The 62,876-nt window shown below is 37.8% G+C and overlaps 1 protein-coding gene across 1 annotated transcript; it reads left to right on the plus strand.

The window, feature by feature from the left end:
• Positions 1–21,116: 21,116 nt before the first annotated feature.
• Positions 21,117–56,690, plus strand: LOC134538438 (uncharacterized). Its single transcript, XM_063379765.1, has 3 exons — positions 21,117–21,259; positions 28,624–30,335; positions 56,396–56,690. Exons 2-3 carry the CDS (start codon positions 28,674–28,676, stop codon positions 56,555–56,557), a joined length of 1,824 nt encoding a protein of 607 aa, XP_063235835.1. The 5' UTR covers positions 21,117–21,259; positions 28,624–28,673; the 3' UTR covers positions 56,558–56,690.
• Positions 56,691–62,876: the final 6,186 nt, after the last annotated feature.

A 62,876-nucleotide genomic window follows, 5' to 3' on the forward strand; every position in this document is an offset into this window, starting at 1 on the left:
ATAATATAACCTGCAACAGAAACATAACATTTTTGCTTTAGCTGTGACATCACCAATATAAAACTGAATAATGTTAAGTAATACTCTTGTTAGTGCCATGCGCAAGAGGGGTTAACTCCCCCCCTTTTTACAAGCTTTTATTTAGCTTCACCTGTCCCGTTGTCTGTAATCAAATCTTGCAAGTTAAATTTGATCCACTTCCTGGTTTCTCATTGAGTTGAAATTTTGCATACATATGTAAATCGTGTGACAATGCAATATTATAATGAAGATAAAGCATAAGACTTTAAGCTAATTTTTTTTTAATATAGCACCCATATTGTAAAGTTGTTTTGTATATCTTCATAAAAACACACAAACAGTACACAATAGTAACACAAGATGCCACAAACATTGTACGAAAATAGTGCTTAGAACATTACTTACAACATTGCCAGGTGGACTCTTTGCTGGCATTTACTTCTTATTTTTTGTAACGTAAGACATTCCACGTATACGTGCAACATGTTGCTTTGCTTTCCACGCCCCTGGTTCTTGTTCTACTGCAGCAAACACACTAACATTTACATTGTTTTCGTCTTCCGCCTCCATTTTAACATACACATCAACAAACTCTCACTGCACAAATGGCTGCATCACCTTGTGTAATGGTACAAATGGTACAAAATGGTACAAAGGCACTTAGCACATTTAGCTGTACCACTGGGCTTGACATACCACCCATGCCATCTATGGCTGTCAACTGCAACTACTAGGAGTATTATAGGTACTTAGTTCATTTAGCTGGGCACTGGCCTTGGCAGTTAGTTTACATAGCCATGAAAGAACAACTTTTTTAGTTTTGGGCACTTAGCTCTATTAGCATTTCCACTCTACAATTATATAGAATAATAGACTAGTAATAACATATTATGTAAGAGCTTGCACTGTCGATGGTAAAGTTATTATTAAATAAATGTTAGATATTAAAAGAGTGTGTTAGTTAAAATATGCATGTGCTCACAAGCATGAAGTTATGGTATAAACATTTTATTTATTTGGTTTTAAAGCTACAGAAAAGTAAACTTTTTTTATATTACTTTTGGCTTTCTTTTGTTTTACCGTACTTAACATGCACAGCTAATCCCTGGAAAGCTATTCAAACAAGAGTTTGCAAATAACTAAATATTGTAGGTATTGGGGCAACACGAAGCATAAATGGTAACACTATTTTGTAGTGATACAGTTATTTTCATGTAAATGAAAAAATTAACAAATAGTTAAGGTTACATGAATATTTCTGTTCCATTTACAAAGGAAATTTACGGTGCGCACCGGCAAACAGAATAAATCAACGATGAAACTTAACAGATAAAAATGAAAAAAAAAAAAAAAAACAACGGCTATACAGAGATGCACAGGTGAACCCAGCAATGTGAAGAAACAGTAATGACAGCACAGACAAACACCGTAAGCAATAGTTGAGCGAAAATACAGATATTTTGAAAACTACAACGATGATAGCGCAGACTAAAACAATAGGTATATGATTCCTAAGAGAACAGTTGCAACGTTTCGGGAAAGAGATCTTAAGGCACAAACAGACTGATGTTTGTCATGACATACAGTTTAGTTAGTAATGGCGTTTGTACGAAACTACATCTTAAATTAATTTACCTATTATTTAAAATGTTGTTTGTCAGTGGAAATTTTGTTTAATGAACTATACTGAATTTGTTGATGAATATTATTCACATAGATACTAGATACTGACTTTCTTTAAACAGATTTGTATTTTGTTTTTTTATGTGTATATCTGTTTACACTTCTGTAAACAAGGCACAGGTATTAGTGCAGAGAAGCTTATTCAAAAGATGAACCTATTTCTGTAACTATAAGTGTCAAGAACGTAGTAAAAAAAAAGGGGAAAGTAGGGTTGGCAGATTTATTTAGACAAAGAATTTTATTTAACAAAAATTACAATGGCAGGAATTTCAAAAAGTAGGGATCGTCAACTTACCTAAAAATGTACTTTCAAGCATTATCTTTGTAAAAGAGTTACGGAGGAGGGACTGGCTTCTGCCCTCCCCTTCCACAAATACTGTCTACACCCATGGTAAATGTGTAAACAAAATCCCATGTAGTTACGCGCACTAGTACAAGATGTACTCAAAAGACGTGAATTAAAATTTAGGAGACCATAATATTTGATAGTTGTACCTACTTATAATATTTGATGTCAATAATTTTTCAAGACATGTGATGATAGCCTACATGGAGTACTATAGTCTGAAACTATGTATTTGTTATGTTATGCAATAATCGTACACTCACGCCTGTAGCATAAGGAATCACTACAAGGCAATCTGACTATGAGAAAAGATACTCTATCGAAGTTTATGGACCGAGTCGTAAGACACGATATTCATATTACAGAGAACATAGGTTCAAATCCCGACTGGTAATTGTCATATCATTTTGACGTGAAACGTCTAAAAAATCACAGCGAAACATATGGGTACTAGAAAAAGTCTGACGGAAAGGTGTGTATCATCTTGCGTTAACATTTTTCTAACTATTTAGGCTTCGGCCTGAGACGCACTTAAGTCTTCCTTACCTAGATCTCCCAATACACTTAGTTTTTATTTAGGTTCGGAAAAAATTTCTGTTCAGTGTAGCTCACGACTCAGATGTGATAGAGCGGTGATTCGTGTGATTGTGTATAGAGAACTGACAACACTGGGCAATACAGATTGTACGTTCACCAAAAAACATTAATTTTGATATTATGACTTCGGTATCTCATTTATCATATCACAGGACAATGTTAAACAGAATTTTTGTCGTAATCTACCATTTAGTGTCTGTTTTGAATTAAAATTTTTAGTACATAGTCAATGTCTCGTTTTTATTGTTTTTATTTGAAACCATTACACTAAAAGCGACACGCTAACATAGTTGTTTGACTTGAAACCAACAGCCGTGAGTCTCGATACAGCCCCACCCATTTTTTTTATAGAAAATTGGTAGGATGGTTCCTTACCGTAGGTTATGGCTAATTCAATTGACATAGTCGCTCTACTGTGGCGTTGTGTTTTGCCGTCTATTAATATGTTTACGGGCAGGCAATAATTTCAGAATAAGAAGAAAACTTATATCGGAAATAGACTATTCCCCTGGTAAACACACATAAAAATGATTTCAAGGCTTTCATAAATTAATATTCTGAAATGTTTTCACTTAACCAGCTCATTACAGTATTTCTAAATTACTTCCTAGTCATTGAGGCAATTATAATATAGGTCTAACTTCACAACTACTTAAGCAGTTAAACTTAAACAGCAAACGTAAATCGTTCTCAAGTAACGCATAACAAATATTCCGTATTCGCAAATCACAGGAAATGCTGTGATTATTTTTATCTATTCTTAATTGCAATTGTTTATTTTTTCTGTACATTTATATGTTAAAATAATCTTCTAATAGTTTTCACAGCACATGCTAAAAACATAATGCTGGAATCACAATACCCTGTAACATTCCCAACATGACAAAAACACCACCACAGCCATTAAGAAGTAAGGTAGTAGTGAAGTCAGCCTACGAAAAGTGAACCCCAACAGGCCATCAGAAACATAATGTGGATATTAGGGGAGAGTGTTGTACCTTGACCATGGTGTACCTTGGGCCAGTTTGATTATTGTGCTAGTGCTGCGACCTAGCGATGTCTGGATGAAGTTTGTCGTTCTTAGTGACGATTTCACCCGCCAGGTTGAGTAGAGATGCGCTAGCATAAGAATCGTGAGTACTGCAGTTAAAAGTTGTTTTAAGTTGTTTGAAGTTATTTTTTCGTATCCCGATGGATGCGTTTTGTATTTAAACTATCTGTATAAACATTGTGTTGTGTACCACTACTGGATAGCTCGTTATTTGGTGAGTAAAAAATGATAATCATTTATCTTTCTGTCGTGTTTTAGACTGAAAGTAGCCATTTGTGTTAAAAAATACTTCATCATGTACCTTGGGCCACAAATGTATCTTGTACCTTGGACCAGTGGTCCATGGTACACGAAATTACCATCAATGGCGAAGAAATGCTCGTGTGTGGGGTTGCAGCATCCCAACAATGGTAACATTTCCCCCACACACATCTCACAAGCTCGAGCCATTGGACATATCTGCATATGGCCCACTGAAGACCCATTACAATCAGGCTGTCAGTGAATGGATGTATAACAACAAGGGAAACACATTTGACATTTATATAGTAGCAGAGGCCTTGGGGGTGGCTTATCCAAGAGCATTTACACCAAATAAAATTTTGTCTGGGTTTAGAAAATCAGGAATATTCTCCGATTACGACTTTTTGAGTGCATACGTTACAGATCGGACCATAGAAAACCCATCAGGAAAGCATACAACTGTATCAGAGAACCAAATTACGGAATCAGGGGCGCAGGAAGCATCAACCTCTACAGCTTTCAATTAACCAACACCCAGCAGATCAAGTCAATCTCATAATAATGCTATCCACTGTGTTACACCTTACACGAAAAGAGAAGAAAAGAAAATGGTCACCCCTGAAGACATCAGTCATATCTGAAGGCTGCAACAAGGAAAATCTCAAACAGAGTAATAAGATCTATAAAGACGATGATAACTACGGACACTCCAGAAAACAAGTTATAAAGCAACATAAAGGTAAGCAGCAAGGGAAAAAACAAACTTCAAAGGAAAAACACAGAAGTTCTTTTAAAGTTGCCAAGGATTTAAGTGAAGTGCTTAAATCAAAGCCAGCCATTAAAAGCGAACATTCTGAGAAGATATCGGTACCTGCCAAAATGGCTAAGAAGCCGAAACTACTGGATCCATTGTCATCTGAAAGTGAAGATGTAGACACTGTTTTTCACGTAGGCCACTCTACCGATAAATCAACTGTGAACAGTGCTGATGAAGAATGTCTTTACTGGAGGAATTCAAAGTGGCGAAAAGTGGTGCAGATGCATTAAATGTGGTTGCTGGACTCATTTCCTGTGCGCTGGGGTAGAAGGCAACGACTGGAAATATACAGTTGTGATTATTGTGTTTCATGTTATAACCTAATTACCTATTCATAGGCTATTTCTTGTAGGGCTATCATAATTTGATTAACAGTGGGCCTAGTCATATAAATAAGAGCTTTTCAAACAAATTTTTAAAGCCATTTTTTTTTTTACAATTTTTTAAGTTTACCTAAAGGATACTTGTCCGAATTTTTCATTGTATATTTTGTGACATTATTTACATTACTTCTATGGATGTGTGCCTTTGAATTAACTAACAGTGAAAGCAATATTTCGTTTTCAATGCATTTTGTTTTACTTTTAAGGTACGCTTTGTTTGTAAAATGTTTTTTTGTGTTTTTGTATTGTTTTTTGCTACAGTAAATGAAATAATGAGTATTAATTATTATAGTTCTAATATACTGCATTTCATAGGCTCGGCTATTTATTACTTTATTAATGTGGCCCAAGGTACAGGATGGTTGTCCCAAGGTAAATGAGCATCGTGTACCTTGATCCACTATGCAACATAATATTGTTTTGTTTCTGGAAATATTTTGTGTATAGATAGTGGGTTTATACCGATGCAGATACAACGAAAACACATTGAAGAATTAATTGCGTCCAAGAAAACAGCAAATGTCGTATTTATAACTCGAGAATTTCGATTCTTATGATTAATGGTCCAAGGTACAACACCCTCCCCTATTAATGATGTAGTAACGTAAAAAAATAATAATATTTATTTTTTTGGAAATCATTAATGCTTAAGTTTATTTTATTGTTCTTTTGATAGAAAATACATAAAATAAACTCAATTTAATCACCACCTCAGTAGTATAGATACTATACACCTGATGGTGATAGCTGTCGTGGCATTTTAAACATATGATATAAACTAGCTAAACCCGTCCACGCTTCGCTGTGGATCAGTATTAAATTTAATGGATAGGAAATTAAAGTGGTAAGTATTGTAATAAATTTAATTAAAAAAAAAATAGTTAAAAAATTAAATTATCATTATAAAAGAAAATTCATTAAATGTATTGATTTTCAATAACTTAACAAATCAAATTTAAAAAAAAATTAATTAAGCCTACTTAAATCAGGTCTACTTGATTTAATTAAATCATTCGGATCAGTTTTTTGAAAATATTTATCCTGACAGCTGTCTGGTTATATTTTTATTTTGACACAATAAAAAAAAGTATCAAAATTAATGTCAATTGTTTTTAAGATAGTGTTACGAACGTGAGCAAGGCCACGTCACGCGCAATTGCAGAGCTAGCTGGGCTGCATCACATGCCACCGTAACATGAGATGTGCCCTGCGCACCTGGGTCGCCGTTTCTCCTCCCTCCAGCCCTCCGCTCCCCCCGCGCGGCACTGTTAGTTTGACATCCGAAACCTGACAGCTGCGGAGTTACGCGAGCCGCCGACACGTGTTTCGAGAGATTTCTGCCGTCGTGTCGGCTCGGAATGACGCGACTGGCCCCAAACGAGCTCGTGAGTTCCAGAAATGCGGCTGATGTATAAAAAGAGGACGTCGGCCTCAGCAGGGGAGTTCAGAGAGAGAGAGTTCAGTCGGGAGTTCTCCCGCGGCGCAGTTTCCGGGGCGATACCGGAGTGGTTTAGAATCCATTTTACATGAATGTATAATGCATGCCTGTTTCAAAACATTAAAACAGGCATAGAAAATTACCACTTTGGGTAAACAAGGGGGGGGGGGGGGGGAGAAGCTAGCAAACAATTAAAACACTCACCTATTCCGAATCACAAAGACTGCTTTTCCCACTGTATGTATCGTTTGCAGTGTCCCTGTCACTTGATCATCCTAATCTTATCAATTTTAATGTCAATTCCCCTGTCACTTTTCACACAATACCCTTCAATATTTTTCACGTGCTCAAAACACTCTTTCCATTTGTCCACAGAATAGCTGCTGAACAACTCCTCGCAAAGTTTTCTTTTATCATCTAGCGATGAAGATATTCCTTACCGGATATTTTTCTTTATTTCTGCCCGTTCCAGCTCAATCAGGTTCAAATCAGCTGGTATGGATGAAATATTGTTGTCTGTCAGCCAGTTTTTGATGTCTTGTTTTAGGATTGCTGATATAGGTTTTTTGTTCAGCTGTACATTATAGTAACTAGAGTTGTCCAACACATTTTTTCAGGTAAATTTGGCATTAATTTACTTTTCACACAAATTAAAAAGTTTTCAAAATTTATATCGTCGTGGTTGTCTCCAGATATCGGTTTTGACTTAAAAATAATAAAGCATTCTGAACAAAGCTTTCTTCTCCACCTGCATGCGCAATAATTAAACGTGGACCTTTCCCAGTGGATTCTGTGACTCCTATTTCCGTTTCTGACTGCCAACAAGAACTTAACGATGTGTGTAGCATTAACATAAGTCTCGTCAACATAAACCACGGTTCTGTCAGCCTTACGAAATTCCCGTATTTGTTCAAGATAGCGCCCTCTCCAAGCAACTATGTCTGGCTTTTCAATCTAAATCTTTTTCTTTGATGTCACTTTTTTCAGCGGAATCCGAGCTTCTTCTTCAAGTTTCTCAAGTATTCCCTGCTACACTTCAAAACTCCGTCTTATTGCAAAGCCTTATTCAAGTTATTTAATGTGGAAACCGATTTTATTACAGTATAAAACTAGTGAAATTTTCCCCGCACAGCGACACATGTGAAATCGGCAACTTCGATTATTTTCCTGTGCTCCGTTTTCTTATCCGTCGGTGTCGAAAAAGTCAGAATGGTTTCACTCTTTGCCTTACCCTCTGTTAAATTCGTTTAACTGTTGATATTTAGACACTTGTTGTTTGTGGGACCTTGTACTTCCATTTAAGGCCATATTACCTGCCACAAAGTCTAGTATATGCCCGGCTACAATGTTCTAGGCGCGAGTGTCTTGTCCCTAATGCCTTCCCTCTTCCCCCTCCAATCCTTCTTAAACCAACACATGCCCTTCCCGAGCCTACCTGATGTGATTACGGAACTGAGCTGAAAGCTGCAAAGGGAAGAAAAAGAAAAAAGGACACTTTATCACATATTTGATAAAGATTCGTTATCCTTGCATTGACGATTCCACTGAAAGTTTCAACTGAATGACCACATCGCTCAGGGAAGCCACCTTATATATCGGCCATAAAATTAACACTGTACGAAATTTAAATGATGAAATTAAAAAATATGGGTTATTTCCTAATTCTGAATGAATTTTTTAAATAGGTAATATAGCACTTATTTATGCCGAAGCGAATCGCGGTCAAAATAAAGAGAAATACAGCAAAAATGAGATGTACTTACAGTTATCCAGTCCAAAGCGTATGCTTTATTATTGTTCACTCTCGAACTCACGGAAAATTTTCATAAAAACTTGTTAAGATATAAAATAAATATTGTGCAGTGTAACTCAATCATGGACCTAAAGAGAAAAAAATGCAATCAAATGTCACCATGGATACCGTGTTGCAGCAAATATGAACAAGCATAAAAAAATTGACATTTATAAAATACTAAAAATTTTTGTTTGCCGTAAACTGTCTTATTTGTCCTACTTTTCAGAAAAAAAATCATTATACTGGAAATGTTTATAAAAACTGTTTTTGGAGAAGCATTAGGGGAGAAAAAACCCTCTGTAATAAAGTCTTGAACGCGAGAAAAAAGAGATGCGACGAAGGAAAGAGCTCTCATTTTTAATGTAGTCCATATATAACTTTAAAGTACCGCATTTTCATTGCCAGCTCAGAAAGCTGACGAAATGTGACGGTGATTTAGAAAAAAAACAATAGAAACATAAGCTTGCTTGTAAAAGTGTATATTTAAGCATTTAACAATGAAATTTCCAAATAGATATTTTTACAAAAAAAAAAAAGGATCCCTTGATTTTCTTTAAATGGTTAAACATATCTTCACATTACTGCAAGCCAAAAATAACAAAAATACACATTTCAGTACATATAAGATTCTTACGTTTTAATTTCAGGATGCGCAAGATTTTCAATTTGCGAGAACACACAAACTCAGTAATGGATACACAGTACATCATATATTTTTTGGGAACTAGATGCTAAAACATTTTTTTTGTAGACAAGCATACTTTTGTGCATTCAAACTTTTTTCGAGATTTACATTTCGCAAAACCGCATAACAGTTCTTTTCTAGTATCCTTTTTATTTCGAATCATTGCAACATGAATTATATGCATTCTATTGAAGTGTGTTCAAATGTAAAATGTTTAGCTTGTAGCATTACAAAAAAAATAATTTCCTTAGCAAACTAGATTTCAAACATGTTTTTGAAAAGCACATAATCGTTATCAGTGTATGCGCATTAAAATTTATACACTTTGAAATACTTTCCAGCTTAAATTGTATGTCATCGTAAGCAAACAGTAAAGATTACTTATAAATTTCGCAAGTAATTTATAAGACAGTTTATTGATATGTGGCTATGCAACTGATTCCAATCTTACATAAAACGTTTTCTGCAAATTCAGCAAAAAAATTGGTTGTCTGTAATGTCGGTTTACGGACAATAGTTTAACGTGACAACGTCATAACAAAACATTGATGAAATGATTGATCCAGAAGAAAAGAAAATATCATATTCGGCCTGAGACTGAGCCGTAATAGGTTTTTGCAACCAAACCATTTAGGCATTAAAAATATTATATACTTTGAGGAAGAATTTTTTTTTTAATTTTTCTATCTTTTGTATAATAAAATCTACCTCTGCATACTTTTATGAATAAAATTGAATCAATTTTAATGAATTATCACTATTTTGTATGGATACATAGGAGTGAAATAAAATGTACAATTCTATTAATAAATTTACCTTTTTTGCATTCATTAATTTAAATATATTTATTACTTTTGAAATTATGCGTGCGCCGTATTTATTTTTACAAGTACAAAAAAAAATTTCGCAGCTGCGGGGTTTCGAACCGTCATCCTTCGATTTGTAAGTTTGCGATCCTGACCGCACGGTTACGCAGCCATACGAGAATCTTAACAGTTTTAGATCTTATATTCGTATTTATAAAGATTTTGTTCACGGTAGGGGAATAATATTTCATTTTTATAACACGATTTTATAACAAATACGCATCCCAAATACACCAAACTTATTTATAATGTGTTACCATATTTTTTAAAACATTGTGCAAAAGATCCCGGGTGTAATTTGAATTATTATGTGTAACTGTAAAACACCATTGTTGGTTCAAAAGGTATTTGAATATTCAACATTACTTTTAAATAATCGTACCGATTACGTAACCAAGGGACTATTTCTTGGGCACGAATAATGTGCGCGGCGGACGGCAGCCAATGAAAATGTTTGTTTACAAGAGGCTTTGTTTATTCCAAAACCCGGGTAAGAGTGAACGGAGAATACTATTATGCAAAAAAAAAAATGTAAAGTAATCCATAAAAACAAGACCTTTTCATGGAAAGTACGTTTATTTAAAAAGTAGACTTTGCGAAAGCAAGCTAAATAATTTAAATTAATTAGTGATGCAATAAAACCAATTTATTCAACGTAAAAAAAATAAAAGAAACCCGTAACAAGAACGTGATTTGTAACTATACGCATAACGATCGTGAGGGTTAACTTGGTTACTGACAGAGCGCGCGCGTGCATGCAGTCTGCGAGCTATCGACATCAATTTTCGACTACGTGCGCGCGCTCTATACAGAAATACAGGAATCAACACAACCAAATTGGTGCTGTTTACGTTTTTATAAGCGGTATAAAGCGACTCCCGAGACGTTTAAGATGAAGATTTTAACTTTTAAAAAAGTCTTTCAAACACGATTTACATATCAGATTACTTTGTAATAGGATTAATTAAGTTAGTAAGCAGTTTTATCAGAACTAACGGCGTAAACTGCGTAAAGCAATAGGCGCGTTGTAAACAACGGGAATTCATTGCTTTATATCCAATGAGGTTAAAACGAGACAGAAATAAAATGGTTCAAATAACGTGAAAACGTAAATAACGGTAACGTAAATAAGGGGTTTCGATGTATAATTTTTTGTAAGTGGAAGATGTAATCGTCCATTTACATTTCTTTTAAAATTAGGGTAGGGGGATGTCAAGTCGAATTATTGTAAACTGAATTCGATTCGAATTTACGAATCGAATATCAAAAAATTCGAACTCGAATTCGGTAATTTCGAATATTCGCAGAACCCTACATTTGCATTTGTTTATGATGCACGAAGACACAAGAGTAGTAAATGGAATGTAGTTTCGCTGTGATGAGTGTCATGCGTGGATTACTCGTATTGACAATTTGAGAAGACACGCGAAAAACTGCAAAGGTTAAGTTCGTGTGCCTACTGTGAAACTATCTTCGGAAATTTCAACTCTTAGGTTTGTGTTAAAGACTCTTATGCTTACAAGCACACAATCAGATGTGCAGCAATGCAGCATTCCGTGGAGTGTGTAAAGACCTTTATTACCTGAACAGTTCTCTTGCACCAAGAGAGGTTTGTACCTTTCTAACTAATGCCAAGAAGGATATTGTTAATCAACTTGAAGTATTGGAACACAATCGGTAAGTGAAGTATAATTTGGGGCTGGAATGTACTTTCGGTAAACCTGACCCATTTCAAAACGAGACGTGCAAAAGAACATTCAAAACGACGAATACTGATCTTTACCTATCAGACGACATAGAAGAGTCTATAAATTATGATATTGAAAACATCGGTCGCGAAAAGGAAGAATACCAGGGAAAAGGTAGCAGATGGACACTTAGTCATGTGGACTGATTGCAACTGAGAACAAACAGACTCTGCTCACTGATAGAATAACATTTATTATTTGCTAATTTCTGCATACTTATAGTAGAGTAAAAATTATTTAATCAATTTTAATTTGTAATTTTGTTGTTTTATTTTTTGAACCTGTCCCTTTTTTTTGGTGATATATTTTTTTTTGCATTAGTTAAGGAACGAACCGAAATGATCAAAGAATCATTATTTAACAAGTGATTTTTTTGATGATTTTGGAAATTTTCCCGAAATTCTAGCTTAAAATTTGCAGGATTTTAAGATAACAAACAGTTTTCAAGAAGGCGGACGCCATGGTAATAAATGAACCCTGCACTCTAGCGGACAAAAATTAAACTAAAATGATGGCAGCCACCTCTAGCAGACGAAAACAATAGATCAAATCCAAGATGGCGGACCCAAGATGGCTTAATTACATCATATTGACTGACATATTATCTACCTCGGCATTAGTAGTGAGAGGTCAGTCTTCCGGTGGATTATGTGATTATGTGGAGGGAGGATCCATCGCCATTTTTATTTTACCCTCGTCAGAGTAGAATCGAGGACTCAATGTCGTAAGTGTTTTTTTAAATTAAAAATTTAATAAAATTATTTTTATTTGAAGTTTTTCCATTAAAATTAGTTAAAAATTACGAATTTTTAGATTGCGGTAAATTTTCAAAATGGCAAAGATTTTTATATTAAATTGTTTATGAAATTTAAAGTTTTTCCCGATCTTCTAGCATAAAAAACACAGATTTTCAAGATGGTGGCCATAAAGAAAATTGCAATGTTTCAGAATCCAAGATGATGACTATAACTAAAAGTGCAACGATTATGTCATACACAACCAAGATGGCGTGCAAAACTAAAAGTGTAGCATTCTAGAATCCAAGAAGGTGGTCACAACGAAAAGTGAAACATTTGAAGTAAACCTTTTTTATATATATGTTTTTGGATTTTTGGTCAAAAATTAAAGAATTTCATATTTAAGGAGGTCAAAGGTCAAGCTCAAGGTCAACTATCTCCCCAGAGGCTTATTGCAGGCTTTCCCTTGGGGACTTTAAGCCTCTTTGGAGACAATCCAAACTAACGAATTTTTCTGGAATCAAACTGGGAATTTTTTCCTAAAAAAGGGGAATTTTATCTCAAAATAGGGTAATTTCTAGAAATTATGAGGAATATTAAGTCATTTTAGAGGAATTTTGAGGAAATTTGACATCCAAATGGCTACCGTGAAGTCAGAAGTCGGTCAGTCATTGACCCCATCCATGCTCCACACTCCTACTTCTGTGCCAGTAAATACCAAGCTATACTACTTGCTAAGTTTATATTTAATATTATAACATGAATTTGGTGTTTTTTTCTCATTTTATGACTTGACTATAGAATTGAAACTGCCCCAAATAAATCCCCGAGAGGAAATATAATTTGAAAAGCACTTAATAAAAATACTTCTAATTGACTCTTAGAGGTTTTTTTTTTCTACACATAAATTGTGATTTGTTAAGTCCACATGGTCTCTTCTGTCGTGAATGACTCCACAGAGCTCTATTAAATAAACGAGGAAACCTACTATGTTTCAGTTGTTCAAGTATAAACACTATGACGCTGGTGGAAGTCCCAAACAGCAGCAAGTAGAACGCGCCCTCCAGATGTGACATCTTCAAGGGCACATGCTCTGGGCCAGGGCTGTTCGCCCTAAGCTCGACCGCCGTCTCATAGGTGACATCGTCCAGCAGCTTTCTGGTGATGCCGGACTCCTTCAGTCGCCACAGAAGCGTGTCGAGCTTATCGACGAAGGCGAAATTGTCGCGGAAGGTATACACCAAAATCACAGTTGCTAAGTACACTTTGCAGTGGTGAAGGAGGGGATAACCATCTTTATGGTACTCGGGTCTGTTCAAATAGTACTTCACTAAAATTTCCGAAGTTATAATGCTGAGATTGCTGTATCTCACAATCATGTCCAGTCCTTGCTCTCTGTTTTCCAGCAGCACAATATTGTCTACAATGTATTTGGTTAAACTGTCTCCCTGGTCTATTGAATGTAATTCTGCTTTCGTTCTACGTAGAGAGGTGACAATTCCTACATTCAAACCACTACTCTCCAGAGCGCTCAAGGAATTTATATCTGGATAATACTGTGGACTAGAGAAGTAGGTGATTAGTACACCACTGTAAGAATTTGCAAATATTATGTTAAATGTAAGGACAGAGAATAGGAACAATCTTGTTGAAGATGATGAGTAATTGTTCATAGAATTCCCAAATACAATGTCGCAAATAAATTTCACCACATCCAATTTCTCAAAAATAATTTCAAGTGAGCAAAATATAAAAATTTTACTCATCAAAGTGAAAACTAGGCAGGTTAAAAAGATTCCTACCCATGTTTCAAAATTAAAGGGCAATATTAAATACATCCAGTGAGGTAGTGTCTTAGCCTTAGGCACAATAAAACTTACACGCTCCATATCATAAGGATATGCATATTTTTGTCTGACTGTAGATGACAAAACAACACGTGTTCCGATAATGTCGGATCTGCTGATAATTTTGTCTGGATAAGCCCGCTGCAATTTCATGGTCGCCATACCTTGAGAGTCTTTAATGAAAGTGGATGCATTGATGTGATCTAAAACAGATTCCCATATATTTTTATCAAAGCCAGTGAAAGTTACTTGACCATCAGGCAGCACCCTTCTGAAACTAAATGGTGGCTCGTGATGCAATATGACACTCACAGGATACCCATGAACATTTAGCAGTTTATCGGCAAACGGATCTTCTTCGCGTCTTACAAGCAATATCTTTCCATCACCGTCATTCTCAAATGGGTTAAAAGCAAATGCTTTTACGCTGTAATTATGAGTTTCTATTATAGAGTGTTCATTAATCAACGATTTTTTGCTGCAGCTATATATGATCACATAGTTCAAAATCTCGTACTGTACCCAAAATTGTCTCAGAAAGTCACTTAATTGCCCTTGGTCACACTCTGTGTAATTTACTATGACAAAAAGGAAATAAGATGCAACATTCCAAAATGCACTCTGTGATAATGCAGAGAGAATTAATAAGAACCTCTCTTTGTTCATTTCTTCGAAAAATATCACAAAACCCGTTTTTTGGTTTTCGCTGCTGGCATTGTAGACTATGCATTGTCTGTTCGTGCTATTTAGAAGTGTCAGCACTAAGATAGAACGACTTTCCTGAGAAAATATATTAAGGATGTAACTGGTAGTAGCAGAAGAGGGCATATAATTTCCATCTAAAATTACCAGTAGATTAATCTTTGGTTTCATGAAATTATCAATAATGGCTGAAGTCATTCCAAAAACTCTTTCGTCAATCAGTCCTGGAAAGCCATTATAGTTGTTGTATATTATTTTTCCGGAAGCTGTTCCAAGTATCATTATAGCCAGTTGTAGGTATCTTGACATTGTAATCCAGAGGTTATCTGAAATGAAATATATACATATATACATATATAATGCAAGCTCGAGTATTTCATAAACTAAACTTTAAATGAGAAGGTCTTACATTACACAGATATTGTCTAATGGTTTTTCAAATGTTTAGCCATAGTCTTTTCAATAACATTGACAAATTTTATCACTTATTGATTTTGCTTTTAATTGTATTTTGTTTATTTTGCAATGAAAGTAGTGTATTATTTATGTAAGTACATATTCAACAAATTTAAGTGTGAATAAACACATTTTTTAACTAAGCGACATTAAGATTAACCAATTAGTGACATCGAAACATACTACATTAAATATTACATCATTCCATGCTTTTCGTATTTGCTGTAAATCAGCATACATAAAAATTTTCCATTCTTATAAATTTAACTTCGGTACAAAATTTCTGTACATCAAGAAGAGTTCAGAGTCGCATCTGACTAAAAGTATTTATAATAAATACTCGTGTAACCTCTACAGTATTATAGATGTACACTGGCAAATTATACACTACATCATATAACTTATTCTCTCAAAACCAGTGTACTTCTTGCAATCATGCATTCAAAGTTTATTAGCATAAATAAATATTGGTGGTGATGGTAGTGATGACAATGATGATAACGATGATGACGGTAATGATAATGACGATGATGACAATGACGAAAGTGAAAGCTTCCCCAAAGCTATTTTTCAGACCTGACCCAGGCAATGTTGCACTATTGATAAATCTTGACTCCTCCAAATGAACTACAGAAGATATCCTGTGGTGATTTCCCTTTTCTTCAGCATAAGGATTACAATGTTGATGATGGTGATGACTATAATGATGATAATGATGGTGATAATAACATGACATAGCACCCAGTACTGAGTCTCTAAGTCAAGTTTTCAAACTTGAAAAACACCGAGCCAGCTAAATATATAACTATCTAGCTGGACAGTCAGGTGTTGCAATCGATGGCAATTTTCTTTAGCGAAAATTAAACCACAGGGAAATATATGGAAAACTAAATTTGCACAAAATGCAATACACTTGTGTATTGATGTCCTCCTGAATGCCTCAGCTAATGTAACGATGGGTTTTGCCCAGACACCAACTAGCGGGAGGTTGCATGAGCTAGTACCTACCCGATATTCTCCTCAAGAGTGGTCTCTGGCCATGTGGCTCGAGGCAGCAGGACAATATGTATCACACACACAACCCTCGTACATGGTGCTATCACCGTGCATAGTCTGTCTCGAGCTGAGACCCGAAGCTCATCCTGGCACACTATAAATCTCTGGCTAGTGATTAATTAGTCAGAGCCTTAGATCAAGTGGCGGTCGTTGAGTAAAGTGACGGTTTTCATAGGCGGAACTGCGAGTCGGTACAGAGTCTGTGATGGTGTAACTGTGGTATGATGTATTTCCTGATCACAAATACAAAAGAACACTAATTGATGAATGCGGCGCCAATCGCGGAATGACTGTGGCATTACTTAAGCCCATGTTATAATTACACAACGTTAATGCTTGATTACGTGTTCAGCCATGGGAAGATGTTACACTACATTAATCACAGTTACAAAGAACACATCGCTGAACGTACAGCACTTAGAAACATGACGATTAACACTGTTACTGGTATGTCTGGGGGGAGGGCCAATGAAGCACACGTGCCATGTGGGTCCAGTAAATAACCACTGGCCAAGCTTCTGGGCGAATTAAACGTAGACAATGTCAAAAGTGAATTTTTGACCCGTAGAACTAGAACAGCTTTTGGCCGAGTCTTTATCACATGAACACTGGATCGCTCCTCAAGGCCAGGCGACGAAAGAATTACTGAGTAAATAAAAAACGTCAACTTGTGGGAGAGAGATGAATAATTTATGTGGCTGGTGGGTTAGAGCCAGGCCGATTGGGGCCAGCTGCGGAGCCGATGCGAAAAGATGATAAAGCTACTTTAGTGATGACAAAAGACTGCGACGACTCCGCATTGCACGAATTTGTCCAGCCTCGGTGCATGGTGAAAGCTGTCGAGCCCCTAATGGCCACCGGGCATCAATTGGTTGTCTCCGTGCATGAAGTGTGTAAGGAACGGTAGTCGAGCTAGGCCATGTTTGAAAATGTAGTCGCATATTTAACTATGTTTATTAATTATTAATGTTTAAAAATGTATAGATGATGTTTTATAAGTTAGTGGCTGTTTATATGTATTTAAAACACAAGCCCTGATCGACACTCGCTCGGGACGACTGTGGTTCCGCCAGTAGCGCGGCTCGTTCTTGATGTCGCACTGCGCTGCTCTGCGCTGCACTGCGCTACTCTGCGCCCGTTAAGATCACGCACTCCCGCACACGCCTCGGCAGGAACGGAAATGGGACATAACGGCCGGTGCGAGCCGAGGCAGCTCCGACGAGTGTCGTCAGTGAAACTCTAAACATTTTGGTGAATACTCACTTCTGCAGGTGCCTGGGAATCGTAGGTGTTATTGACCAAAACGGGCAAATTGACAGAAGAGTTTTATTTTGAAAATAAAATTAATGTATTATATACTAAGCTTAGATAACTCGCTCTGGCTAAATGGCCTTGCATCGCCAATGAGGTCGAACAACTCACTCACTGAACACGTCTTCGCCCTATGATCTGCGAGCACAGATCTTACTATAGAACTCTTGAAAACGATTTGCGACAGAAAACTTGCAAACTAGCATTGTAATTGAAACAGTTCACAGAAGAGTCTTTTTATTTTACATTTCGCAGTTGGAGCTTGATTTTTTCTACTACACACTTTGAAAAGTCACACTTTTGGCATCTCTTAAAATTGTTAAACCTTAAGCCAAAAACAAATTCTATAGCCTTCATCTATGGGTATATATTTTTAATTATTACCGAGAAAATCGGTGCAAGATATCACAATTTAGGCTACATTGTTGTTTGTTTCTAAAATTTGAAGATCCTGTATTGAGAAATTCGATAGGCTTTATTACCTAATAAACATCTATATATTAGGCACTTCAGCTATGCCAAAGAATTTTGAATTTTAAAAGTCAACAAGAAAATAATAAATATTATTTACCTTTGACAGGAAATAGTTGTGTCAGTTCCTCATGTGAGCTCCAAGATTTGATGGCTTTCCGGCCTCACACGCAAGACCGCAAGGACCATAATATTCATCGAACCCGAGTCTTACGCCCCAACAATCAGCAATCATGCATCTTCGATTATTTCATCTCGGTAGTAAAATAATAATTACTAATAATTATCATATTATAATAATAACATGAATAATAATTAAAATCTTTGTTGCAGAGAGATCGTAACTTAAATGAAAGATGTGTTAAGTTAAGCAAGCGTAATTTTAAGTACCTACTCTATACTCGTGAAAACGTATTAATTCTCACCAAATGGTGTCTCTCCCACGTACCCCCTGTGACGTTGCACGAGCGAGCAGCGAATCTCCACGGACGAGACTGATCGGGGCTCGGTGAATGTCAGGCTTCCCACGGACAGTGGACAGCTTGCAGCAAAGCTACAGAGATGCGTGTGCCTGAAGCGCTTCCGCGTGCAGCCTCCAGCAGTCGCCCCTGGCCAGTGGAAGGCGAGGAGGAAACAAGTGACTATCGAGTGAGGGTTGCAATGGCCATCGCACGGTTGTGGTGAGCTGAGCCGATGGCTATCCGTCGCCACGCCCCTCTCCGACAAGCAATCGCGCGACCGATCTCGTTATGACGTGTCCGCGCGACCGCCACGTCATCGTTTTCATTCCAGAATGATGCATTATTAATTACAGGCAGAAACATGAACTCGTTCTTGGTATTGCGGCTCAATGGGGAGAGATAGGAACCGAAAAATGACATCTAGATATCACATTTTTTAAGTCATATATTTTTTTATATTCTAATTATCAAAATTTGGATTTTTTAAAGCATCGTATATATTTAATGCAATGAATGAAGTTCATAATGAATGGCTAATACAAATACATGAAGTAATTGACATTTAGTATGAAGTAATTGACATTTAGTATTGATATCATTTATTGCGAATGACAAATCTAATGATGTCGATAAACACATTGTTTTATAAATAATTTTTGAAAAAAAATATGAGCGAGTCTTTCAATACTCGGCAGTGATGTGTAAACATTTAACCTCATTTACGAGAAAAATTAATGAATTCTCATTTTGTTAATGTTGTACAGAAATTTTAAAACATATAACTTACAACACTAATTATATATGAATGTATATTTATTTTTGCTTAAACGATTGAAATTAGTCCTTAAATACGTCCTACAAACAAATGACTATTACGAGGTGATCCGACATTATTTTATAGTATGTTTATATTAAAATGTAATTGAAAAGTAAAAGTATATACATTTTTTCCACTGATGAGATTTGAACCATGTCCTTGAGCTTGCCCAGCTTACCCTCTAGGTTTTCAAGGAGAATATGTATTATAATCATTGTAATGCCAGATTTCTTAGGTTTCTTAAAATGTGTTATTACTTTTTACTGTGACTTTTTTAGTTTACTAAATATATTCCAGGACAATTTCACTTTTAAAAAAGTTTCATTTGGCACACAATACATTAGGTATGTCCCTTACTAATTATTATCCTGTGTTTGTGATGCTATGCTTGCACAAAATAAGTACAGACATAATTTGTTACAAGCTAGCTATATAGGCTTACATGTAACCTAGCAAGTACCATAAAATGTGTTAAATATATGCTGAAAAGAAAAATGTCTTTTCAGAAATAGGCCTATGATAATTTTACACTTATCATTTTCGGTAAATAAAATACTTAAAAGATAAACAGAAACTTTTTTGAAATGCCAACAATTATGTGGGGAATGCCGATCACTGTGATCGGCTTTACCCCCGAACGCATCCGCCATGAAACAGGTTGTGTTCAATGCAGATCTTAAAACTAATGACAATTGATTTAAATGAAGTGAAAACTACTGAACTAACAATTAATTAAAGCTATTTACTTACACTGACGTATTACTGAAGAAAAATTAGAAGGAAACAACACAAAACATGTTCACGGAGCACAACTCTCATCAGAAGCAGCAGCGCGCGAATTGTTGAAATGTGGGATGGCAGTTAGCAGCACTTGTGAGGCACCGTCAGATACAGTCACTTCCAAGAAAATTGGGTGCTCGGCATTCCTCGTTGATCGGCATTACCCCCGGCTCCCTATATATGAACAGAAGTATACAACATAGTGAATTTCATTTACCTGAATTTAATAAATTAGAAGCTGTTGCAATTACTTTTAAAGTCAATAAACAACAAATAGTGCTTATTTCGATGTATGCACCACCGGGGAGGTCACTAACTGAAAACGAGCTGGACATCTTATATGGCTCAGCTCCCACATTTCTAGCAGTCGGCGATATTAATGCCAAGCATAAAGACTGGAACTGTCGGAGCAATAGTGGTGGTAGGTTAAGTAAGAGTAGATTAGCTACATTTAAAACACTGCAAAATGGTGTGAACTGTTGGTTAGGCGTTACAATATGACGATGACGAGGTAAAAATAAAAATATACAGCATGCCGTCTCCTGACTTTTCCTAACTCCATGCTTTTAGTTAACCCGACACTGTTGATTACGATATCCGCTATAGCCGTTTCAATAATAGGCATTTGAACATTCCAACTCTCTCTCTACCGGAGTGAAACTATCGGATCATTTATCTAGAGTAATTATTCCGACAGCGTCAGAATCAGGTCCCGATGGTAAGAAGTTTCGTTTTTAAAACGAAATTTACCACTTTTTTTTTTTTCAGTTTTACTCCATAGCCTAACATGTTCTTTGTTGTAAACATAGATTTGAATGTTCTATGTTGAAAAAAAAAATGAAAATCTTTTTACGAAATTAAAACATATCTTTGGTTTTGTTTACGTGAAAATTTTTATCTTTTGGACTGTCCAAATTCAGTTACGAGTTCCGTTAATCCTTCTATTATGTAAGTACTGTTTCACATTGATATATTACTCTTGCTACTTAACTATATTTGTATGATACGAATAAACCATTTTTCATTTTATTTGCAACGATAGCTTATATATAATTTGATACCCACACAATCTGATTAATTGGGATTTATATATTTCCCTGAAGTTTCAAATTTAGGACTCTCACATCTAAAAAAATATTAAGTTTGAACTGAACACTTAATGTACAATCAACTGTAAACCGCCCCTAATATTTAATTCTAAATTGTCAAATTAATTATGACTCTGAACCTTGCTTGGGCTGTCGTGTCTTGAGTTTGAAGTAAAAGTATCACTCAGCTTGATTAATCTGCCTAGTATTTTTCTTAAGGTACTATCACACGATTGAAGTTTCCTTGGAATGTCTTACATGGCAGCAAATATGGATGGTTCTGTGGAAAAATCAGCAGAGCGCTGGCAGTTTTTATGGAAGTTTCTGTAATCGGTCGTGTTCAAATTTCTGTGGAAGGATTCGTAGAAGGTTGAAATTTTATCCAATCAGAATGAAGTTATAGTGAGCCTTTAGTGTTAAAAACTGTAATATTTTGGAGGGATTTAAATTATCTTGATTACTGATTTGAAACTCTGTGATCATGTGGTCTGTTGAAGTAGTTACAGCATTATGCGACAATTATGAGGAACATCCAAGTTTATGCAATACAAAAAGTATTAACTAGGTATATTAATAAAACCATTCGCATAAGCTTGGCCATAGAAACAGCCATACCTTCTACCATAGAGGCTTGGCTAGCTGTTTTCCTGGAAGCTTCTAGCGTAGCCTGTATGAAGTCTTCCATCGTGTGATACAGGCTTTAGATGTTCCGTGTCTGACTGTACTAATCGACCTCACAATATAGTATTAAGGGGGTAGTATCCTTAGTTATTTTGTTTCTATAATTTCTTATTTTTTCACATGATTAAAAAAAAGTCGGTTTACGGACGATAATTTTACGTGATAACGTCATAAGTAAGAAAACATTTATGAAAAATTGCACACTTTTATGAATTGAATTTATTAACTATAAAGGAATTATTATGTTGTATAATACAAAGGAGTTAATTTGAAAATTACAAATTTTAACAAAGTTTATTTTAACAAAGAAAAAGTAATTATTGATACATTGTTAATTAAAATTTGATAACTTATGATTTTTTTTAAATTGGCGTGAACTAGATTAAAATACATGTAATTAAATACGAATTAATACACTTAATTAAATTCATCCATGATTTGATTTTTTCAACTTTTTCAAGTTAAATGTGAATTTTTGTTTAAAAATATTTATGAGTAATTATTTTTAAGAAATTAACTTCAATAAAATTAATTTTAACGAAGTGTTAATATAAAACGATGAAATTTAAATACTAGATAACATTCATTAAACTGATGCTTTTGAAAAGCCCACCAAAACCTGCTTGATAAAATAATAATTCCCATGCACTGCGTTAACATGTATTTAAAACATAAATATTTTAAAAACTCAAACATAAATATTTTAAAAACTCTGGTTAAAACATTAATTTTTAATTTTCAAATATTATTTACAGTTTTTTGCAAATTTAATTGAAATAATTTGTTTGAATATAGTCAGGAACAATTAGTTATAGAAATAAACTTAAACTAATTAATATCAATAAATTGTTAATATAAAATGACGAAATTAGACAAATAAATCAATTTTTTTAAATTGCTGCTTTTAAAAAGCCCGTCTTAACCTGTTTGATATTATAGAAGATTTTCTCGCACGGTGGTTGGCTGGTTCAACTTGTCATTTAAGACACATTGTTATGACATGTGTGAGGTTAAATATTAATTTTTAATCTTACATTAATAGCTAAGCACGATAATTTTTTTAAATTGAATACTAAATTAAAAGCAGTTGACTTTATATACGATCGTTTATAAGAGACGATAATTTTTAGTCAAAATTATAACATAACATATTAGGCCTATTACTGCACTCGCCGACCGATGCTACTTTTTTTTAAATAATGAAAGAACAAATATATGAGATTATATCGCTAATCAAATTCTTAAAATGCAATAATTAATTACTTTTTGCAGCAATTATTGTTGTAATAAAAAATGGAAACCACGTTAACTTTTAATTTCCCTTTATAAACAGTTGACAAAACAGTTCACGTGTAGGTTGTGCGCTGCCGCTGTCTCTCTTCTACTCGGACGCATCGGCCGATGGAGTGGAATAGAGATAGATGCGTCACAAGCCGAACGCTTAGGCCGATCGTGCCTTTCTATCGCTTGTTCCGCGCTCTCGCTTGCACGCTCGGCTCAGGCGGAACGTGGCAATGAGTCATGCTTTTTTGTGCGTGCAGCCAGAGTTCATCGATTTATAAGTCGTTATCACGTCACAAAATTCTTAATAAAACCATATTTGATTGTTTAGAAAAAGCTTCATCAACTAAACAAGTCCTTATTTAATGGTTTTTGTGAATTTAATGGCAAATACTAATGTGTAGTCCTAGCATGTACTGAAAGCATGAAACCACGTGGTAAACAGTTTTGGATTAAACTTTCGTGTGTAGCCTTCGTCTTAAAAATATGTTTGTATTTCATTAAATAAATGAAAATAAGGTATTCCCAATAACCCTATAGTTTTGGGAAAACCTATTTTTTTACTGACGTAAATACATATAAAAAAATATATATAATGTGTTTCAAGACGAAGGCTACGTACGAACGGTTAATCCGAAACATAATTCCATGCTTCCAGTAATATGATAGGATTTTCACAAATATTTACTTTTAAGTTCTTAAAAAAGCATTAAATAAGGATTTGTTTGTAGAAAAAGTGTTTTATAAATATTTCATATGGTTATATTATAAAATTATTTATCAATATTTGCAAAAACACGAAATATCGGAAGTAAAATAATTTAGGAGCCTATCAACTTAGAAACCAAAACGATGTTTGAAAAAGTTTATAAATAGCCAAATTATTCATTCTTTAATTTACTCCACAATCCATGTCTGTTTCTGTAATGTAGTGGTCAGCGATTAATATTCCAAGTGGGGTGTCATGTGTTCGAGATCCGTCTTAGGGCATTGGTGCGTTTAGGAATAGTCATTTACATTCCGGGGAAAGGGGGGTTTAGATACAGACGAAGTCAACATATCACTCGTCTTTATCACCAGAGCGACCCGTTTTAAATCCCCGGATCTTCCGCAAGTGTGAAAATGTGGCGGACGTTGCCAAAAGCCTGGGGAGGGGGCCGGGCCGGAACTAGGAGATTCGTTAGGGGGGGCAAAGCTTAATTTGCCGCCCCCTTCTTACCAACATTATAAAATACCCTTTTTCGTTAGAAGCGGTGGTTGAAATGATACCATTCACTTATACATAATTGAGAACTTTTATTTATCAAGTACACTAATTGGAAAACTAATACAATTACATTTTTATTATAATGAAGTAGACTGTTATCAAACTATTGTTTATTGTTTGCACAACAGTGAAAATTAATGTCTTACCAATAAGTTTATTAAGTACTAAAATTACATAAGGAACATGTGCTTCTTAATTAAGTATAATATTGTATTGATAACCATACAAAGAAATTCAGTTCAAAATTTAATTTTTCGAGCATGATTAGCTGCAAAAGTGTTAATAATATCATCAAAATTGATCAAAGCAGCTCGTTTGTGTTCAATTGATACAAATAATACTTAGATTTGTTAATCTCTGCTGGCCCATCGTGCTTCTCAAATAGCTTTTAATAAGTTTAAGTTTACTAAACTTCTTTCACCTGACGCAATTGTAACTGGAAGGGTGAAAAACATTCTCAGAGCAGTAGTAATGTTAGGATGTGCCTCCTCCAATTTAATTTTGTAGATAAGGCTCAACATTGTTGATGCTGTAGCATCTTTTAATTCATAGTCTACTGTTAATGCATGGTGCTTAATACTTTCAATTTCAAATACGAATTATTCTTTGTTAAGATCGGCCCTGTGTTTCCTAATTCTGCTGCTTTGACTTTTAAATCTTCTACTTCCATTTTATGAATTTGAACACCACTAAAAAATCCAAACTTATTGTTAATGTTCTCCAAAGCCTTAAACCTGTTACTCAGTTCCATAATTAATCTGTCAATGACTTTCAACATTACATTTGGACATACGCCATTGCTAAGCACTTTTTCTGTAAGAAAACTAAAAAATAAAATAAATAAATAAGTAAAAATAACCAAAAGACAAAAAGCACAAATTAAGCAAAAAAATTGCTGTTGTCAACAGAATATAAACACCACAAAATATTCCGTAACAGGAATATGGTCAACAAACAAAGAAAAACAAAGAAAAATGTACTAAGAGAACGAAAAGAACCCACAAATCATGATGACACAAAAATATTGTACCCCAAAAAAAATTCAGCACAATGGTTGAAACGAGACAAAAACACGACAAAACGAAAAGACGAAACAAACACAATAGTTTTTCCAAAACAGAAACAAGCGACGTTTCGGGAACTGCTATCTGCTCCCGTCCTCAGGCAGAGACGCACATGGTACGAAAACACAGTAGCGACTGAGTAGGGGCTGGTAAAATGAGGGTATTTATCAGAGAAAGGGCTACATCTTGCTCAGCCAAGTGATCACCCGCGCAACGGGTCCTTGAGATACCAGCTCTCATCGCAGTGGTTTTACTCACTCCAGACCACGAATTATGGTAATACTTGTTTCTTAGAGTGAAGTAACGCATTTGGAGTACGAATATATTTACAAATTATGCATAATCAAGTTAAATAGAATTTCTTAATTTCTTGGCTAACATATTGGTTGCGATATGTACACTTTCAAAACTTTTTTTAATGACTAGAATCAACTTGTTTTAGTGAACCACTTTTAATATTTTGCCGCCCCCTGATATTTGCCGCCCGGGGCACATGCCCCCCATGCCCCCCCTTAGTTCCGGCCCTGGGAGGGGGTTTTTCTAGGGGTACTCCCGTTTCCACTACCAAGGCATTACGTTTTTGGTCCTTGCCAGTGTCGTTCCTACATTCTGGGGAGGGTTAGAGGGTTAGAGGAATGTGAATTACCTCACCAAGATATGAAGGAGCCCTCGCTCAGAAAATTGAAGTATAAACTGTTTAAAACAATGTAGCCAAAAACTTAACTCCTTTCGATGGTTTGGTTATTTATGAAAGTAATAGTTATTCTTTCCTGATAATTTATACTAGGGTTGGTTTTATAAATGGTAACGATTCCCTATCCCACCTCACACATTTTTCAGGCAGGCTGCTTTTTTTTTTTTTTTTTTTTTTTACCTATCCCTACGGCTAGTTTGACATATCTTTGCATGGGCAAACTATCTGCTTCTCTGAAAAGTTCTCCGTAATAGGAAGTGCCAATGAAAGTGGTAATTAAGTTCTTAGCATTGACACAATCTCGAAACAAGTATTTGTATCAGCAATTATTGGCTGATTTATAGAAAGGAAGGAGGAGGAGGAACCATAAATAATGTTCATATTTCTCTTAATTCCTTTTCATATTTCAACAAACTTACTAAAGTATTATATTACTGCAGTGCTATAGACAGTAGGACATCCGTAAATCACAAATAAAATGTACTAAATACTTCAATTCTAAATGTACTAAAATTATTGCATTAGAAAATTTAATTTGGCTGTACCCTGACCGTCATTATGGATCCGAATTTGTCTGCTCTTTATAATTGTGAACCTATACGGCAGTACCTTTAAAGCCTTGCACCCTTTGGATTGGTATGTGTCACCATCCGCAACTACACCTTTATTTTTTTAATGAAATTAATGTACTACCAAGCGTGGCTCCAAAGGCGGTAGTACGAGCGATAGCTCATTTTAGAGGGTATATTTATTTTAGCCTAACTTTCCAGTCACACTTTGTCAATTCCTAAGATACCCTTAATTTTATTTTTTTCATTGTAAGTAAACTATTATTTTTGTATGGTAGTAATCTCACGCTATAATCACAATAATGTCTAGTTATTTTTTAATAATTAATAGAAATAAAAAAGTATTTATTTCATAGCCAAAATTGTTCATCACTTGATTGTAGGTAGCTACAACTTAACCCACAAATTCAAGGTTTGATAAACTCATTGAGACATGAATTGTTCACTGAAATGGTTGAGTACTTTAATTAATGGCGTTATATTTTATTCCAAAAAAAGTTTTACCAAGGTACCAAAGTTCATTATTCAAGCCATTAAATTGGGTAAATAATACATTTATAATCTCTGAATCATTTAAAGCCAATTTGTTTCCAACTGCATTCCCATAAAATTTATTTGTGGAATTATAATTGTAAACAACCGTTCGGCTGGCTTGTACCGTCTGAAAAGGCCTAACATTTGACTTGTCCTGATTTGTCAAGTACGCTACAAGTACATGTGTAGTACGCAAGGTCGCAACTAAAAAAACTGCGTTCTTGAATTTTTAACATGGTCTATACTGAATTTAGATATTTTTTCTTTGCAAAATGTAGCATTAAATGCACAAGGTTACATTTCAAGTGCACCCGCATATTAATCGGGGACTGGGGGAGAACAGCGACGGTCTGGCCACAATACAGTTATTTACCCAAACATACACGTGAAAAAATAATAAGCATCTATGTAAATGACATCACTCAAGTCGTCCAAGAATTTTAGTAAGGACGTTTTTTGCCTGTTTTTGTTCGGCTGACGAATTTGTGAACACTAACCAATGATGCCTAAAGCAGTTTTCAATATGGGATTTAATAAAACGTATATAAGTAAATTATATGTTATTACGTAGGTCCTGAAAACACGTGTAGGGTAAGATTAGGTAAAGCAGTGAATTTGTTTTTTAAAATCAAGCTTATACTTTCATTATGTTGAAATTTTTGCCAATTATAAAAATGCAACAGAAGGAGAACCCACTAATAAATTTAACTAGGTTGAAATTTTAACCAAAACATTAATTAAGTCCGATTTACCCCAAAATGTAGTAAATTTAGATTTATCGTACAAAATACAATTTTTTTTCCAATGGATGTGAAAAAGGCAAAATGAATTTTTATGTTCAGAATCATAAAAAATTCAAACCAAAGTTTTCTATTAATTTTTAAATTGGTGTTTGAAATTATTTTTCAATTGTTGCCAATATTATAAGGAATATTTTGACATATTTGAAACTAATCTTCCTGCCCCTCCCAAATCCAACCAATCTTACCATATACTTTACGGCATTAAGTATATAAACATGTTCATTAACGTATGGGCCATGTACTTAATGGACGGTGAATTGGAATTTGGCAACACAATAAACACGTAGCATAGGTATTTTTGGTTTAATTTGTAACAAATTTTTCTTTGCAGGTAAATATTTTTGTGTAAGGTTTCGCTGAGTGTACAATCTAGAACGACGGATGGGTAGTTCAAGTAAGTACCCTGCTTACTACGAACAACAGCTAACAGATGTAGAGGATCGGTGCGACACGATGACACAGAAACTGAATAGCATGAAAACCATTAACGCTGCGAATGATAGTCCATCTTGTCACCCTGACGGTGACAGACAGTTTGTGAGTGCTACAGACAGTGGCTTGAATCATGGTAACACATCTCCCGACAGTGGAACGGCTGTGAACAAGGGTAATAACAAACGCATCTCCAGCACATTGCAAGCGAAAGTCACGGTAACAAAGATGATACGATATGATCGCGCCAGAGAGACTCCGAATGTTGATTCTGCACAAAATGAATATGAACAAGTTTATACACTGCCAAATTCCTACAAGAATGAACCTATGCACGTATGTAACACGAATTATCACGAGGCAACAAGTGACGAATTAATAAATGAAAGCAAAACTGAACAGGAAAGCAAGAAGGGCAATAGACTGACTCGTAAGAAAATCAACATTAATGCATCAGGCACGTCAAAAAAATCCCATGGTGGCAGTGGCAGCTATGATAAAAAGCAAAAACATCAAAACTCTCCAAAAAAATCACTTACTATGGTACAGAGGACTGCCAGCTTTATCGTACACAAGAAAGGGAAGCAGGGTCTTACCCAAAAGTCGTCTGTTAAAAAGAACAGGTCTAAAAATCACCAAGTTTCTCCTAGGCATTGCATGAAAGACGATACATCACATAAGAAAGGTGCTGGAAGATATCACAAATTGGATACTTTGATGCAAAACAGTTTGAAAAATAGAGAGAATGGCAAATTTGAAAACAATGTTCCTACTACAGCACTATCCCACACAAGCAAAAAGTCTGGGAATAAATCCACGGAAAACACAAAGAGCTCTGATGATGCCAGCAAAAGACGAATCAGTTCAAATAGCATTTCTCATAAATCGAAAGGTTCGCAGCGCAGCGATCCGAAAGTAGCGCAAACTAAACCTACAATGAACTTGAAAGCTCGAAAAATTGATAATCCCAAAGCTGCAGGTGATGCTCCCGTTAGCAATCGACCTCATACAACGCCATTTGTTAGAAGAAACTTTCCGAGACGACTCGAACAACCCGTCTACCAGAATATACCATTTGTGCCAGCAAAGTCTACGACTCCTAGTCACAACTTGAAACTGAATGTACAGACTGCACTGTCCCTAATCAAGTTAAAGGGGAATACTTACAGGTCCGTTAATTGCGCGCTGCCTATCCAACATGGGAATGGAAAAGGAGATTCTGTAGGATTACGAAGGCAAACTGTAAACTACAAGTCCATCCTCTCACACGTTCTAAATTGTGACGAGAATGCACCAGAAGGCCCTGCTTTCGGAATCAGTTCGTCACCCGAGTGTGGAGACCAGCCCAAGGGATCTGACAATTTACCCACCCGACAAAATGTCTTGGCCAAGCCGCCCGTAATCGGAAAGTCTGATCTATATAGTGTGCTGAAAAAACTCTATGGTGATTTCAAAGACATGGACAAAAGAATGGAACAGCTGAAAGAAGCGGCTGATTCTTCTGAAAGCAATGCCGAGTTAGAAGACTTGGAAAAACAACTTCAGGCTAAAGAGGTCGAAATAAATGTTGTGGTGCAGTTATATGAGGATGCAACATTGTTACGGCATCAGGTAAAACATATTTACTTACTTATTTCTAGTATAAAACTGAAATATATATGATATGTTTATGTTAATGTAAAGTATAATAGATTTAAGATAGTAATGAAAGTAACAAGTATAGGTGTACATTTTTTTTACTCCTCCCACAAATAGAAAGTTCATATTCACAGGACTGATATCATTGCTCATTTTCATTTACTTTAGACTACACTTACATTCCATGCAATATTATTGAGGTTATACTTCTTTAGGCGCGTTATGAAAAAAATGATGAGAGTTAAATTTTAAGATGCGCGCGCATCACTGTAACACAAAATTAACAGGTTGAAGCTGCGCGCGCAACATGTGACGACATTTTCACAGGAAGATGGCGGACCCACGTGTATGAACATAAACCCACGTTAGGGGACATACCAAACGTATTGGTGTGCCAAATGAAAATTTATGATAGTGAAATTACCATGGAATTTATTTTGGGAAACTAAAACAGTCATAGTAAAGAGTAAATTCCAAGGTTTAAAAAAATCACATTATTTTGGTATTACATCAAATATAATATACATTTTCCTCGTAACCTTCTGTCACAGCAGTGGTTATACTGCGCGGTCAATATGCTGAAGGGACGTGGTTTAAAACTCGGCGGTAGGTAATTTGTTTTTTACTTTTTTTGAAGTTATAGTTCTTTAGGTGCGTTATGAAAAAATGATGAGAGTGAAATTTTAAGATGCGCGCGCATCATTGTAACACAAAATAAGCAACAAATGTAAATAAAAAATTTGTCGTGGTTAGAATGGTTAACTATAACTTTAGGCCATCATAATCCGAATTTACACTGTGCTCACAAATAGCTGGTCAGATGTTATGAAATGATCATATCGTTTTTAATATAGTTCCTTACTAACACTACCAACAGATGTCAGAAACATCGTGAAATTTCATTAGCTGAAATTAACATTAATATTTAAATTGTGAACCGATTTCGTACAGGTCGTGTGCAAAGTCGTGCGCATGGCCTGCTGTGCACTCGCTTATTATAATTTTTTTTTAAATTAGGAACGCAGCCTAACTTGTGCGTCAGTAATAAGGGCTGGCAAGGTGCTGGGCGGTTGCTTGGCCCTGCAGACCTGCCCTGTGTTTATGTTTTTTGCGTGTTTTTAGCAATATTGTGTTCTTTCGGCTGTCTGCAGTGTTTGATTACTTATAGTTCTAGAACAATTCCACACTGTCATTTCAACGAAACGACTTTTTTTTACCAACGTCAATAAGGTATACACTAACACCCTACGTCATCTGAGAATTAAAAAGTGGCTAAGCGTCTTGTTTACTATACAGTTCAAATGAAATTCATATTTTTGTTCGAACACATTAATTTTAATATTTATTATATATATTTTTATAAAATATTTATTTTTCCTATTTGTTACCTTTTTACTTATTTATTTATCCTATGTATTAACAATTTATTTTACATTGAGTTATGTATATTATTTTATATATTTATATTTTATAAGTATGTAAATGTCCGGCGCCAGTAGTAGCAGTGAGGATTGTGTGCATGTCCGCCGTCTTGATTGCGACGTCCCGGCGGCCTACATGCATGATATTGACCTTGACCTTTGACCTTGGCCTTTTACACTCATCTTCAAAATTTGCCTAAAATTACTCAAAATTTGTCAAGAATTTGTCTAGATTCAACAAAATTTTAAGTTTTCAGAAAACAACTAAGCCAAAAATATATTTTAAAAAATTTCTCTACTTCCGGGAAAAAAATTCCAGTTTTGAGGGAAAATTTCCCGTTTAGTCCTCAAAAATATCGACGACTTGAAATGTCCTTAATGTAACTTAAAGTCCTCATCTACAAGCCCCCAATAACCTTTGAGGACATTTGAACTAAACCAATAGGATGCCATTGCCAAAATTTTGAATTGTTACGTAACAGCTACAATTTTCGTTACGGCCGCCATATTGAGACTCCGTATTTTTATGATATAAAATCGGGAAAAAATTTATAATAATGAAAAACTGGTTTATAAAAATTTATATAAAACATTATGTAATTTTTGATCATGGCGTCATGGCAGCCATATTCAAAATGCTAAATTATTATTCTAAATATTCGGGAAAAATTTTAATATTTATAAAAAAATTTTTTACAAATTTTAATTTAAAAACTCACTTATGCATGGAGTCTTCAAATCGAACATGGTGAGGACAAATATAAAAATGGCGACAATCCTTCCTTCACGGAAGCCACGGCAGACTAATCTCATGCCACTAATACCCAGGTATATACATCGCTGGCTAGTATGTGTCATGTCTGCCATCTTTTTCTCGTCTGCTGGAGGCCGCTTTCTTGTTTTCGACTGCTGGAGGCTGCCATCTTGTTTTCGTCTTCTGGAGGCCGCCATATTGTTTTAGTCTACTGGAAACCGCCATCTTGTTTTCGTTTGCTATTAGATGCAGCCGTAATATAAGTAAAATGTTTACCCACTACAGTGCAGTAATCATTTATTACTGTGACGCCCGCCATCTTGGAATTTGGGTGCCATCTTGGTAACACATTACACAAACAGTCCACACTAAGGACACAGGGGACACAGAATGGACACACAGTACGTACACATATTGAACACACAGTACACACACTCGACATGCAATGAACACAGTACACATATAATGAACATGCAATACACACACAGTACACCCACGGACTCAATAAATAAACACAGGACATGGAATTTACACACAATACACACACTGGACACACAATAAACGCACAGTAGGCACAGGACACACACAATGTACACACAGTAGTAGGGAGAGCGTGCCGACTCTGGAACATAGGCGAGGGGGGGGAGCGGGGTAATCCGGGGATTATCCCATTTTTTATGGTTTTTTACGCATTTTTTATGGTTTTTTATGTGCAAATCCAGTTTTTTATGTGCAAATCCAGTTTTTTATGCGCTAATCCAGTGGCTAATCCGCTAATCCAGTGGCTAATCCGCAAATCCGCAAATCCGCAAATTCGCAAATCCGCAATTCGCAAATCCGCAAATCCGCAAATCCGCAAATCGCAAATTCGCAAATCCGCCATTTTGTATTTCTAGAAATTTCCACCAACTTCGAATCGTGACGTCATGATTCTGTGTCGTCTGCTGGAGGCCGCCATCATGATTTATTCTGGCAGCCATCTTGTTTCGTCTGCTGGAGGCCGCCATCTTGTGTGACGTCATATAGTTCTGTTGGTCGCCACCAGGTAGCAGCAGGTATTATTTTATTTTAACTAAAATATTTTCAGAGCCGAGGCTGGGATTCGATCCATGGGACGTGAAAACGTCCAGGATGTCGTGATTACGAGGCGGACGCCTTGACCACTAGACCACGAGACCAATTGGAATATGGTGGAATAAATAATCTATATATGCTATGTACTGACGGCAAGTTTATGATAAATGGGGGGAGGGTGTTTTTGCCTTCCTTAATGCATACCTAAGGCGCCACATTTGAAATTAAAAATTATTATACAGCCGCCATCTTTAATTCTAGCACAGACTACCAGATGGCGCTAAATTCAAAAAATTAGTTGCCAGAGGCGCCGCCATCTTGGTTCTCAAGTTGGCTGGTAGATGTCGCTAGTATCGCGCGGCAAATTCAAAAATTAGTTGCCAGAGGCGCCGCCATCTTGATTCTCAAGTTGGCTACCAGAGTGTGCCACCGTCGCCATCTTTTAGTTCATATAATCGATACCAGATGATGCCACCGTCGCCATCTTTATTTCATATTTCAGCTGCCAGGGCGCAGCACCATTCGATAGGTCGAATGCTAATCGATATATTTACTTTTATTTCATATTTCAGCTGCCAGGGCGCAGCACCATTCGATAGGTCGAATGCTAATCGATATATTTACTTTTATTTCATATTTCAGCTGCCAGGGCGCAGCACCATTCGATAGGTCGAATGCTAATCGATATATTTACTTTTATTTCATATTTCAGCTGCCAGGGCGCAGCACCATTCGATAGGTCGAATGCTAATCGATATATTTAGTAACAAGTGTTGCTACCAGAGGGCGCGATATTTAAATTTAAAAAATATTACAACCTTTAAACAATTCTCCGCCATCTTTGATTCAACAGCCCCACCATCTTGGAAGCACATGATACACCCAAGGACTCGTTCCAATACATGCACAGAGTGCACCGAAAAGATTGTTCCCTTACATGCACAGAGTGCACCATATTGAATGATCATGATATGTGTTCCTTTATATGCATCAGAAGCAGGCATAAGAAATATTTTCTTATAGGCATACTTTAGTGTTAGCTTTCCTGTAATGCATTTAATAATAGTGTAAGCTCATTATTATTATTTAGTGATAGTGAATTTATAACTATGATGTGTAGTCTCATTCTCTTCATCTCGACGTGGCGGAAGATTCTCTGGAGTGTAAGCTGAAAAAAAATAAATAAATAAAAACTTGTGTTTGAATTTATAGTGGTATGCTGCTTTCCACATCACCTTAGAGACTATGTCTCAGGAGGTACAGCATTAGATGCGTTAACTCCTTTTTTTTATACATGGCGAGTTTCCCCGAGAGGCCTATTTTCCATGTTTAACAAGGGCGCAAGCATTATGCTTCACCGTCACTCTCTCCGAAGCCGCTGTCCACTCCATCATCTGGCTCCACTTGCTCTTGAGCCTCCATTACAGCTTCAAAGCATGCTATAATACCGTTGTAAAGGTATGTTAGAAACTCGTATTCCTCTGGAAATGCAGCGAACAAATTGATCGCGGAGACCTCTAGATGGTGTACTATCGCATCTATATTCATGCCGATGCAAGCATGAAGCGCATATTCAATGCAATCGCGCATTTCCTCAAAAGCAGCCATGTTCATTATGGAATTGTCAGAGACAGAATGAAGACTATAGTTGACCTGGTCTTGACGGAAAGATGACATGCAACAAAGTTTAACCACATTAGCATTTAAAATCAGGATAGACTCAAATTTACTTTAAATTATTAAACAGACTAGCATTTAAAGAAAACTATCAGATTCACTATCTGAACCGTGTAAATAAGATGAGTGCAATCTCTACATGTTAAACATACCGATGGTTTTATCTCCACATGCGCAGTACAGTAGTGCATGAGTTCTGTCCAACATTCTTAATGTTTTATGGCTGAAGGGGGAGGCAATGAATCGAAGTTGGTTGCCATCTACCCAGTTGGCCACTCCGAGCGGAGGAGGAGTTTGGAGTGCTGTTGTTTTCCTACAACTCGACTCGGAGCAGCAATGCTTATTGAGCGTACCAAGGTATGAGGATAGTACAAAAAAAAAACTGGAAAATTATAAAATAAAAAAAAGTTAGAATCTCTTATTATGTGGGGAACTCAGGTTCAGGGATCTAGACGGTAATGTTCCCATTGAAGCGTGCTAATTCCATCATCGGAAATGCTCCGCTTGTCGTCACCTGATGACAACGCCACCTTAGTCACGCGTTCAGTACAAACAATGTGATTTCGTGAACGAAAATGATATTGAGTCCCCCAAACCCGTGAATTTGTTTGCAAGCAATCCAGATATTGCTCAAAAAGTAGCGAGCTGAGTACACTGGCCTTCACACCCTTGGCTTTAAGCGTAAAAGCACCATCGTCCATCTTGTATGCATAAAGTTTGGGGCGAAGACCAACATACTCAGTAATGATGCGTCCAGCGGCTTCATCCTTCATGACACCAGTCATGCCGTGGTTGACTGATGGAAACCTTTGAGCATTATCTGGAGCATAATTCGAAGTGTCGAATCGAGAAGCCAAATCGGGGAGAATCGAAGAATACACATCGCGACACTCGATGTGGTACAGAAGAGAATCGGTATCTGAGTAAAGCAGGTGCAGAGATGGAAAGGGAAACTTAACCTGCATATAGTTATAGTGGAAATCATAGAGATGCAATTTGGATAAATCTAAGATGGCCACACCAGTGTAAAGGGGTTTGTTGAAGGTTACCGAACCTTTGGCTAACTCAATGAGGACCATATTCTCATCGACGATCCGCCTTGGCTTAAATGACGGACGACCTATCAACTCTGCCGCACCATATATGGTATTGTACCGCGAAACCACACGTATGTCACGCTCCCTACGCGGCGACTGCAAAGATTTGCCAAAAACGGAATTATTCATTAATTTATAGAAGGATTTCTCAAAGGGGTTCGCTGCCTGAGCACGGCAATTCAGATTATACCGTACGTACGACGCCATCCAGGATTTTTGTTCAAAGCGCAAAACACGATGAACATTGTCAAGAACGGCCCCGTACGTAAGGTAGTGCTGCAGTGTTTTTGCATGTAAAACATAGTTCTTTCGCGGTTCAAGTGTCAATAAGAGCTTTGACATATTGCCGTTCACCGGTACGCCATTCACGGGTGCAAGCGGCAGGTCTGATAGCCGGTCATGACATTCACGCGGAAAGGATAGATCCACCTCTATAAAACATGAGCAGTCACCATCGGTGTCCATGGTGCTAAAGTTCCAGTTTGCATATTCGAGTTCCTGCACCCACTGGAAGTTGCCCACCGGAAGCTTACCAAGCATCGTATGACCATAGAGAGAATTTACATCGAAATAACAGATGTAGGAAGACGGCAGGCTGGAGTCATAATTGCTCATGTAAACATTGTTAGCCTTCGCATAGCGCCGACTAACGTTGGTGATCCCACCCCGAACAGCATTCTCCAAGAAAAGATAGATATCTGGATCGGTGACTAATTCCAGACACACCTCAGACTTGCTCAACAAACCGTCCCACGCAAGTGATGGGGCCGTAATGTAGTGCGCCGGATCTAAGCCATAGGACTGGCAACAAACTGAACGGAAATTCTCGAACACGTCAGCCAACAAACACGTATCCACCTTCAAATACTGCAACGCGTAATCGTTCAAAGTCTTACAGCGGAAAACATTCCACGCAGATCTAGCGTGAGCATAGTCCCCGTCACTCACGTCAGTCCCACTAAGAGCATTATGAAATGCTTCCCTAGGGGGTAGTGAGGTCGTCTGCAGTTCTGCCATACTAGTGACGAAATCGTATGGGAACACCCCTTTCCTACGAGCTAGATCAAACTGTGCGTCTTCTGGAAACTGGACACGAGTGAGGCTCAGCTGAGCAGGCGAGAGATTACCTGCCAGAGTATCCAGAGATGAAGTTAGGAAGTTAAGGGAGTCAATGAATCTTAAACGCACTGTTCGAGTACCTCCTCTCGCATCATTACCGGTAATCGGTATGTACTTTGTTATGCTCTTGTAACTTTCAAGAGACGTGCCTATAACCCTGACCTCCCCGGGGTTCTCCAAAATGGAGGAACCGTCAGGTTGTGCAATATGACGTGAGACTAATGGTCTCATCAAAAAGTGGGCATCATAATTCTGAAGATTGTGGAAAATAGCCACCAGTTGGTTCTTCTGCAGTCTAAATGCAATATTACACTTAGAATGCGCATAGCCACGAATCTCACCGGTCAGGTGGTCATGGTCCAACACTGACTTGTCACCTAGTGTCTTATTACATATATGGCAATGTGTCTGACTCGCCAACCGCGCAGCAACAGCAGGAGTCTGGGCTTTCATGGGAACGGTCTTAGCATAAATCGCGCACACCCACTTAGTCATATCAATCAAGGTAGAGACCATGTCGGCAACACAATTCTCCCCTTCAAAGTGCGCATATCTGGTAAGCGAAGCATCGTACGAACAAACTAATAAAATGCTACATGCATAAGGCACGTGCTCGTTCACCGTCGTGGTGCTGGAGGCATCGGTCTCCGGTAAACAGGTGGACATCGGTTTCAAGTAGGTCTCTGTATCGCAATAAGCGACAAAGCCCATACGTTCCTTCTTGGATACATTTGTGAACTCGAGCCATTTGGTCTCCTCAGTCGGGAATACTGACCGAACGGCCGTGTGTTGGCTGCACAAATCAGTGTGGGAGTTCAACTTGTCCGCAGTATGGAAATACTGAAGACAGCGGTCACAAACCCACTTTGTATGTTGATCACGCGAGAGTTGAGAAGAAAGCAAGCGGGACAAATTCTTAATAGTCACGAAATGGAGATGAGCGGGAGCACCAGACGCACGAATAGCCAAAATATTCACATGGCGATCACATCGCATAGAGGTAATGCAAATCGGCTGGATACTTGCATCAGTGGGTTTGTTAAAATCCTCGTCAATAATCGTTCCCTGATCACTCACGCAAGAATAAATGTTCACGGAAATATTATTGAGACTCTCAAAGATCTTAACCTGATGCAGTGTCATGGGGAACGTCATACCGGTCGTATCAAAAACCTCGAGAGGATTAGGATACGATCCAGTACGAGTAACCATCCCAGCCGCCGGCGTCACACCTGCCATAACGGCATACAGAAAGCACATCTCACGGTCAGTCTCGATGTTTACACAAGCTTTGCGGTTAGACAAAAATGCAGGCAACTTTGTATGCGCGGCCCCCACCGTGAATGGTCGGTATGCAGAGACATGCATGTCGAGATGTTTTACATGACTCAACATCCATCCAGACCCGCGCAAAGCAAACTCACTTACATGCTCCATAAGCACAGAAACTAATGTGAAACTGAAAATTTCTGCTAGGTCCTCACTTAACAAAACAGGGATACTTTTGGAGGCGAAGTGGAAGCTTTCACTGATGGGCCCCTGCCCAGGATCCTCCTTAATAAATACCGCGGCCAATGTAAGATAAATTTTGAATGGGCGGAGAACGCCACCCACTACGTCCAGAAAGGGTTCCCTGCACCTGGAGAGAAATCTATTAATGTTGGGGTCGGGCTGGGGAATATCATTCGCGATTCTGGAATCAACAAGTCGACCCTGGAATGCGGAATCTAAAGCGACGGGCTTCAGGCTAGGCAAAGAGGGAGGTGGCGTGTCTTCGATCTCTAGGTTGGATGAATCATCAGCCGACGATAAAATCACTGACTCAAATGATGATGAAGATGAAATCAATGAATCAATAGATGATTCATCGAGCTCAGACATCGAAGGCTCGCTTTCCTCAAATCTAGCACGCTTATTAGAGTATGGAGAAGACATTATTATAAAAGGAATTTAAAAAAAATAAAGAAGGATACGCTCAACAAGTTAGAACCTGAAAAATAAATAAAATATGCTTGCTCTAATATACTGAAACCAACAGCTGTATCAGCACTTATTATTTTCCATAATATGTGTAAAAATTTGTATTGAAAAAATAAGTGTAAATATGAAATAATTGTATGTCATGAGAAAACTTCTTGTAATATTTATTTGTGAAGTATTTCAAGTTGTAAATAATGTAGAAATATAAAATGTTTAAGACATGTAAACAATGTGCAAGAAATTAATTATATGTCGGTATATTCTGAGAATGTAGAGAATTATTATTTACATGGAACATACTGTATTGAAAACAAATGTATATCAACTTCATATCACGCTTAATATTGTTTAAAGTTTGACAAAATTTATTTAACTGTTTGCAAGCAAATAACGAGCTCTGAATGGTTGTTGTTTTTATAAATCGCGCATAGCGTTCAGTAACAGAATGAAAGATGTATTAAAGAAATATTAAATACACGCATCCCGTTGTAAAAATAATTATGAAAACAAGTTGATTCTCAATCATTAATAAATAAGCGAAAACAGGAATAATATTTAAAGTAATATAATCGCAACAAAAAAAATACAGTTTAGTAATTTTTCCGTGATAATACACAATTTAAGTAATATAAATACATGGATTTAGTTATTGCTTAATTCGACCGTTTTAACGTGTTTATTTATTTAAAATAGTGGACATATTGTTAAATAAGAACTGTAAACACAGTGCGCGAACGTGTTTTAACGAAACGAATGTACTCCATCTCGTGTTGTCAGTCAGAACTGACAGAACACATACCTTATCTGGAGAAGAACGTCTCTCTGCGGAGGAGGTATCGAGGGCTGACGAGGGCTGGCTGCGATCAAATGAGGTTTCCGACCTCTGTGGCAGGTGTATATATATATATAAATCTGCGTCGGGCGATGACCTGAATTCTCGCGGAATCGCCTACTCTGTGTGTCGGCTTTAGATGACAGTTATAAACTGAAAATTATTAATTTAAGAAAGTTGAGTAGATTATATTTGGTAAAATCATTTAATAATATGGTGATCATGGAAAACTAGTTAAACTATATGTTTTTTGTTTTAGAAAGTAGATTTTCTACCATTCACTTTTTTCAGAATTAAAATTTAATTAATGTTTTTTTTATTATAGCTTACTGAAAACATTTTTCTGCAATCGTTGTAATGCATTACAACGAATGCAGAAACTGTCAACCAAGTCTGTGACAGCATATAGACACCTCTTAGGTGCGACGACAGTTGTCTGGAAAAACAAATTCCTTTCTCTGAAAATAGAGAGCTTCATCCACGGGCTCTCACACGTCAACCCGCTGGTCGGCCCAGGAAGGCAGGACGTTTCAATGCTAGCTTTTATTTTATATCAGAGGAATACTTAAATCATAACAATAAATCAGAGGTTACACATTAGTTTTATTGTAGTCAACATACATTTCGTGAACGTGCGGGCGCAGAGACTGATGGATAATTTGAATACATTTTTTTTAAAATTATACTAAACCAGAAAATTATATAATTGAAAAGAGTATTAATAAAAAATACAGTAACCTACACGTTCTTTACTTAAGTTGCAAACAGTTTCGGTAATAAAATATGCATTATGCTTTTAACAATTTATTTTAAAACTTTATGCAAAACTGAAATATTACAAGAAAATCACACATAATGTTTGCATACAAACCTGAACATTTACATACAAAGAGTATTAAAGTGACGATAAAAAAAAAAGATTTGAATGCTAACTTGAACATTTCCTTACACACAAAGAATATTATATTTACGTATTCAGCTGAAACATTTACATACACAAAGTGACAAAAATTCAATTATACTTTGCTTAATAATTCTAGAAGTAATGAGCGCACTGCTACCCGGGCCATCTCGTCAGTTCTTTGTATGGAAGCACTAGACTCTGTTTGAACTCCGACATCTTGACTCACCGGTCCTAAATGACTGAGATCTCTGGTTCGACTCTTGCGAGAGGCAGCAGGCTTTCGCTGTCGTCTGGTGGACTTCGGTGTCGCCTCGATGATTGGCTCAGCTACAGGTATGATGGATGTTGGCGAATCAGGGCTGATTTGAATGCATTCAGGGATAACCTGAACCGATTGGGTAGCTGTCTGGTTGAATGCGTGTGCGTAGACGTCTTCACTCGTGGCAGGCAGCACTGTATCGTGTCGAAGCATGTTAACAATACATTGTCCATAACCCGAGCAGTTAATTAATTCAAATGGTATGTCTTGAGGTCCTGGGTCGAGTATTTGTTTCGAGTGAAACATGCCGTCACAGCTTTCCGATATGTGTTTTAAATTGTCTTGACTCCACTCGCTGTAATCAACACTGCCTAGACCAGGATTTACACTCACGTATTTCTTGCTTGAATGAAAGTTAGACATCTTGCTTGGCACAGATCCTCACACCGACACAGTTTCAGCTCGACTGTCGACCCAGGAAGCGGCGATCCTATTTAAAAATATATTGCCCATCCGAATGAATAAATTGATTACGAAATTCCATAGAGTAGAGCATCTCGTAGAACAGTCCATTATCTATATCCCCATAGTTGCTTGCTTAGATGCGTCGACACCGAGAATTTGTTTTCTCGTAATAAACGACCTCTCGACAAGGAACACAAATGATTACTGCAAGGCGTGTCGTGAGGTGGGTTCCACATGCATGTAGCGGGATTATGGCGATAGTGTTTAATTCCGGTACACCATTCGGAGAAAGTACTTTCATAGTCTCTGTCACGGGATGTCTTGAGCTCATCAATAGTACAGGGAAACTTTGCCATTGGATGACTAAGATTTATTACACAGTCTTTATGCTGACAGTCGAAAACAGTCAAGAGAGTCACGGACTTGTATGGTCTATCAGCGTGCCACCTCAGTCGGAAATGAGTATTTTCGCGACAAAGTTCGAAATAAACGTATCGAAGACTACTCAATCCAATATCAAATTCATAGAACTCTACATGAAATTCAACACAGTTCAGACTTGCACGTTTGTAAAGATATCTATTTTCGGTATTGTCAAACAAAGTCGAAGGCTTCATTTCTTTAGATCGTGGATCAGGAGGATAATTAAAATATCTTGTCGCTTCATCCCATGTTAAGATGCTCGGTGCCCACAATTCATCTATTACGGCATCTTCTTGGCTTTGAGTTATATCATGGAATCGCGGTGATAACATGACTGACATAGGTATTGTCTTAGCTCTCAAACTTAAGCGAATGGGGTGAATCGATAAAGTTTACACTGAAGGAAACTACATGTCTCGTAGCAAACACTGTTTTCATAAGTTGTGTTGTGAACATAACCATCACACTGCTCCTCCCAATGCACAACTGTCTCTGGGTTCGTGCTGCGTCTCAAATCACACCTTACTGCAGAATAATCTGGTTCTGAGGTTATAGTTTCAGTAGCGGCTGCTGCCTTAAGTTCTTCTAAGGTAGTAGGAAATTTACTGTCGGGTCTCAAGTAGTGCACAACACAATCTACCTGATTGCAGGGCGTCTCAATAAAGTCCGGAGCCTCCAGATCGCAATCGGTGCTCCAGTGATGATTGAAGTTGCAGACTATGAGGTGGAACTCTCCATCTCCGGTAAGGTATGCCACACGACGAAAGCCGGGTGACACGTCTGCGTAGCGTGCCGATGGATCGAACGTCATTTTTCTTGAATATATAGTGAGTCTACGCCCGCACGACCGCGAACTGTACGCTGACTGTCGTACCCCGGGACGATGACCTCAATTTATAGCGCCTCCAGTCCAGACATGTTTACCGTTGCTTCGCTTGTTGTTGATTCCATTTCGAGCGCGTCATCCAACATTCCAGGATCGCTGTGTTCTAGCATCCAAGCCCTAAGCAATGCGACATTACGGCGAGACGATACAGGTCTTATGCTGTCACGATTTTGAGCATACATTATGTCTAATTTTTTGAAAGCCGGGCAGCCATATTCCTCTTGTGCATCCACTATGTGCATGTGTTTGAGACAGTGTTTACCCAACCATCTTTTCTGTTCGCTTCCAGCAACTATTACAGTTCCACTCAAGTGAGTTGTCAAGATGGTGGAAAGACTGTTGTAGGGAAACAATCCGTGTTCCCATTTTAAACTATGAAAATTTTTAGTGAGCCACGCATTACTTCTCCTGTATTTACGACTAATGTCTCTCCACTCAAACGGCGGTTTGAATGTTCGCGTAATTATGTTCCCCTCAGAGTCAGCGATGCTAAGTTCCTTGGTAATAAAGCCATACTGAGAGAAAAATCCTTGCAGATTAACATACTTCATGGTGGCTGAGACACGACTGAGCCTCTACTATGCTTAACTCAGTATTTTAACAGCTTTGTCTCGTGGATTATAGGAGACAAGTCTGTCGTGCAATATTATTGCAAATGCTTGTGTTAAGATCGGTAGGTTGTCTGAGCTTGTGATCTCCAACTTGCAATCTATGATATTCGAAGGTATTTTCTCAGCTTGACGGCTTACATCAAACATGAATAACGTAGCCAGTTCCTTAAACTGATGAGGGTCAAGCAAAGGTGCATTCTGCTTTCCATAGTAAGACTCTTGAAAATTTGAATACATATCATATGCGATTAAGTAAAATCCATTGTCGAAGTTTATGTCCAAATCCGTGTATGGATAACTTTCTGAATTCAAGAATAGTTTTATATTCTTTATGTTGCAGTGGTCAAACCTCGATTTATCGGCAGCCATTACATTATGTTTAGCCGATTGAAAGCCGACTATTATGTATCGTGGTTTTTCCATCGAGAAGCTTGTCTTTACTGACCAGCTGACATTTTGTGCTTGTGGCATGCTGGGATATGTTTCAACAGACCAAGATCTAAATGCTATATCTATATTTCTGCTTTTCTCCACAAGCTTAAGCAGTCGCGTGCGTTCCGCTGGAGACACTTGGATGTGTGGTACGGCCCAATCGATAGAGTTTATGGTTAAATTAACTGCTTGAGGCTGCGCACTCGCATCTACGATCGAGTTAATGTACGTATTTTCTAAAACTATAATTAACTCTTGTTTGGAGTTTAGAAGTATACGGTGATAATCCTCAGCAAAGCCGAGGAGATGGCTTAGCGGAACACAGATTTCGAAAACACCATCGGCTGTTAGAGGCAAGCTATAGTTTTCCTCGAGACACCATCCCTCCATTTTGCTGATGGCGTATTCATCACGAGTTCGTGAAAGATAATTCTTCACTGTAGATACCACTCCTAGTGATCTGGTCTGGTCTATAAGAACGCCGTTCAGTTCAAATCCTATCCGATTGATCATATGTAATACACCATTGTTTATAATCTTTGCATGGTCCGGTTTCCGTCCGTCTGCCTTTACGAGTTTTCCACGTATACGCAAAAAGGATTTTGAGATGTTTGTGTATGCATCATGATTTTGAATCACTATACGGATTTCAGAGTTGGGGGCATAGGGTCCATTTAAGTATGGTTTGTAAATATGCAGTTCAGTTTTTGAAATAGAATCCTCAAATTGTGGTGCTTGCTCGACTTCAAGAACGGTGTTCTCCATGAGGATAAACTCTAAATCCAAGTTTTTTAAGGAATCTCACGTTAACAGATGTTAGCCGCTTGATGTCTCGTCGTCTACTGGATAAGGACACACCTGAACCGCTCCATTTATGCTTAGAAAAATATTTCACTCCCATTGTTTTTTCAAATGCAGTCTTAGAGTTATTTCTTCCTTTCTTAGGTTAACTAAGCGTCCTTCCTGATCGACTATTTGAATGTCGAGCTCCGATATCGATTGAACGGTAACTGGGACATAAATGAGCGTGGTAGGTCGTTCATTTATCTTATATCCCGGAGGTACTATGGGGGAAAATTCATGAATAGTATTGTTTAATTTACCATTCAAGTATGTGTGTCCCACAGCATTGCTTGTAATTCGTATAACATTCACGGGGAATATATTTACAGGATTTGTCGATTCATGCAGCTCACCTGCTTTGTATACTTGAGAAGAAAATCCAAGCATTTCACCTAATGTATTTTTTCCACTAAAATCCACATGTATATTGTTGCTGAACATTATGCACTGTAAGGTGTTGGGGTTGCCTCGTAATAGAAATGTTGAATCTGCAGGTAGGTTCTGTTTTATGTAAGCTTCCATGTCACTTATTTCATATGCACCTGTTGGTAATTTCATTTCATGATGTTCATTGTTTGCGATGTATCGAAAAACTTGATTATTTTCATCAATGTTCGGTATCGAGTTATATGTTGTCAGATCGATCAATGCCATTGTCCACTCTCCATCCAATTGCAAGGGAGGGAAGTAGTAGGTTCTCATAATCGAGCTCTTCCCAGTTAAAATTAATGTTATTGACATTTTGTCTAGTTTACACTGCGTCTCGCGTTGTGTGTGGTCTCTCTATAAACACTCTGTCGCATATGTGGCTTATGATAACACTAATGCTTCTTATATATTGATACTAAAAATCTTAAGCATAAGTGACCGCAATTCCATGAATGCAACTTTTGTTGCCTGTCATAATTATAGGTTATGTTGCACTTGTTTAAATATCGTATCAGTTCCACTGGTGGAGGCAAGTCTCCGAAGCTATCGTAATATTCAACGTTAGGACCGGTCTTGACATAAGCAGTCCAATGCGTTCCCGGTCCTTTGGATGAGTCTAGATTCAAAATAGCACTTTCATTACGCAATGGTTTCTTAGGTAGCGAATCGCGCATGTATATTTGTCTAAAGTATGGTATTTTCAATTCTTTTATCGCCTTCATTAACTCGAGGTTTGTAAGAGCTCGCTTTGGTAAGTTTTTGATTATCGCTTCCTGCTCCCGCGATTTTTCTTTCTTCTTCTTCCTCTTCGCTTTCCCCCACCACCCGACTGTGGGTAGGGGCGTAGATAAAGTCCTGAACCGTTTTTTGCTGCACGTGCTATCGCTTGCATACGTGCCTGACTCCGGACATCGGAAACAGTTTTAGCAACACCCGCAGCTCCACCAATTAAGCTGCCTAATGCAGCGAGTGCTGGAAATATAAATGGTAATAGACCACCCTTCTTCCCCAGGGCTTTCCTGACAGATTTACGGTTTCTCTTCTTTGATGATGATGAAAATCTTAAACCTGCACCAAGCTTACGTTTCACTCTCATAATCTTGTTAACGGTCCACGCGGATACTCTCTGTCCAAATTTAGTTTCGGGAGACTTTCTAATCTTCTCGGCCGTGTCAGCTAATATTTTATCCGCTTTATGTCTTTCAGCCAAGTTATTACTATTCGCATACACAATATCGTGAAGACGACACGCCTCGTCTAGTGCATTCACACCACGATCACCTCTTGCTAGTCTCTCGGCTAGTCTCGTGCCAGGTCCACAGAAATTGTAGCCCGGAAGATGTGCCTCGAATGGTAGCTTATTTATAACAGAATTAACTAAGCCTGAACCTCTCTTCCGTCTCATACAAGACATATCAAGACACTGAGTGGTTTCACTATAAGGATGACTGTTTTATAGTGTTTAGGTTTAGTATTAAGAATGGAGGTTGTTCAACAACAGCTCGCTTTACCAATTTCACTAATTGATGATGATGTGTTTAGTAAAACTGAAGAACGTCATGGATCTCTGTTACCAAATACCATACGGTGTATAGTGTCAGGTCCTTCGAATTCTGGCAAAACTTGTCTTATTCTTTCACTTCTAGAACACCCCAATGGGATACGTTTTGAGAATGTGTATTTATATAGCAAGTCCCTAGAACAACCAAAATATCAACGTTTAGCCCATGTGCTGGAAAATGTCGGGGGAGTGAAATTTTTTAAATTTCGAGAAAATGCTGATGTTTTAGACCCCAGTCAAGCCCTCCCCAACTCTGTGCTAATCTTCGATGATGTTGCTTGTGATAAACAAAGCATTGTTCAAAAGTATTATTCTATGGGGCGACACCACAAGATCGACTGTTTCTACTTGGTACAAACTTATACCCAAACCCGAAAGCAATTAGTGCGAGATAATTGTAATCTAATAATTTTGTTTAAAATGGACGATCTTAATCTAAAACATGTGTTTTCCGACCATGTCGGTACAGATATGAGCTTTGAGAGATTTAAAACTCTTTGCGGTCACTGTTGGAACAGTCCTAATGAGCATGGTTTCATTGTGATAGCTAAAGATTTTCCTCTACATAAAGGGCGTTACAGATGTGGTTTTGATCAGTTTATTGTGATAGGTTCATGAATCATGATGTCAAAGTTCGGTGGTGGTGGACTTAAACGATCGCACGACTCATGCATGACGTTTACTCGTGAAGGGGACTGCGACTTAAGCTGGAAACATTTGAAGAGAGTTGGTGATCCTAAACAAGATGGTGATGCTGCTAATAAGAAGTATGTTGACGCAGTAAGCGGGGCTTTTACACATGCTTTGCATTCGATGACTGATGGTATGACACGACAAGTTACAGATATCAACAGATCACTTACTGTAACAAGAGATGTGCAAGTGGGGATTATGGAGTTCTTGCGCAATATGGAGGCTAAAGAACAGCATTTAATTGCTCAATTAAATGAAAGTCTTTCAGCTGTGTCGACAAAGTTGGGTGATATGTGCACCTCGTTGGAGAGCAGGTTAGATTTATTCGCACAAACATTTATAGAGGAACTAAATGATGCACTAAATGCTAACATGGTTGAGATGGTATTGAAAATTAATGCTGGAATTGTACAACAGCTTTCACAAATGAATCGCACTGTTGGTGTTTTGACGATTACTCCTGATGAATATTCTCGCGGTGTGTTGTCTAAGAAACCTTCACCTCCAAAACCAGCACCTGCAAAAACAGCATCTTCAAAACCAGCATCTCCAAAACCAACACCTCCAAAACCAGCACCTCCAAAACCAGCACCTCCAAAACCAGCACCTCCAAAACCATCAAGCTCTAGACATGCCTAGATCACTCACGTATTGATGCTAGTTGTATATAAAAGGGTGATATGCTATCGCTAACTCTGCAGTCATGTCTCTTGAGGCTAGTAAGTTGGAGCGCGTCATAGAAAATGTTCGTGCAAAGTATCTACTTGCCAAACGAGCTCGTTTGGAGAGGGATGCAATTAATGAAGAAATATTCAAGTCTGTTAATTCGCGTTTGGATAAACTTGGACCTACTACATCGCTCGCACAGTCTATCGATACTGTGAAGCAGGATTCTGCGGAAGAAGCTACTGTGAAACAATATTTAGAATCAAGCGACAGTGATGACTCGAACGCTATTCCTTTAAAACATCACGGTGTTCCATATGATGATTCTTTAGGTGGAGTGCAGTCTTATTTGCAGAGCTACAACCTTCGCTCTGGTGATGGAACCTATGGTGTATCTAAACGACATAACCGCTGGTTTTTAGGGGACACGGAAGTATTTTTTCACGATAACAATATGATTCGCGTTGAAAAATGAACTAATACAACCTGCTCCTGGTTTATTTGAACTTTTATTTCGCAGAGAGCCGCATACGTACTCGGAATCGGCCCTTAAACAATATGGTAATCTACTAGAGCTTACAAATGCTTATTTTAAAAAGAATGATCCTGCAACAAATCTCTATAAAAGCACGTCACATGCGAAATTTGATATCATTAAGCAACTGTTTCCACATATTGGTTCGCAGCAACGAGGAAGTGGATTGTTACATAAAACATTGGATTTAGGTCGTAAACGAGAGTTCATTTATTGGAATGATCCGAATGAGATAGTAGATCGACTCAGGTTGTTAATGGCCTCGCAGGCTTCTGGCCACACCGGACACAATAACGAAATCCTTTCGATACTTGAAGAGTTACAAGAATCAGGATACATTGCAAAATGAGCGACGCACAGCGTGGGATTGCATACGAGCTTCACCGAGGCAAACGTATTATATTTCCTCGCAGAAGGGTTTTAACATATGGACTCCATGATTTACTACAGATTGATTTGGTAGAAATGATACCATACAGTAAAGTGAACAGTGGTTACAAGTACATCCTGACTGCCATAGATGTGTACAGCAAACGTGCTTATGCAGTTCCAGTTAAACAAAAGACAGGTGTGATGGTTACTGCTGCCATGAGAAGTATTTTGAAAGAAGCAGGAAGTTTTAAAAGTATTCAAAGTGATGCGGGAACAGAATTTTATAACTCAACTTTCAGAGCTCTTATGAAAAGAAAAAATATTAATCATTATTCCAATCACAGTGAGATTAAAGCAAGTGTGGTAGAGCGGTTTAATAGATCTCTAAAATCGCTGCTTTTTCGCGAGTTTTCAGCTCAAGGAAATTATAAGTGGCTTAAAATTTTACCACAAGTTCTACGTGTCTACAATAACAGATTCCACCGCACCATTGGCATGGCTCCGAATCAAGTGAAGGATGACTCTTTGCTACAAAGTGTTTACAAATATGTAAAGACAATTGACCCTAGAAAACCTAAGGCTCGTGTGGGGGATCATGTACGCGTGTCACGAAACAAGAAAGTTTTTGAAAAGGGGTTTACACCGAATTGGTCTCACGAAGTGTTTAAAGTAACAGCTATGAGGTCCAGCTTTCCGCGTGTGTATAACTTGAGTGATATGGATGGAAATGAAATACAAGGTGTTTTTTATGCTTCAGAAATTCAAATTACAAAATACCCCGATACATACTTGGTAAATAAAATTCATCGAAAGCGTGGTGAAAGATTCCAGGTGTCTTGGAAGGGGTTTCCCGATACCGTGAGGACATGGGTAAGGAGAAACGATATGGGAGTTTAAGATTACATATACACATTTTATTTTACCTTATTGCTTGTTCTCAATCGAAGCATATTCTATGGAATCGTTTGTGTGGGCTGTTGTTGAGATTCTATTCCTGCAATGTATTTATAATGTGTGGACTACTTCCTGAACACGACCCAGCACTCTGCAGCTTGGGATCAACAAGCTGTGACGTCAGCCCGCGCTGGGCGCCTCATTGGAATGTGTAGCGCGACATCGGGGTTGCATGTCATCTTTCCGTCAAGACCCGGTCAACTATAGTCTTCATTCTGTCTCTGACAATTCCATAATGAACATGGCTGCTTTTGAGGAAATGCGCGATTGCATTGAATATGCGCTTCATGCTTGCATCGGCATGAATATAGATGCGATAGTACACCATCTAGAGGTCTCCGCGATCAATTTGTTCGCTGCATTTCCAGAGGAATACGAGTTTCTAACATACCTTTACAACGGTATTATAGCATGCTTTGAAGCTGTAATGGAGGCTCAAGAGCAAGTGGAGCCAGATGATGGAGTGGACAGCGGCTTCGGAGAGAGTGACGGTGAAGCATAATGCTTGCGCCCTTGTTAAACATGGAAAATAGGCCTCTCGGGGAAACTCGCCATGTATAAAAAAAAGGAGTTAACGCATCTAATGCTGTACCTCCTGAGACATAGTCTCTAAGGTGATGTGGAAAGCAGCATACCACTATAAATTCAAACACAAGTTTTTATTTATTTATTTTTTTTCAGCTTACACTCCAGAGAATCTTCCGCCACGTCGAGATGAAGAGAATGAGACTACACATCATAGTTATAAATTCACTATCACTAAATAATAATAATGAGCTTACACTATTATTAAATGCATTACAGGAAAGCTAACACTAAAGTATGCCTATAAGAAAATATTTCTTATGCCTGCTTCTGATGCATATAAAGGAACACATATCATGATCATTCAATATGGTGCACTCTGTGCATGTAAGGGAACAATCTTTTCGGTGCACTCTGTGCATGTATTGGAACGAGTCCTTGGGTGTATCATGTGCTTCCAAGATGGTGGGGCTGTTGAATCAAAGATGGCGGAGAATTGTTTAAAGGTTGTAATATTTTTTAAATTTAAATATCGCGCCCTCTGGTAGCAACACTTGTTACTAAATATATCGATTAGCATTCGACCTATCGAATGGTGCTGCGCCCTGGCAGCTGAAATATGAAATAAAAGTAAATATATCGATTAGCATTCGACCTATCGAATGGTGCTGCGCCCTGGCAGCTGAAATATGAAATAAAAATAATATATCGATTAGCATTCGACCTATCGAATGGTGCTGCGCCCTGGCAGCTGAAATATGAAATAAAAGTAAATATATCGATTAGCATTCGACCTATCGAATGGTGCTGCGCCCTGGCAGCTGAAATATGAAATAAAAGTAAATATATCGATTAGCATTCGACCTATCAAATGGTGCTGCGCCCTGGCAGCTGAAATATGAAATAAAGATGGCGACGGTGGCATCATCTGGTATCGATTATATGAACTAAAAGATGGCGACGGTGGCACACTCTGGTAGCCAACTTGAGAATCAAGATGGCGGCGCCTCTGGCAACTAATTTTTGAATTTGCCGCGCGATACTAGCGACATCTACCAGCCAACTTGAGAACCAAGATGGCGGCGCCTCTGGCAACTAATTTTTTGAATTTAGCGCCATCTGGTAGTCTGTGCTGGAATTAAAGATGGCGGCTGTATAATAATTTTTAATTTCAAATGTGGCGCCTTAGGTATGCATTAAGGAAGGCAAAAACACCCTCCCCCCATTTATCATAAACTTGCCGTCAGTACATAGCATATATAGATTATTTATTCCACCATATTCCAATTGGTCTCGTGGTCTAGTGGTCAAGGCGTCCGCCTCGTAATCACGACATCCTGGACGTTTTCACGTCCCATGGATCGAATCCCAGCCTCGGCACTGAAAATATTTTAGTTAAAATAAAATAATACCTGCTGCTACCTGGTGGCGACCAACAGAACTATATGACGTCACACAAGATGGCGGCCTCCAGCAGACGAAACAAGATGGCGACCAGGAAAATCAAGATGGCGGCCTCCAGCAGACGACTCAGAATCATGACGTCACGATTCGAAGTTGGTGGAAATTTCTAGAAATACAAAATGGCGGATTTGCGAATTTGCGATTTGCGGATTTGCGGATTTGCGAATTTGTGGATTTGCGGATTTGCGGATTAGCGGATTAGCCACTGGATTAGCGGATTAGCCATTGGATTAGCGCATAAAAAACTGGATTTGCACATAAAAAACCATAAAAAATGCATAAAAAACCATAAAAAATGGGATAATCCCCGGATTACCCCGCTCCCCCCTCGCCTATGTTCCAGAGTCGGCACGCTCTCCCTACTCACAGTACACACAATAACACAAAGTACACACATTGGACACGCAATGAACACACAGTACACACAATAAACACAACGTACACTCACTGGACTCACAGTAAATGCAATTTCTCACAGTACGCACACTGGACATGCAATGAAACAGTACACGCACAATGAACGCACAGTACACACACTAGACACACAATGGACACAAATTACACACACAGTACATGCAATGTACTCACAGTAGATACACACACAGCACACACAATGAACACACATGTAGTCGAATCTGAAGTATCACTGAGTACCCTACTTACTGGTTCCAAATCTCTTGGTCTTGATAAAACTTTCTTCAGGGATTCTTGGGCCTTTCGTTAACATAAAACCTGTTACTTTTGTCTAATTGCTTGTATTTGATTTTATCGAAATTTTAGTTCTGACATTTCGGTGACACTGTCTTGACTGCTTGAAATATGTTATATTTGTAATAGACGAAGAACGCATTGTGTCCGGAGAAGTCTGGTCTACACGCTTGACATTGTACATGGCTTGTCCTCATGGTCTGAACACACTTGGACTATACTTCTAATATAGTATAAGATCTGGTTGAAAAGTATTCCAAGTATCGAAAAAATTAGACTTCCATAGTAGGCACATCGACAACATATTTATTTCATTGGACAGTTATTTTATATAGAGTTGTTTTTCGTAGATTGAATGATTTATAAACTCCACGAAAGTTAATTGAAAATTGAATTCAAAATTTATTTTTAGCTTTACTTTCTCTTACCACTGACTATCTTACCAAGAACGGAAATCCATCGTGTCAATGATTATTTTAATAAGTTATTTTATTCGTGATTTTTGGAATTTTTCCTGCATATCTAGGTAAATAAATGTAAATTTCTAAGATGGCGGTCCATATGTCATCATCGGCTTACTGGAAGCTGGTATACTAGGAACTTACGCAGCTTTTCTTGAATAACATTTTTTATCGAAAATATTTTTTTTTGCATCTTTCAAGTATTGAATCAAGAACAAGAACTGATCGATTAAATCAGTTTATTGATTGCAAAATTTTTAAAATGAATTTCGTTTTTTTCTCAAATTTATAGCTAAATAATTACGAGTTTCCAAGATGGCACCCAAATTTCAAGATGGTAGGTGCCACAGTAATGAATGGGTAAAAATAAAATATAGCGGCAGCATCCTCTAACAAACGAAAACAAGATGGCAGCCTGACGAAAACAAGATGGTGGCCTCCAGCAAACGAGAAAAAGATAGCGGATGTGACGCATACTGGCCAGCGTTATATGTACCTGGGCATTAGTGGCAGGAGGTTAGTCTGCTGGTGACTTCCATGGAGGTAGGATCTTACCCATTTTTATTTTTGCACTCACCAGGTTCGATTTGAAGACTCCATGATGTAAGTGCCTTTTAAGAATTAAATTTTAATAAAATTTGAATAATAAACTTTTTATAAAAATTAAAATTATTTTCCGGAATTTTTGGTATAATAATTACGATTTGCGATATGGCGGCCGTGAAGTCATAATCCAAGATGGCGGCATGTTTTAATTAAAATTTTTATTATATAATTTTTTATTCATTTTAAAAATTTTCTTCATTTTCTAGTATAATAAATACGGATTTTCAAGATGGTGGCCGTAACGAAAATTGCAGCTGTTATGTAACAATTAAAAATGTTGGCCATGGCATCCTATTGGTTTATGTCAAATGACCTCAGAGGCTAGGAATTTTCCCTTCAAAATAGTTTTTTTTGGCGGAATTGTTTCTCCTCAAAACTGTAAATTTTGGCGAATTGTGACGAACTTTTGACATAATTTTGCACAATTTTGAATATTTTTTGTCAAAATTTGGCAAATTTAAATGTCAAGGTCAAAGGTCATGGTCATATAACATGGTCCCTCAAAATTTTCACAGGCGGTAGATTTCGTCCCGTAACCGACGGGAAAATTCCGAAAAGTTGAAATTTTTAATTAAAACCCCAGAAAAATATTGAAAAACTAACAAGACGGTGCATCGTTACATTGTTGTATATGAATCGTCATGGCAACACGATCGTACCAATGTTTGTTTATTTGTAAGCCGTGGCCATAGACTAAATAACATGTGAACACAGATAAAACGTTGCTCTCTTCTCTCAGCGAAATATTGTTTGCCATGGAAAAGTATTGAAAAACATGGCGTCCTCGACAATCCAAGCTAAATTTTTTGTGCGTGTGCCATGTCTTACAGATCTAGAATGCGTTTTTCTATTGGTGTTTACGTAATCATCAAAAATTTAACATATTGTTACGATTTACCTGCGGGTTCGTAAGGATAGCCCAATTAATAGATTTTATTTCACACACACAGTTTTATTTATTACCACTACTTGCCACTTACAAGTAATCTTCTAAATTGGCAGATAATTAATTACATGTAAAGAAATGTCAATTCCCCAGTCACTCGTTTCACACACCTCGCTGGGCCGCACTTCCGGCGCAACTCTCGCCGCAGCACCCCTCGTGGGTCTCCACCGCGGGACTCCGTCGCCGCACTTCGCCGCCGCCGTCACACCCTTCGCCGAGATCCCACTCGACGACTCGCTCGCCACTTCACTCGGGACTCCGCCGCGCCCGCGACTCTATCGCCCGGAAACTCCCGACTCCACTGAACTCACTCACTCCCTGCCCTGGAACCTTCGTCCAAGGACTTCGCCACTCTGCCGCACCTGCGGCACTATCGCCCGGAAACTCCGCCGCGGGAGAACTCCCCACTCAGACTCTCTCTCTGACTGACTCGAAGGTCGGCCCAACCTCCTTAAATAGCCCTTGGGTTCCCATCCAGAACAATCGGGCATGTCTCCGAGATATCGCGCGACCTTCGCCGTCGAAATGCCCACAAACGCATCGTGAGTCCTCGAAGGACGCGGTGGCTGCTCTAAGAACGCCGATAAAGGCGTCTGAGTCATTTTATTCCGCAGTGCGGCCTCTTTTAAGTAACCCGATCTGAGGCAGGTGCGCGCTGCGACGGTCAGGATGTAGCGAGATAGTATGACACGAGATACCAGGGAGAGGATGCGGGTGGAAAGGGGCGCAGACAGGCCGAACGAGTGCGGCGATATCATGCACTGCAGCCAAGCGCGATCGTAACAATATTATAGGCAGTTGGAAGAGCGTATATTCCTGCCAAATGTAGCGACTCCATCTGTACTATTAAAGTGTAAATAAATATATTTTTTATTAATTTTAATAATAAGTAAAACACACGAAACATATTTTCTCCCACTAAATTTACAGCTACAGACCCCATATGGGGGTTTGGGGGCAAAGCCCCCAACAAGCGAACGCGAGTATGTATATACTTATCCCTATTTTTCCCCACTAATTTATTTATCATACTTATTTCCTTTTCGCTAACTGTAATTTCATTTAAGCCTACGATAGTAAAATAAATAAATAAAGTATAACATGTTAAAACAAGTATTGGATGGCCTGAAATTTTTAAAAGTGTGATATAAATTATTGTTTGCTGAAACATCGCAGTTACATCTTATCTGGACTGCCTGACTGCCTGACTCACTCATCCATGCAAATCCTAACCCAATCCCAGACGAACTAGAAGCTCAAGATTCCGTTTCAAGTGTTGTGTCTGGGGTATGTTTTGATTCCAAGAGGGCTGATGATATTCACGACGCGACTCAAGTTGCAGGCTGTGAGTTCTCCCTTCGCGATGCCTGCGAGATGCAGCCACTACCAGCCGTTCCCCAGGATCTTCGGGACGACGAACAGCGTCAGACTCACCAAGGTGCTGAGGGCAGTGCAGCGGTTCCAAGACCACCTAAAAGGAACAGGCTTGGTCGCCTGATGCGTCCTCCCGCCCAACACAGTTCCATTCGCTTGCAACTAATTTCCAAAAACCAAGAACTCAGCGCATTCCAACATTTCTGTGTAACCGATGTCTTATTCGTTTTACGTTGAAATTACACGGTTTACGAACACATTCGTTATTTGATTTCCGCAGGATTGTAGCCAGGATATTTTATAATTTTCATGAGTAAGTTTCCTATAAAATGGACTTTTAAAATAAATTTGGATATCACACTGAAATCTCAGGATATAAAAGATTATTAATACGCCAACGTTTACACGCAGAAATATAAGAAATGATTTTGGTTGAGAAAGAATACTAAACATTCTATGTTTTGGTTTGTTATTTAATTGGTTTTTAATACTTCGTTCTAAAAAATTATGATTTTGTAAAAACAAGTCGTAAATAGATATAAATGTTATCAAATATTTATGTGAAACACAAGTTGGTTTTTATTAAATATATGCTTGCAGTCATAATAATGCAGAGCGGCATTAAATATATATTACTTGTACACAGTTCTTGCTACTTCTGTGTATTAGGCCTGTCGGGCTATAACGGGGCGGAAATAAATTATTAAAACCTACTAAACATTTTAATGATCTTCTAAATTTTTCTCTCTGTAAACTTATTTAGATACTGTCTAATAACCCTTGGCTTCGCCCACACAATTTCTGATATTTCTAAAATCGTACCATTAATTCCAAACATTTTTACTGAATAAATAGACAAAATAAATTGTCAGGCGCATAAAATATTTATTTCTATACATACAGGTAACTGTTTAAGGCTCGGTCTGTCATGAGAAATTGGCCTTGCGGCACTCAGGCCGTTGAGGGGTGGAAAGATGAGCAGAATTCACAACACAATGCCTTACCCCCTCTCTAGACCAGCGAGGGAGGGAGTTTTTTTTTTCCTAACCTAAGTTAAAACTAAGTGTGTAAGGGAGGGGTCTAGGTAGGGAAGACTCTAAGTGCGTCTCAGGGCAAGCCCTATACGCTCTAAACATGCGGGTTTTTAACCATGCAGATAAGATCACGTGCATCATGTGCTAGGAGGGGATTGGCCAGCCATGGCAGACGTTTTCGCCATGACTAACTCCCCTCACTCTTAATTCTAGACTAAAACTAGATAAGTTGGGGAGGTTTTCCTTCGCCCCTTGGTCACCCTTCACCCCTCCTACTCAAGGAACCGGTATTTACGGACTGCACCCCTCCCCCTCACCTTTCCTGTAAGTTGTTATCTCACAGGTGACCGGGAGGGAAAATCCTTCCCTCTGGCCTAGGCTCAGTAGCCTCGCATTTCAGACATGTGATTTGTCACGGCCACTATCGGTAACACACCGCGCCAGTCAGAAGGTGTCGTCTGCGTGTCATATGCTTTGATATTAGTTTGCATAGACCTAGTAACACAGGATTTTTCCCTGGGTTTATAGCTGGTTTGTTTTATATCTCAGCACTATGGATAAGCGTATCAGTATAAATAGTTTTCCAATAACATATTGGGAAAAAATAATAAAAAATTTAAAAAGATAGAAAATTATCTTATTTTCAGTAATTATGGTGTTTATAAGATCTTGTTTGGCTAGCCTTGCGCTGCATTCCTACTCCAGACATTACAATCTGTAAGTGCGAGATTTACTTTTACCAATGCCAAACAGCAAATCGACACATAAACACGCTGCATTTCTTGAAAACACTGTACCGTTGCCATGTAATTTTCATAACACGTAAATTCGATCATTGAAAATACTTAAAGGAAACTACGCAGGCAAGATTTAAATATGCGCTTTTTGACCATTTTCACAATTTTGTTTTCTTTTCATATACTAAACAGGATAAAAACTAAAGGATCATTCCTAAATAATAAATTTTTAAATTTTTATTTTAAAAAACCATAATCCCTATCCGTTTACTCCCTGAGATACGCATACAAACTGAGTCTCACAAAAAAAAAAAAAAAAAACTACGTCCCTAGTCCTCTTGAATAGATGTATGGGTATGGGAACGTTTTCAGTTTTCTGTATAATCAGTTTTAAGACACAGTCATTTACAATAAAAGAATGTAAACATCGTTAGTCTCCAAATGAAAAAAGTTGTCCGATTACATGTAAAATGTCAAAGAACCATATTCTAAACTCATCCGCTTAAATGTCATGCTGTAAACAAGAGAGCATGAAAATGTTCTGCATTTCATGGAGTAAAGCGGGAGTACAAATTCGATACTAATATATATAATATGTTATATATAATATATATATAAAGAAATAAAATCGTACAGATTTGGTACTTACTTCACCAGAAAGTGAACTATAGTTGTTTCTGTAAGATCTCTTCCCCCGGCAGCAACAGCTACATCTGTGAGTAATGGAATGCCATCATGTTCTATGTGACCAGGTTTCTTGGCCTTTTCAATTTCTTCCTTCACAGCTGTTTTCATTTCAGCTTGCGCAGCCTTCGCCCAATGTTCCTCCAAATTGTCATGATATTTTTTAAATGTGTTAGGTGCCATTCATAGGATATCCATTGTAGTCATCATTTCTTCTAGCTGAGACTGTCCTCCGCCAGTACTTATTGATGCTGACACAGCAGCAGTGTTTACATCCATGGATGTAGAGCTCCGTTTTATATTCGTCCAAACGGTGGATTTCAAATCGCACATTTGGCATTTCAGTACTCTTCCCGAATTCAGGCCTTCTCTTTTCTCAGAAATGGGAATCATGTTTTTCAATGAACAATGAAAGGGAATGTGATCATCTAAGTCTTTTAACAGTTGGAAAAGGAAGCCTATATCAACAATACGTCTACCTTTAAATGAATATGCACATTTCTGTGCACGCGTATCAACATCATTGATGTTTCTGGAAAAAAACAAAGATCACTATAAACGGGCAATGGTAAATGCGTACTGCGAAGTGCAATTTATAGGGTTGCTATTAAATACCTTAAAAAAAATAAACAGTACGCTGGTACAATTTGTAAATCTTCATATACTTCACAAGTTTAAGGACAGTTTAACATAACTGAAACCGGAATAGTTTTTCTTCCTATGCGTAAAACGGCTAAGTTCCAGTAAAATAATATTTATATCCTAAGGCAAGTGCATAATGGAAAATAAAGTGGTAAGGACTATGAGAGGCTGTTCAAATAGACAACTTTTGTAAAGCATTGCTTAAATTCTAAATTGTGTGTGTCTACCAAAGTATGCACAACACAGTGCAACAACTAGTTTCCCCTCGTCAATACTAACACAACGCAGTTTATAACAGTCGGCGAGTATTACGTTTAATTTCAGGGACATACAGAGTCAGGTAGGGACAATTTTCAAATGTTGATTTCAAAAGACCTAAACTTACCGTGAACAGCCTACACTGTAAAACATTACATACAGTAAAAAATGTTTTATACTTTATAAATAATTCGAAACTAGCGGGCAAGCATTTTATGGTAAAAATACACATTATTTACAATAAATTTTACAAGTAATTTGTGTGTGGTCTACCAGCATCATACATCTTGTCGAATTGTCGAGTGAAAATAATTTTTTTAAATATTTGGCTATAATTTATTTGTAAAATTGCAAAAATCTGTATGTGTTATATTAAACATTTTTTGAAGTAGCTAATACTGCCATAGATAAGTGTAAATTATCTAATTTATGTAATTACCTTAGTTTGTATTATGGTACTTCTGTTAAAATAAATAATAGTTTAAGAAACTAAAAAACACGCTTTGATAGAAAAACAGACTAAAAAGTAAAAATAAATAGTTTAAAAATCTACAAATACACGCTTTAATAGAAAACCAAACTAAAATAAAAAGTATAAAATAATAATTGATAAATTTTAATTAATAATAGTGTGGCTATAAAAAACATTATTTAATTGTAAAAATGCGTGGGGTGCTTTTAATATATTTCCATGACTCTACTCTGTCAATAAAATATTATAACAATTGACATCAAGCACCCCACATTTTTTACAATAATTTTTTTTTTGTTTATCACACTATTCTTAATTTAAATTTATTGAAAATTATCTTTGACTTTTTAGTTTGGTTTTCTATTAAAGCGTGTTTTTTTAGTTTTTTTAACTATTTATTTTTTAATATTTAGTTTGGTTTTATATCAAAGCGTGTTTTTTTTTAGTTTTTTTAACTATTTGTTTTTTACTTTTTAGTTTGGTTTTCTATTAAAGCGTGTTTTTTATTTTTAAACTATTATTTATTTTTACTTTTTAGAACAATTCATTATGTGTGTTTTTTAATTTAAAAACGATAATTTATTAAGCTCCCTCTGGAAACCTTATTTCATACGAGTACATGGTGCAAGACACTACCGTGTCTCCGGGTATAAAAAATCTCTAATCCTGAAGATCCTGATCAGGATAATGGGACAAACTGGTACTTTGTATAGAATGAAACTCGGTGGTGCTTTGTCGTCTCGAGCTAAACAGGGTCCGCTCCCGCGTCGACGAAGCTAAAACAATAAAACAAATACCTGGAACGTGGGAAATACGTTTTTTTTCCTAACCTATGTTAAAACTATGTGTGTAAGGGAGGGGTCTAGGTAGGGAAGACTCTAAGTGCGTCTCAGGGCAAGCCCTATACGCTCTAAACATGCGGGTTTTTAACCATGCAGAGAAGGTCACGTGCATCATGTACTAGGAGGGGATTGGCCAGCCATGGCAGACGTTTTCGCCATGACTAACTCCCCTCACTCTTAATTCTAGACTAAAACTAGATAAGTTGGGCCCAGGTAAAAACTCCATAGACAGAGGGAAAACCCTGGGCACATACATGCGGGATGGAAAGGTCATGCATTATTACAAGCAGATGGATTACAGGAATAGAAGAATGGTCCTGGAAGAAGAGTGGGGCGTGGTAGAAGTTCTACTATGCAAGGGGTGGGGCACTTGGACTTTTAGTCCGCATTGGTTTGGTCAGGTCTGGTCTTTTGGGGGCGGCTTATGCCGTTTCCCGTCGTGCTGCCAGTTAGCACTCATTGTGGCTGTGTAATATGATCGTGTAAGTGGGACGGTCGTGAACTGTGGCGTCGGGCTAGACTCCAGAGTGGTGACAGAGCTTCAGGTCGACCTGTCGCCAGTAAAAGGCTGTCGGTCAGTTAGAGAAATTGCCACCATCTGTCATTGAAAAGTCCTAGCTGCAGTACTACGCTGTGTGAGCTGCGGTCGCGAGCAGGGCATCGAGCCAGACTCCAGAATGGTGACATAGCTTCAGGTCGACCTGTTGCCAGCAAAAGGCAGTCGGTCAGTTAGAGAAATTGCCACCCTCTGTCATTGAAAGACTCTAGCCTAGCATCTACGCTGTTAATCTTCGAAGGATAATTTATTTATTCCATTAGGGCCCCGCTGGGCCAAAGCACGACTATTTGATTCGCCTGATAGTTTGTGTTGTGCAGTGTGTAGTGGGATGATGTGTGCTTATATATAATTGGGGCCTAATATTAACTTAACTTAATATTAACTTAATGTACGTGAGCTGCCAGCTTGTGTGCGTGCGCTCCGCGCGCGTGTTCTCGCGCTTGGAGCAGGGGGAGGGGGCGCGCTGATTGGTCCGCGGGCTGCCGGCCAATCAGAGAGCAGTTCCGCCGCGTCCGCGTCTACGGCGGGCGGTGTGACAGGATAGATTTTGGGCGTTTATAATTCTCATTAATGTCTGGATCATAATTTCCTAATGTAGAAATATGTGGATTTAAACTATTTGCGCATTTATCGTAAAACGTTTGTGTAGTTCTGATGTAGAAGTCTTGTAAGGTTTCCGACTTCGTTTCACGATGCAAGGCTGCTACAGCACAATACACTGGGGCGTCTGTAACTGTCCGAATACATTTGTTTTGTACTCGTTGTAGCTTTATTAAGTGTGATTTCGCAGCAGTTGCCCATACTGGGGCTGCGTACGTAATTATGGGGCGAATGAGTGCTTTGTAGAGCAGCAGACCATTTTTTACTGTGCCTCCACATCGCCTACTCATGACTGGATATAGTGAGCTCATTCTAGCATGGGCTTGAGCCCGCTTGGCGTCAATATGATGGCGCCAGAGCAGTTTCCTGTCCATGTGTACGCCTAGGTATTTTACTACGTCCTTGTGAGGGATTTGTTCGTTGAACAAATGTATTGGTGGCCTGCGTTCTACAGGCGGAAGGTTTTTGCGGGTAAACACAATAGCCTCTGACTTAGCTGTGTTTACTTTTATTCGCCAGGATGTGCACCATTGCTGGTACACAGCTAATGCATCCTGGAGTCTGGTCGTGGCCAGCTGGAGGTTATGTGATCTACTGTAGAGTATAGTATCATCT

Source organism: Bacillus rossius, chromosome 13 (assembly GCF_032445375.1).
Source record: "Bacillus rossius redtenbacheri isolate Brsri chromosome 13, Brsri_v3, whole genome shotgun sequence".
Lineage (NCBI taxonomy): Eukaryota > Metazoa > Arthropoda > Insecta > Phasmatodea > Bacillidae > Bacillus > Bacillus rossius.

Bases quoted from the DNA above. Each gene is read 5' to 3' on its own strand.
- LOC134538438 (XM_063379765.1), top strand. From the start codon at position 28,674: ATGGGTAGTTCAAGTAAGTACCCTGCTTACTACGAACAACAGCTAACA. The intron at 30,336-56,395 runs GTAAAACATATT...ACGCGACTCAAG, and splicing joins CAACATTGTTACGGCATCAG to TTGCAGGCTGTGAGTTCTCC.